The sequence below is a fragment of the Elaeis guineensis genome, chromosome 1 (genome assembly GCF_000442705.2).
Source record: "Elaeis guineensis isolate ETL-2024a chromosome 1, EG11, whole genome shotgun sequence".
Taxonomy (NCBI): Eukaryota; Viridiplantae; Streptophyta; class Magnoliopsida; order Arecales; family Arecaceae; genus Elaeis; species Elaeis guineensis.
Genome location: NC_025993.2, coordinates 73,769,497 through 73,841,585, shown reverse-complemented (window position 1 = coordinate 73,841,585; position 72,089 = coordinate 73,769,497).

Here is a 72,089-nt window from a genome sequence, read left to right as displayed (position 1 = left end):
GGAAAGCGAACTTCGAGAAGGAGCTCGAGGAGCATAAGAAGCACGCCAGCGATCGGTCTTGGGCCCAAGCTGCCAAGATCAACTCTCTCAGAGTGGAGCTGTCGGCTGCACAGGAGAGGATTAGCCAGTTGGAAGGAAGCTCATCCCGACTTTTGACTCGGACCGACAGCGATCGGGAATGGTCGAAGAAGGTCTCCGACCTTCAGCAACAGCTCCAGGATGCCGAGGCGAGCTATAACGCATACCGTGCCGGTTGGTGCAAGCAGGTGGACGACTATAGGGGGAAGCTTAGGATGGCGACCGACGAGGTTGCCCGCCTTCAAAGGCAGCTAGCTGGAGGAGCTCAGTTTGCTCCCGTTCAGGATCCCGACGAACTCCAATCCCTGAGAAGAACCGTAGAAGAGCTATCTGTCGCCCTTGGGGAGGGGAAGGCCGAACTGCAGTAATTGAAGATCCAGCTGGTATATGAGCAGCGGGCAGTCAAGGACGCAGAGGCAGAATCTGAGGTCCTGAGAAAAAGGCACCGAGAGGCGGAGAACGAAAGCCAGCGGCTTCATCGGAGATATATGGAAATACTAATGAGAGAGAAGGAATTTGAAGGAGAAGTCGAGAGCTTAAGGCACTCCCTGATGAGGGTCGAAGCCGAAAGTTCGAAGTCGGAGGAAGCCAGGCCCCCTTAGGGCTCTTTTTGTCCTTCGTCCCTCTAAGTGTCTTCTTTTGCCGCTTGTCTGTTTGTTGTCGCCATTGTTGTTGTCGTTGTTATTTTTGTTGTTGTTGTTTTTTTTTTCGATCTTCCAGGCTCTATAACGCACATTTTGCTAATGAAATGAAAATATTTTTGTTATCTTACCCATACGTCGTGTTGAATTGTCATGCGCCGGACTTCTTTCATTTTTGTCCCGTGCGATGTCGATGTTGTTCGAAGGTTCCTTGTTCATCTTTATATCAGGTTGTCATTATCGAGTTTCTTGTGCTTTTGATTGGTTCGGTGTCGATGTCGCTTGGAGGTTCCTAGCCATCGCCGTGTCGATTTGCCTTTTGTTCGCGACTATAGATCTTACTTTCTCTTCCTCCCTCTTCATAGAGACGAGGTCCTTTGTGCTTTTAGTATAGTTCGGCCTCCATTTTTCGTTGGGGTAGCCTGCCGCTGTTCCTTCACATTTCCCTCCTTCTTCTCTTTTTTTTTTTATTTTTATTTTTAGGCAAGGGTTCTCCCTAGCTTTTTACGGAGTCGCGGTAGCGTAGAAGGGTCACCGATAAGGTTTTCTTCTTTCTTGTCGGGTCTCGAACGGCCGGACCTTAATTGGTGTCGAGACGAGGTTCTTTCCCTATTTCTGATGTGATCGATTTCAGCTCAGGTTAGGATGGGGTTCTCCTTCTATTCCTAACGGAGCTGTGGGGGCACATATGGGCGCTGTATGGCCTCTCCCCCCATCCGATCGACAAACAACCGGGCCTTCGACCTTGCTCATGTTAGGGCGAGGTTCTCCTCCTGTCCCTGACATAGCTGTGGGGGCGCATATGGGTGCTGTATGGCCTCTCCCCCCATCCGATCTACAAATAATCGGGCCTTCGACCTTGCTCATGTTAGGACGAGGTTCTCCTCCTGTCCCTAACATGACTGTGGGGGCGCATATGGGTGCTGTATGGCCTCTCCCCCCATCCGATCTATAAATAACCGGGCCTTCGACTTTGCTCATGTTAGGGCGAGGTTCTCCTCCTGTCCCTAACATGGCTGTGGGGGCGCATATGGGCGCTGTATGGCCTCTCCCCCCATTCGGTCTACAAATAATCGAGCCTTCGACCTTGCTCATGTTAGGGCGAGGTTCTCCTCCTGTCCCTAACATGGCTGTGGGGGTGCATATGGGTGCTGTATGGCCTTTCTCCCCATCCGGTCTACAAATAATCGGGCCTTCGATCTTGCTCATGTTAGGGCGAGGTTCTCCTCCTATCCCTAACATGGCTGTGGGGGCGCATATGGGTGCTGTATGGCCTCTCCCCCCATCCGGTATACAAATAATCGGGCCTTCGACTTTGTCCACATTGGGGTTTGTTTTTGTTGCCCGATGGGGTCGTCCCCTATCGTTACAAGTCTATGCCAAAAAGGGAAAGATATGCAAGTCTGAAAGAAATCTTGATTTAAAGCGGGATCGTTCGCAATACATTTACAAGTTTTCAAACCCTAGGGCTGTGGAAGGTCTGCTTCCTGTCAAGGTCCCCCAGAGACAGAGTTGATGATCCCAATTAGAGGTCGATCTTCGGGCTGCTCTTCCCTCCTTGGCAGCTCAGGCTGCGACAGAGCCCTTGGCCGATTTTCTCTACCCTCAGACCGGCGTCGAATGAACCTATCGAGTCGACCTCGTCGGATGAGCTCCTCATCTCGTCTCAGAGCTGGATGCATTCCTCCGTGTTATGGCCGTGGTCACGATGGTAGAGGCAGAACTTGTTAGGATTGTGCTTCCCGGGGTGCGTGCGCATCCTCTCTGGCCTTGGGGCTGCTCTCTGACCTCCATCAGCACCTGGATTTTCGACGCGTTGAGGGGGGCATAGCTGTGGAATCTTCCTGGGGGAGAGCCCCGCCAAGCCCGGTGCTCTGAGCATCCCTGCCTGCGTGCTTGGGGAGGAGTCTGGATGCGCTTGTGCCCGGAGGGAGTTTGAGAACGTGGCCGAGCTTCTCTCGGTCCTTTTTCGACTGCGGGCTTACTCGAGTCTCCCGCCTGCTGCTCTCTCGCGGTCTCCTCATCCTTCATTTTGAAGGCTTCTTCCGCTCGGGCATACCCTTCGGCCCGAGCCAATAGGTCAGCAAAATCCCTGGGGTACTTCTTTTCCAGGGAGAATAAAAGGTCGTTCTTCTGAAGGCTGCCTTTCAGGATGGCCATCTCTACCGATTGGTCCAAGTTCCAGACCTCCAACGTGGCGACATTGAAACGGTTGATGTAGGCCCGAATGGACTCCCCCTCCCTCTGCTTGATGTTGATGAGGGACTCCGAACCCTTCCGGGGATGCCGGCTGCTAACAAAATGAGCCACAAACTTGTGGCTCATCTGATTAAAGGAAAAGATGGTACCCGGCTTCAGCACCGAGTACTAGTTTCTCGCCGCTCCCTTCAAGGTGGATGGGAAGGCTCGGCATAGAATGGCGCTGGGTGCGTCATGAAGCAGCATCATTGTCCGGAAGGCCTCCAGGTGGTCGACCGGGTCCGAAATCCCGTCGTAGCTTTCAAATTGAGGGAGTTTGAAGTTCGGCGGGATCGGTTCTTGCATGATCATTTGAGAAAAGGGAGGGTCAGTACAAATGTCCTCACCATAAGCGGGGGGAGCGTGGCGGAGTTCTTCGATCCGTCGGTTCATCTCCTGGAGCCTCCGATCCAGGAAATCCTCTCAACTACGAGACACAAGGGTCTTCTGGCAGAATGGAGGTAGAGATCTTCCAGGGATGGAATCGTGATCCGACTGAGGGCTCTCCACCCTCGGATTCGCCTTTCCGGGAAAGACGGGGCGGCTGGCCCAAGTGGCCCGTCCTACCATCGGATTTTGGAGTTTTGGTGACACTCTCTCCAGTCGCACTGATGCCTGCGGCTGCTGCTGCTGTTGTATGGCCTGCACAGCTTCAGTGAGGCCTCTGACCTGCTGCACCAGTAGGTCGAATTGCTCTGCGCCAACCACCGTTGCCGGAGGAGGGGAGGAGACTGGGAAACAGGAGGTGAGGCCGGAGTCTGAGATCTGACCGCGGAGGCCATGGATCACCGCGTGGATGCTTTGCGGGGAGGCATCGGGCGAAGACCTAATGGGGGAAGGAGGAGAGGATGTCGGAAAAGATGAACGAAGGTGGTCCCGTTGAGCGCTCCTTTAAGAACAAGGGTACTGCAAAGACACACCCCTTCCTCTAGCGCCAATTCTGTTGGTGCAAAAATCTGCCTGCGTCGGAGAAGCTGGAGTCGAGGGAGTCGTGGTCGCCGTCGGGACTTGCAAAAGAAGTCTAAACCGGAGTTGGGGTTGCTCCGACAAGACCCTCCGATGCTCAAGTCAGTTCTCTGCCTCAACAAGAATGGAGTGCTCGAACGAAAATTTTAGCAGAGTTTTGGGATAGAAATTAGAGCTTAGAGAATAACGTATCTGGGGTCCCCCCTTTTATAGGTGGAGGGTGCAACGAACTAATAGCGACGTTTGTAGTCGTCTGGCCGTGGGCCGCTCGGGGTCAGGAGGAGTTTATTGTGAAGAGTAGTGGAGTGGAATCGTTGCCATCACTGGGACCTGCCACATGGAGTCTGTTGCGGGGAGTGGAGTGGCGTCCGTTGTCGCAACTTGCCAGAGGGTGGAGGAACCGTGCGGTATCCGTCACAGAAAGTGGAGCAGAATCGTGGCCATTATTGTGGTCTTCCAGAGAGTGATGGAGCCGTGCGGAATCCGTTGCGGGAAGTGGAGCAGAGTCATGGCCGTTACTGCAGCCTGCCAGGGGGTGATGGAGCAGCGCGGAATCCGTTGCAGGAAGTGGAGCAGAGTCATGGCCGTTACTGTGGCCTGCCAGGGGGTGATGGAGCCGTGCGAAATCCATTGCAGGAAGTGGAGCAGAGTCATGGCCGTTACTGTGGCCTGCCAGGGGGTCCAGGCTTGTCGGCCGAAGCTCGGTTGGGGTGTCTGGCGGAGAGAGGTGGCTAGCTACCCGTCTGAGAGGAGCTCGGATGCTGCAAATCCTGTTGGGTGCCTTGGGCGTTAAGGCGGCAGGCGAGGACCACTTGCCGTAGGAGCTCGGCCAGAGGCTTCCCGCAGGCGTAGCCCGATTTTGCGCAGACTTTGGCAGAGGGCCGACCGGTGGTGGACGTCGGATGGTGCTGGAGAGGTTCGTCCGTCGGAGGGGTCCAGCTACTGGATTCTGTGAGCACGGCATTTGCCCGCTTATAGAAGTTCGGTCGGAGTCCGGTCTCCGTAGAAGCCCGGATGGGGATCATTTGTCGAGGAGTCTCGGCCAAGGCCTGTCTGCAACAGAAATTCGAAAGAAATTCGTCCATAATGGAAGCTCGGGTGAAGGCTTACGGTGGGAATCCGGCACGGACCGCTCGTGGTAGAAATTTGAAGTAGATTGTTTGCAGCGAAAACTCGGAGTGGGTCGCTTGCAGTAGGAGCTCGGAGCCCGGCTCCCGTAGGAGTCCGGACGAAGTCTTCCTGCAGTCGAAGTCGGGGACGAAGTCCGGCTCCCGTAGGAGTCCGGACGAAGTCTTCCTACAGCCGGAGTCGGGGACGAGGTCCAGCTCCCGTAGGAGTCCGGGCGAAGTCTACCTGCAATTGAAGTCGGGGCTGAAGTCCGGCTCCCGTAGGAGTTCAGGTGAAGTCTGCCTGCAATTGAAGTCAGGGGCGAAGTCCGGCTCCCGTAGGAGTCCGGGCGAAGTCTACCTGCAGTTAAAGTCGAGGGCAAAATCCGGCTCCCGTAGGAGTTCGGGCGAAGTCTACCTGCAATTGAAGTCGGGGGCGAAGTCCGGCTCTCGTAGGAGTCCGGACGAAGTCTTCCTGCAGCCAGAGTCGGGGACGAAGTCCGGCTCCCGTAGGAGTCTGGGCGAAGTCCACCTGCAATTGAAGTCGGGGGCGAAGTCCGGCTCCTGTAGGAGTCCGGATGAAGTCTACCTGCAGTTAAAGTCGAGGGCGAAGTCCGGCTCCTGTAGGAGTCCGGGCGAAGTCTACCTGCAATTGAAGTCGGGGGCGAAGTCCAGCTCCCGTAGGAGTCCGGACGAAGTTTTCCTGCAGCCAGAGTCGGGGATGAGGCCCGGCTCCCGTAGGAGTCCGGGCGAAGTCCACCTGCAATTGAAGTCGGGGGCGAAGTCCGGCTCCCGTAGGAGTCCGGACGAAGTCTTCCTGCAGCTGGAGTCGGGGATGAAGTCTGGCTCCCGTAGGAGTCTGGGCGAAGTCCACCTGCAATTGAAGTCGGGGGCGAAGTCCGGCTCCCGTAGGAGTCCGGACGAAGTCTACCTGCAATTGAAGTCGGGGGTGAAGTCCGGCTCCCGTAGGAGTCCGGATGAAGTCTTCCTGCAACCGGAGTCGGGGACGAAGTCCGGCTCCCGTACGAGTCTGGGCAAAGTCCACCTGCAATTGAAGTCGGGGGCGAAGTCCAGCTCCCGTAGGAGTCCAGACGAAGTCTACCTGCAATTGAAGTCGGGGGCGAAGTCCGGCTCCCGTAGGAGTCCGGACGAAGTCTTCCTGCAGCCGGAGTCGGGGACGAAGTCCGGCTCTCGTAGGAGTCTGGGCGAAGTCCACCTGCAATTGAAGTCGAGGGCGAAGTCCGGCTCCCGTAGGAGTCCGGACGAAGTCTTCTTGCAGCCGGAGTCGGGGACGAAGTCCGGCTCCTGTAGGAGTCCGGGCGAAGTCTAGAAGGTGGTCGATCACTGTGGAAACTTGGGTGGAGTCCGTCCGTCGCGAAGAATCCGGTCAACGCTGGTGGGGGCTTATCCGTTGGCAAAACTTGGAAGTGTTGCGGAGGCTCGGCCGTCAAAGAGGTTCGGAGAGATGTCGCCGAAGGTCGGAAGTCGGTAGAATCTCCGGAGGGTCACTCCTGTCACGAACTTCGGCTGGGAGTATTTTATACCCAACAATAGCATTTTTAAAAACGTCGTTCCAAATGATGTTTTTAAAAACATCATATCAAATGGGGTTGCTAAATTTTTTTTTTATATGATCTACGTAAAAATTAGGGGCGGATGACGTAGACAATAAAACGTCATTTTGAACGGTATTTTCCAATTTTTACATCAAATCGATAAATAAATTTAAATATATATTATTTATATAAATAAATTTTTATTTTATATTATTTTGAAAAAATACTCAATTTTGAAACCACTCTCTACAGAACATTAGTGGTGATTGGACCCGTGTGTCAGAGAAGAGCTCGGGAACCCACTACGCTTTACGTGTGCTCGCAAACTCTTCGTGCACGGCCGAAACGGACGTCTCTGAAGCCATCGAAGAGCCTCCAATGGCGCATGTGCGCGCACTTGCTTGCCGGCACTCGAAGCTACCTCGCATAGTGCCGGAGCTTCCTTTGTACTACTGGCACCAAAGCCCCCCACGCGAACCTCGTCGGTGCCAAAGCATCCCGTCTCTCTCTTTTTTAGATTCAGAATCTCACACAACCACCGGGGTGGGTCCAGACAAGGATACACCGCATCGTCGAACCCAGCCGCGCCGAGTATCTTTAGTGGTAGTTCGATCGCAGCCTCCTGGCCCAAGACCCGAAGCCACCTTTGCACTGGAGTCCCTCTCCACATCCCTTCACTCCTCTCGTTAAGCAGGCGACGCGCTGAGGTACCCCATGCGCACGTGCTTCCCTCTTAGCACCCAACGCCACCTCGGACAACACCATAGTCGTTAGCAGACTTCAGGGTAGCAGCCCTAAGGATCCAGTTGAAGGCGATGAAGATGTCCTTCTGGAAGAGATTCTGGCCCGATCTTCCATTTGGCCGCAAAGATCCTGTGGCACATGGATCGGCAGCCCCGCCAGGAAGATCTCAATGGGCATGATGAAAGTGGTGATGGGGGGACCCAAATTGGTGGAAAAGAAGGCGAACCCGTGCAGAATGACGAAGTCGGTGTGTTTGCCTTTGGCGGTCTAGTGGTGAGGCCGAGCATGAAGATCGTCATCATAAAGAGGCCTGCAGGTTGCATATGGAACCGGCCAATGACGTCGACGAGCGCAACGGTGAACCGGTGCCCGGGAAAGATACCGCAGAGGGCAATCAAAGTCCGCACAAGGGCAATCCTCCCCCCTTGCGTGTGCATTGCTTTCTTTGCTGACACCGAAGCCCCCCAGCTCGCCGAACCCATCATTGGACACCCCCGGTGGACGCCACACCCACCGGTAGATCCGCCCCTGGACGGTACCGAGTTGAACCCGGGTAGCGCTGAATCCCACAGAGAACCCTCTGGGTGGCGCTGAATCCCACTGTCGATCCGGTACCCCTGGTGGCCGTTTCCGATCTCGAGCAGTGCAGAAACTCGACCGATCAGCCCTTGGGCGGTGACAGATCCCACTGGTGAAGCCGATCCAAGGACTTTATTGATCGATCCAAGAATTTCCCTGGCAAATCCGGACTCAGGCAGCCCCAATGCGGAGGCCGAGCCCATTCGTTGGCCTGCGGCTCCAAAGTACTTCCACAGACAGGAGACTAAGAGGAGAATCGTCCCCCTCTGCCCGTTGGCCATGGGCCTCGCCGGCGTGCATGCCCGCACCTCCGACGGTGCTGCAGGAGGATTGGCGGCCGATCCCCTCCTAAGCGGCCCGAAGTGTCCCCCACAGCAGCCTCGGGGAACCCTCTGTGTGCTTTCGTGCATGTCCGCACGGTCGAATCCCCCTCGTGTGTCTCCACGCATGATGGAAACCGGCGACGAGGGCTCTGAAGCCCTCTCCAGACGTCCGCCAACCTCAACCCTCACCGGATCCGTAGATCCGGGAAGCTCCTGTGCACCCTCGACATGGCCGAAGCCACTTGCGGTGCCAAAGCTGGTATCAACGAACCAACCCACCTTGATGCCGAACCTCTTCAACCGATCCCTCCCTGAGTGGTATCGGACCCCTCCGATGCCGATCCCCTCCTGAGCGCCGAAATCCAAAGAGAGCCTATCGATCGGTCCTATCCTCGTTGGTAACAGGACCCTCATTGCTAGTCCGGCCTTAGGCCATGCCGAACCCACCTTCGGCCCCCTTCCAGACTGCGCCAAGATCGCCTTCGAACCCCTTCGTCGTGCCCCTGTCCGCACCGAAGTCATGCATCCTTGATAATTTCGGACCCCCCTTCCGTACATCCATCTCTTGTCGGCATTGGAGTCCGCCGGATATCCCTTCTACGGTTAGATGTATATCTTAAAAGTCAATATAACTGACACATTGTCATAATCTAGAACATAATTTTGTATTTAATATATTGATATGATCAATAAAAAGATAAATTCTTTTTCATTCAAGTATAATGTGTCTTTGAATCGTTTATGGAATTGTTTCGATGCATATTCTCAAGGTATTGAGAATTAGAGATATGTATTTAATTTCTAAATACTCTCGATCATAGGATCATTATGAGGACGGTGATAGATCCGGATAGACTGACGTACAAATTACTTTCTTTGGAATAGACGGGTCTCTAGTCTATTATGTAGAGACACAGAACGATAAGTGTGGGTAGTTGTTAGAGAATAACTAGTACTGAGCGTGACCATACGAGAGATCACTTAGATTTCTGTTCGATCGTCAGTGATTGTCTCGATGCTGTAGTTGTGTGACTGGTCCTTTGATTTGAGATGGTACTGCTACTCGCAGTGAGGTTGCTGGAGTTTGACTGATACATAAATATGGATCTCAATGAGCCCTTATAGTGGATGTTGGCGACAGTTGGTCCACTGTAAGAGTGGGATGCGAATTAAGATAGGATCTAGTGACCTTGATAGAGAGGAGTAGTTCTAGGAGATTCGAGTGGCTAAGTCCAAGAGTCTGTGACCACAGCAGTGTGATTGATGGAAAAGAGTTTCCATAGAAGTCACAACTGGATTTGAGTTAATCGAATCTATCATATGACTGATGTTAAGGTTTGACGATTTATCGATGACCTACCATCTAGTCGGAACTCACAATAGAGGGACTGAATCACACGTTAACTACACCTAGAGATTCATTTCAGTTCTACTGGATTACTACTACATACTGCTAGGTGTCACTGATGGATTATGAGAGTTTACTAGGGTTGTTCTGAATCGACAATCCTCGCTGAGTTAGAGTAAAATTATTCTGACCCATTGAAAAGAGTTTCAATGATACGATGATAGAGATCATTGTATATCTCACTACCAGATAGAATTGAACCTGTTGGGTATGAAATACCCCCCAGTCGAAGTTCGTGACAAGAGTGACCCTCCAGGGATTCTACCGACGTCCGACCTTCGACGACATCTTTCCGAACCTCTCCGGCGGCCGAGCCTCCACAGCATTCCCAAGCTCTGCCGACGGATAAACCCCCACCAGTGTAGGCCGGATTCTCCACGACGGGCGGACTTCACCCAAGTCTCGGCGGTGGTCGACCAACTGCAGGTAGACTTCATCCGGACTCCTACGGGAGTCGGACTTCGTCCCCGACTTCAACTGTAGGTAGACTCCATCCGGACTCCTACGGGAGCCGGACTTCGTCCCTGACTTCAACTGCAGGTAGACTCCATCCGGACTCCTACGGGAGCCGGACTTCGTCCCCGACTTCAACTGCAAGAAGACTTCATCCGGACTCCTACGGGAGCCAGACTTCGTCCCCGACTCCAACGGGAGCCGGACTTCATCCTCGACTCCAACTGCAGGTACACTTCATCCAGACTCCTACGGGAGCCGGACTTCGTCCTCGACACTGACTGTAGGAAGACTTCATCCGGACTCCTACGGGAGCCAGACTTCGTCCCCGACTCCGACTGCAGGAAGACTTCATCTGGACTCCCACGGGAGCCGGACTTCATCCCCGACTCTGGTTGCAGGAAGACTTTATCCGGACTCCTACGGGAGCCGGACTTCAACTGCAGGTAGATTCCATCCGGACTCCTACGGGAGCCGGACTTCATCCCCGACTTCAACTGCAGGAAGACTTCATCCGGACTCCTACGGGAGCCGGACTTCTTCCCCGACTCCAACTGCAGGTAGACTTCGTCCGGACTCCTACGGGAGCCAGACTTCGTCCCCGACTCCAACTGCAGGTAGACTTCATCCGGATTCCTACGGGAGTCGGACTTCGTCCTGACTCCAACTGCAGGTAGACTTCGTCTAGACTCCTACGGGAGCCGGACTTCGTCCCCGACTCCAACTACAGGTAGACTTCATTCGGACTCCTATGGGAGCCGGACTTCGTCCCCGACTTCAACTGCAGGTAGACTTCATCCGGACTCCTATGGGAGTTGGACTTCGTCCCCGACTTCAACTGCAGGAAGACTTTATCTGGACTCCTACAGGAGCCGGACTTCATCCCCGACTCCAACTGTAGGTAGACTTCGTCCGGACTCCTACGGGAGCCGGACTTCATCCCCGACTCCAACTGCAAGTAGACTTCATCCGGACTCCTACGGGAGCCGGACTTCGTCCCCGACTCCGGCGGCAGGTAGACTTCGTCTGGGCTCCCACGGGAGCCAGACTTTCGCCCTGAACTCCTGTTGCAGGTAGACCTCACCCCGAACTCCTACAAGGGCCGGACTCCGAGCTTCTACTGCAAGCGACCCACTCCGAGTTTCCGCTACAAACGATCTACTTCAAATTTCTACCACAAGCGGTCCGTGCCGGATTCCCACCGTAAGCCTTCACCCGAGCTTCCATTATGGACGAATTCCTTTCGGATTTCTATTGCAGACAGGCCTTGGCCGAGATTCCTCGATAAATGATCCCCATCCGGGCTTCTACAGAGATTGGACTTCGACCGAACTTCTATAAGCGGGCAAATGCCGGGCTCACGGAATCCAGCAGTTGGACCCCTCCGACGGATGAACCTCTCAAGCACCATCCGACATCCATCATCGGTCGACCCTCTGCCAAAGTCTGCGCGAAATCGGACTGCGTCTGCGGAAAGCCAAGTGGTCCTCGCCTGCAGCCTTAATGCCCAAGGCACCCAACAGGATTTGCAACATCCGAGCTTCTCTCAGATGGATAGCTACCTTTCTCCGCCAGGCACCTCAATCGAACTTCGGCCGACAGGCCTGGACCCCCTGGCAGGCCACAGTAATGGCCACGACTCTGCTCCACTTCCTACGACGGATCTCGTGCGGCTCCATCACTCCCTGGCAGGCCACAGTAATGGCCGCGACTCTGCTCCACTTCCTGTGACGGATACCGCATGACTCCTCCACCCTCTGGCAAGTTGCGACAACGGACGCCGCTCCACTCCCTGCAACAGACTCCATGTGGCAGGTCACGATGATGGCCACGATTCCACTCCACTACTCTTCCTGATAAACTCCTCCTGGCTCCGAACGGCTCACTGCCAGACGGTTACAAACATCGCTATCAGTCTATAGCCCCCTCCGCCTATAAAAAGGGGGGATCCCAGATACGTTATTCTCTAAGCTCTAATTTCTATCCCAAAACTCTGCTAAAATTTTCGTTCGAGCACTCCATTCTTTTTGAGGCAGAGAACTGACTTGAGCGTCGGAGGGTCTTGCCGGAGCAACCCCAACTCCGGTTTAGACTTCCTTTGCAGGTCCCGGCGATGACCATGACTCCCCCGACTCCAGCTTCTCCGACGCAGATGAATTTTTGCACCAACAAGATTGGCGCTAGAGGAAGGGCTGTGTCTTCGCAGTACCCTTATTCTTAAAGGAGCGCTCAACGGGACCGCCTTCGGTCATCTTTTCCGACATCCTCTCCTCCTTCCCCCACTAGGTCTTCGCCCGATGCCTCCCCGCAAAGTATCCACGCGGCGATCCACGGCCTCCGCAGTCAGATCTCAGGCTCCGGCCTCGCCTCCAGTTTTTCAGCCTCCTCCTCCTCCTCCAGCAACGGCGGTTGGCACGGAGCAATTCGACCTACTGGTTCAGCAGGTCAGAGGCCTCACTGAAGCTGTGCAGGCCATACAACAGCAGCAGCAGCCGCAGGCATCAGTGCGACTGGAGAGAGCATCGCCAGAACTCCAAAATCCGATGGTAGGATGGGCCACTTGGGCCAGCCGCCCCATCTTTCCCGAAAAGATGAATCCGAGGGTGGAGAGCCCTCAGTCAGATCACGATTCCACCTCTGGAAGATCTCTACCTCCATTCTGCCAGAAGACCCTCGAGACCCGTAGTCGAGAGGATTTTCTGAACCGAAGGCTCCAGGAGATGAACCGGCGGATCGAAGAACTCTGCCACGCTCCCCCCGCTTATGGTGAGGACATTTGTACTGACCCTCCCTTTTCTCAAATGATCATGCAGGAATCGATCCCGCCGAACTTCAAGCTCCCTCAGTTTGAAAGCTACGACGGGACTTCGGACCCAGTTGACCACCTGGAGGCCTTCCGGACAATGATGCTGCTTCATGGCGCATCTGACGCCATCCTGTGCCGAGCTTTCCCATCCACCTTGAAGGGAGCGGCGAGAAACTAGTACTCAGCGCTGAAGTCGGGTACCATCTTTTTCTTTGATCAGATGAGCCACCAGTTTGTGGCTCATTTTGTTAGCAGCCGGTGTCTCCGGAGGGGTTTGGAGTCCCTCATCAACATCAAGCAGAGGGAGGGGAAGTCCATTCGGTCTTACGTCAATCGTTTCAATGTCGCCGCATTGGAGGTCCGGAACTTGGACCAATCGATCGTGATGGCCGCTCTGAAAGGCAGCCTTCAGAAGAACGACCTTTTATTCTCCCTGGAAAAGAAGTACCCCAGAGGATTTTGCTGATTTGTTGGCTCGGGCCGAGGGGTACGCCCGAGCAGAAGAAGCCTTCAAGATGAAGGACGAGGAGACTGCGAGAGAGCGGCAGGCGGGAGACTCGAGTAAGCCCGCAGTCGAGAAAGGGGCGAGAGAAGCTCGGCCGCATTCTCGGACTCTCCCCGGGCACAAGCGAGCCCAGACTCCTCCCCGAGCGTGCAGACAGAGAAGCCCGGAGCGTCGAGTCCGTCGGGGGTCTCCCCCAGGGAGATTCCGCAGCTATGCCCCCCTCAACGCATCGAAAACCCAGGTGCTGATGGAAGTTAGAGAGCAGCTCCCAAGGCCAGAAAGGATGCGCACGCACCCCGGAAAGCACAATCCTAATAAGTTCTGCCTCTATCATCGTGACCACGGCCATGACACAGAGGAATGCATTCAGCTCCGAGACAAGATCGAGGAGCTCATCAGACGAGGTCGGCTCGACAGGTTCATTCGACACCGGCCTGAGGGTAGAGAGGATCGACCAAGGGCCCTGCCGCAGCCTGAACCGTCGAGGAGGAAAGAGCAGCCCGGAGATCGGCCTCCTATTGGGATCATCAACTCTGTCTCTGGAGGACCTTGACAGGAAGCAGACCTTCTACAGCCCTGAGATTTGAAAAACTTGTAAATGTATTGCGAACAATCCCGCTTTAAATCAAGATTCCTTTCAGACTTGCACATCTTTCCCTTTTTGGCATAGACTTGTAACGACAGGAGACGACCCCTTCGGACAATGAAAACAAACCCTAATGTGGGCAAAGTCGAAGGCCCGATTACTTGTAGACCGGATGGGGGGAGAGGCCATACAGCGCCCATATGCGCCCCCACAGCCATGTTAGGGACAGGAGGAGAACCTTGCCCTAACATGAGCAAGGTCGAAGGCCCAATTATTTTTAGATCGGATGGGGGAGAGGCCACACAGTGCCCATATGCGCCCCCACAGCCATGTTAGGGACAGGAGGAGAACCTCGCCCTAACATGAGCAAGGTCGAAGGCCCGATTATTTTTAGACCGGATGGGGGGAGAGGCCACATAGCGTCCATATGCGCCCCCACAGCCATGTTAGGGACAGGAGGAGAACCTCATCCTAACATGAGCAAGGTCGAAGGCCCGGTTATTTTTAGACCGGATGGGGAGAGAGGCCACACAGCGCCCATATGCGTCCCCACAGCCATGTTAGGGACAAGAGGAGAACCTCGCCCTAACATGAGCAAGGTCGAAGGCCCGGTTACTTGTAGACCGATGGGGGGAGAGGCCATACATCGTCCATATGCACCCCCACAGCCACGTTAGGGACAGGAGGAGAACCTCGCCCTAACATGAGCAAGATCGAAGGCCCAATTACTTATAGATCGGATGGGGAGAGAGGCCACACAGTGCCCATATGTGCCCCCACAGCCCTGTTAGAAATAGAAGGAGAATCTCGTCCTAACCTGAGCTGAAATCGATCACATCAGAAATAGGGGAAGAACCTCATCCTGACACCAATTAAGGTCCGACCATTCGAGACCCGACAAGAAAGAAGAAAACCTTCTCGATGGCCCTTCTACACTACCGTGACTCCGTAAAAAGCTAGGGAGAACCCTTGCCTAAAAGAAAGAGAAAATGTGAAGGAACAACGGTGGGCTACCCCAACGAAAAATGGAGGCCAAACTACACTAAAAGCACAAAGGACCTCATCTCCATGAAGGAGGAAGAGAAAGTAAGATCTACGGTCACGAACAAAAAGGCAAATCAACACGGCGATGGCTAGGAACCTCCAAGCGGTGTCGACGCTGAACCAATCAAAAACACAAGAAATGTGGTAATGATGATCTAATACAAAGATGAACAAGGAACCTTCGAACAACATCGACATCGCATGGGATAAAAATGAAAGAAGTCCGGCGCACGATAATTCAACACGACGTACGGGTAAGGTAACAAAGACCTTTTCATTTCATTAGCAAAGTGTACATTACAGAGCCTGGAAGGCCCAAAAAAAAAAAAAAATAACAACAACAACAACAACAAACAGACAAGCGTCAAAAGAAGACACCTAGAAGGACGAAAGATAAAAAGAGCCCTAAGGGGGTCCGGCTTCCTCCGACTTCGAACTTTTGGCTTCGACCCTCATCAGGGAGTACCTTAAGCTCTCGACTTCTTCTTCCAATTCCTTCTCTCTCATTAACATCTCCATATATCTCTGATGAAGCCACTGGCTTTCGTTCTCCGCCTCTCGGTGCCTTTTTCTCAGGACCTCAGATTCTGCCTTCGCGTCCTTGACTGCCCGCTGCTCGTCTACCAGCTGGATCTTCAATTGCTGCAGTTCGGCCTTCCCCTCCCCAAGGGCGACAGATAGCTCTTCTACAGTTCTTCTCAGGGATTGGAGTTCGTCGGGATCCCGAGTGGGAGCAAATCGAGCTCCTTCAGCTAGCTGCCTTTGAAGGCGGACAACTTCGTCGGTCGCCATCCTGAGCTTCCCCCTATAGTCGTCCACCTGCTTGCACCAGCTGGCCCGATATGCGTTATAGCTCGCCTCGGCATCCTGGAGCTATTGCTGAAGGTCGGAGAACTTCTTCGACCATTCCCGATCGTAGTCGGCTCGAGTCGAAAGTCGGGACGAGCTTCCTTCCAACTGGCTAATTCTCTCCTGTGCGGTCGATAGCTCCACTTTGAGAGAGCTGATCTTGGCAGCTTGGGCCCAAGATTGGTCGTTGGCGTGTTTCTTATGTTCCTCGAGCTCTTTCTTGAAGTTCGCTTTCCTCCGGCTGTACTCCATGATCCCCTTCACGTGGAGGTTTCGAAAGTTGGTGGCCTCCACGGTGGCCTTAGAGTGACTCTCCCTCAACCTGCGAAGTTTGCCATCCATCTCCTTCGACCTTTTTGTTAAATGATGAACTTCCTTCTTCAGACATTGGATCGTGGACTTCAGCGGAATTCCCTGTGGCAAGGGAAGCACTTCAGCAGGATACTACCATCGGGAGACAAAAGCGTCAAGGCGCGTCTCATTGCAGAGAGAAAAAAAAAGAGAGGGGAGAAGAAGAGTGGAGAAGCCCTCCATAAGGAGAAACTCAATTTTATTGATTGAACATTTCTTAAAGACAGAAGGGAAAAGAAAACTCGCAATGAAAGAAAAATACAAAGTCAGAGGTCTCAGACCTCTGAAATAGGAGTTGGGGAGCTCGGTGTTTTTGGAAGGGGCGCTGCGGTGGCAGTGGCAGTGGGAGAGGGCCCGGCTTCATCTTCAGACGCCTCGTCCAAGAAGCTGAGGTCGAGCTCGAGAAATTTTTTGACAACCTTCTCTTGACAGAGCTCGAATCCTTTGATGAACGCTTCTTGGCCGAACTTGACGTCAGGTCTCTCATCTCCGCAGAGGTCTTGAACTCCTCCACTGCTAGGGCCCTGACCTCCGAGATCAGAACCGGAATCTGCTCCATCAAATTTGCGACCTCGGCCTCTGCCTTCCTCACCATCTTCTCCGAGGTCTGCTTTTCTTTCTCAAGGACCTCTTGGAGGTTGGCTAGCTCGGCAGCTTTTTCTTTGAGGTGGGCGGCTTCGGCCCGGTGACCCTCCTTCGCCTGGACGGCATCCCTCCTCGCCTGATTCATCACCTCGATGTTGGCAAGGAGCTGGTGCCCGATCTACAAGGGCGGCTAGGAGGTCAGAATGAAAGTTGAGAAGCCAATTGAATGAAGGTGTGAGGGGAAGAAGGAAAGTGAATCTGTTCACCTCGAGGAAGGACCCCAAGGAGTCCCAAACCCGTTGTTTGGGATCGGTGTGAACGATCCTCTGGATGACTTCAGGCAGGATGCAGCCGTCGACCAGTCGCTTGATCAGGTCCCTGTCATTAAAGGGATTCTCCCCTGGCTCTTCCTCAGAACCGTGGAACTCTTTGATGGCGGCTCGGCGGCTACTCACCCTGCAGGCCACCGACTTCCTTCTCCTCCCCCTCTCAACCCCTGGCACCTCCTCGAAGCGGGCCCTCGAAGCGGAAACCTCAGCGGGGGAACTCCTTGAAGAGGCCCGGGGGGCCGGAGGTTCGGCGTCTGAAAGAACGTCGATTGTGAAGGCCGCTTGGGCAGGCGTGGCCGAGCTCGTCTCCTCCATCCTGGCCTTCTTTGCCGATTCGGAGGCGCGGCGCCTTTTCTTTTGTGAGCCTTGAGGCCCCTGGCGAGCATCTGTGCTGCTTCGACGTCCATTCTTAAAAAAAAAAAAAGAGAGAGAAAAAGAAAGAAGGAAGAGGAGAGAAAGAGATCAGTAATGGGGTAAAAAAGGAAGAAGTGACATGCAAAAAAAAAAGAGAGAAGCAGAGCAGGAGAAAAGAAGAGGAAAGGAAAGATGGGATACTCGCAGGATCTAGGGGGCTCAAGCTGATGTTGAACAAAAACTACTCCTTCAGAAGGTTGGAAAGGGAAGGAGTTGAATAACTAAGAAGCTTCTGGATGGTCTGAAGGTCGTCCTCCCCCAGGCTAGGAGCCCGACGGATAGAGTCTCTCAGGGAGCCCCAAGGAGGCAATCCCAACCTCAAGGTCGGGCATTGGACGAAGAGGTACTTCCCCTTCCAGTTATGGATTGAAGAGGGAGCACCTTTCAGCAACCCCTTCTTGCCAAACTGGGGGGAGAAGTACCACCAGTCCTTTACCGAGGGGTGGCACTTGAAGGTATAAAAATACCTAAACAAAGAAAGAGATGGCTGAACTTCGACTATGTGGCAAAGAGAGAGGAACCCTATCAAAAACCTAAAGGAATTCGGTGCGACTGAAGCTAAAGAAATATCTAAAAAATGGAAAAGAGCGACGACGAAGGGCGGAAGCGGAAGACGGAGCCCAGCACGGAACGCCTCCAGATACAGGCAGAAATGGCCAGGTGGGGGGGTGCTAGCCCGGTTGGCGGGACCAGGAAGCTCCAGATCATACTCCGGAGGAACTCCATACTGAACCCTTATCAGTAAAAGTTCATCCGGAGTCAGAGAACAAGGAATGACGCCCGACGCAAAAATCGGACGAGGCCCAGCCCTAGATGAGGGTTTGTCTACAGTATGAGGGTTCTGGGGGGTTGAGACGGACTAACTCCTGGAACCACTAGAGGTGGAGGTGCCAGAAGACATTTCAAACAAGGACCCTAAAAATCCTGAAAAAATCAGGCGAAATAAGAGGCGAAAGGTTCACGGGGGACCAAACCAGGAGAATGCGGCGGAAGGAAAATGGAGGAGAAAGGGCACCTAGATGGCAAGAAGAGAAACAAAAGTTTCGGGACTAACCTAAGTCTCTCCGAAGGATGCAGAGGTGCGAGGACAGGGATGACTCGAAGAACGCTTAGGGCCAAGGTAGACGCCAAAGAGGGTCAGAGCTCTCGGAGAGAAGGCAGACACCAACAGAACTCTCAGGCGGAATGAGACTCCTGAAGGTGCAAAGATGGGTTTAAATAGATCCTGGGATCTGACACTATAATGATCGCGGATCTCCGCAGGCCGACCCACGCTTGCCACGTGTCCCACTCGCCACCGTAGGCGGCTAAAAGCGGCTGACAGCTGATAGAGCCATTACTGTGCCGTACCTGGGCCAACGCTCCAGCAAAAATTTTGAAAGGTCCCTTCGGATCATCCCGATTTGAAAAGACTCCAGCACGCGCGCATTAAATACCAGAATATCTGAGGAAGGTCGTGCACGGGATTCAAGGGGACAACTTTGGCTGTGAAAATTTTTCTGTACTTCCTTCATTCGAAACTCAAACTTGGAAGTAGGGGGACTGGTGTTGGGTATGAAATACACCCAAGCTGAAGTTCGTGATAGGAGTGACCCTCCAGGGATTCTACCGATGTCCGACCTTCGACGATATCTTTCCGAACCTCTCCGGCGGTCGAGCCTCCGCAGCGTTCCCAAGCTCTGCCGACGTATAAACCCCCACCAGTGTAGGCCGGATTCTCCACGACGGGCGGACTCCACCCAAGTCTCGACGGTGGTCGACCAACTGCAGGTAGACTTCATCCAGACTCCTACGGGAGCCGGACTTCATCCCCGACTTCAACTGCAGGTAGACTCCATTCGGACTCCTACGGGAGCCGAACTTCATCCCCGACTTCAACTGCAGGTAGACTCCATCCGGACTCCTACGGGAGCCAGACTTCATCCCTGACTTCAACTGCAGGAAGACTTCATCCGGACTCCTACGGGAGCCGGACTTCATCCCCGACTCCAACTGTAGGTCGACTTCATCCGGACTCCTACGGGAGCCGGACTTCATCCCCGACTCTGACTGCAGGAAGACTTCATCCGGACTCCTACAGGAGCCGGACTTCATCCCCGACTCTGACTGCAGGAAGACTTCATCTAGACTCCTACGGGAGCCGGACTTCATCCCCGACTCCGGCTGCAGGAAGACTTCATCCGGACTCCTACGGGAGCCGGACTTCATCCCCAACTTCAACTGTAGGTAGACTCCATTCGGACTCCTACGGGAGCCAGACTTCATCCTCGACTTCAACTGCAGGAAGACTTCGTCCGGACTCCTACGGGAGCCGGACTTCATCCCCGACTCCAACTGCAGGTAGACTTCATCCGGACTCCTACGGGAGCTGGACTTCATCCCCGACTCCAACTGCAGGTAGACTTCATCCGGACTCCTACGGGAGCCGGACTTCGTCCCGACTCCAACTGTAGGTAGACTTCGTCCGGACTCCTACAGGAGCCGGACTTCGTCCTCGACTCCAACTGCAGGTAGACTTCATCCGGACTCCTATGGGAGCCGGACTTCGTCCCTGACTTCAACTACAGGTAGACTTCATCCGGACTCCTATGGGAGCCAAACTTCATCCCCGACTTCAACTGCAGGAAGATTTCATCCGGACTCCTACGGGAGCCGAACTTCATCCCCGACTCCAACTGCAGGTAGACTTCATCCGGACTCCTACGGGAGCCAGACTTCGTCCCCGACTCCAATTGCAGGTAGACTTCATCCGGACTCCTACGGGAGCCAGACTTCGTCCCTGACTCCGGTGGCAGGTAGACTTTGTCCGGACTCCCACGGGAGTCGGACTTCTGCCTTGAACTCCTGTTGCAGGTAGACCTCACCCCGAACTCCTACAAGGGCCAGACTCCGAGCTTCTACTGCAAGCGACCCACTCCGAGTTTCCGCTACAAACGATCTACTTCAAATTTCTACCACGAGCGGTCCGTGCCAGATTCCCACCATAAGCCTTCACCCAAGCTTCCATTATGGAAGAATTCATTTCGGATTTCTGTTGCAGACAGGCCTTGGCCGAGATTCCTCGGCAAATGATCTCCATCCGGGCTTCTACGGAGATTGGACTCCGATCGAACTTCTATAAGCGGGCAAATGCCGGGCTCACGAAATCCAGCAGTTAGACTCCTCCGGTGGATGAACCTCTCCAGCGCCATCCGACATCCACCATCGGTCGACCCTCTATCAAAGTCTGTGCGAAACCGGACTGCGTCTGCGGAAAGCCTCTGACCGAGCTCCTACGGCAAGTGGTCCTCGCCTGCAGCCTTAACGCCCAAGGCACCCAACAGGATTTGCAACATCCGAGCTCCTCTCAGATGGATAGCTACCTCTCTCCGCCAGGCACCTCAACCGAACTTCGACCGACAGGCCTGGACTCCCTGGCAGGCCACAGTAATGGCCATGACTCTGCTCCACTTCCTGCGACGGATCCCGTGCGACTCCATCACTCCCTGGCAGGCCACAATAATGGTCACGACTCTGCTTCACTTCCTGCGATGGATACCGCATGACTCCTCCACCCTCTGGCAAGTCGCGATAACGGACACCGCTCCACTCCCCGCAACAGACTCCACATGGCAGGTCACGATGATGGCCACGATTCCACTCCATTACTCTTCATGATAAACTCCTCCTAGCTCCGAATGGCCCACTGCCAGACGGTTACAAACGTCGCTATCAGTCTATAGCCCCCTCCGCCTATAAAAAGGGGGGATCCCAGATACATTATTCTCTAAGCTCTAATTTCTATCCCAAAACTTTGCTAAAATTTTCGTTCGAGCACTCCATTCTTGTTGAGGTAGAGAATTGACTTGAGCATCGGAGGGTCTTGCCGGAGCAACCCCAACTCTGGTTTAGACTTCCTTTGCAGGTCCCGGCAGCGACCGCGACTCCCCCGACTCCAGCTTCTCTGACGTAGATGAATTTTTGCACCAACAGAATCTATGAGTTCATACAACAAAGAAATTAGGCCTGAAATATAGCAATTGAGCTTATGAAGTCTCAATTGGGTTTAGAGAAATCGCTTGGGTTTATGGTTACCTTGCTAGCACATGGTTGGACACAATTTTTTTTCTGTTAGGATTACTTATTTGATAAGATAATTCTAATTTAATTACCTGCTAATAACCTACATGAATAAGATTTATGAGACTCTAATTATTGGGTGTCCAAGGTTATGGATCATATAAATTAAGGGTACAAGTTTCTAATTAATTTTCTTGATAGTTATTCTTGGATGCCACCTTGATTTGATCAAGTTGGGCGTGTTCATTGATTAGAGAGCCTTTAGTTCTCTTATGGGGCATCTCTTGGGTGTATTTTAGGGTATCTAATTATGGGTGCAAGGACTCCAATTATTGGCGCCTAAAGGGTCTCCTAAAGTAAGTTGGATAACTTTAGTTAATAAGAAACCCAATGCAAGTAGGACTTATATTATGTGATTGAATAGGATTCAATTCTTGTGCCTATTTAAAGGGACCTCCACTAAAGTCCCTAGAGCATCCAAACTAGCAGCCCCATGCCCATAGAAGGTCTCCACGCCCTCTCTTCCTCCTCCTTTCTCTTCTCTCTTGGGTGTTCTACATGCCCCTTCTCTTGGGATGCGCATCCCAAGGTATTCCATGCCCAAGACTGTTGGATGCCTCTTCTTTACTAGTTTTTAGCATATGGTAGCAGCACATAGCAAGGAGAAACTCTAGAGAAGAGGAGAAGAAGAAGATCAAGTGTTGATTGCGATCCAGGCTTCATTTAGATTCAGCAGGCTAAATTTTTGGAGAAGAAAATTCAGATTAAAGAGGACTGTTCCAGACTGATCCTGAGTAGATACTCATAAAGACTAGACACTTGTGCAGCTAAGAGAGAATCTCTTCTCTTCCAGATCCAGATTTGAAGAAAAAAATTATGAAACAGGTATGTGATTTGATCACAATATAAATTTTAGCATATATCAATTTCAGCATATGAAATAGATCTATGCGGTTTTATATTTTCATGCATGCATAATTCAGATTAAAAGCATTTTAATCTTGTTCTCTCTGCGGTGTTTAGAAAATAAAGTTTTGAAACATATATGCATGCACCAAACTCCGATTTTCAATAGTGATATCAGAGCCACGAGTTTTCATATGTTGAATTTTGATATACATATTTTTAAAAAGATTTAAAAATTAAATTTTTCTTTGATAAATGAGATGTATAGATAGATCTTCAAATTTGAAATTTAATTTTGGATTTAATTTTAGAACATATAGTTGATATGTTATTGCATGCATAGATCTGAATTTTGATCTAGAAAGAGTTTTAGTTCATGTTCATGTGATATATAGATGCATACATAAAATCTGAAATTTTTATATGATCTAAATTTTGATCTATATATGTATTATATATTTGCATATTTAGATGATAAATTTACTTTTAAGCTGATCCATGATTAGTATATGAGATATATGATAGCATGCTTAGATCTGAAATTTTATTTAGATCTGATTATACATACATATATATGATATATGTTTGTGTGTTAAAATTTAAAAATTATTTTTATATTTTAAAATTTACTTTCATGTAAAGAATTTAGATCTGAAATATGATTTTAGAATCTGAAATTTATATTTGTGCATGAAGATTTTGATCATGAAAAAATCATTAATTAGGTCATGTAATAGGATTGCATTTAAGATTTTTGATTGAGTCATATGGGTCCAATTTGATTAAGTAATTGATTAAACCAAGTTAAGTGTTGATTAAGATTAGATCAATTAAGTTAATGATCATACAAATATCATTGATCAAATCGATTGAATCACATATGTAAAATCGATTAACCTAAGGATCTAAAATGGCTCGTTGGTTTGAACCCGATTCGTTTGAGCTAATCAATTCTGATCAATTGACCTATTAGTGTCTAAGACAACTTAATGAGACGTGATTATTTAATTGGTTCTATTAGCCGATCTAGCCAATTTATTGGTGTCTAAGGAAGGTAATGGGGGGAACCCCACCGATCTCCACTTGGTCAATTTGGAAGATTGGATCTTAAATTAGGTTACTTAGTGGTTTGATTTAACCCATGCCAGTTAGATCGATCATATGATGACTGATTATATGAGACCTAAATCTAAACCTCTCCATAAATATTAAGTCCATAGGTCTTCCATCATTGTAGATGTGCAGACGTGCTACCGGCATTAATTATTCTCGACTGGTTAAAATAAAGTGGTTCAGTTGCATCGGGAACACCCAACTATTCTACTAGCAAAGAATTGCTCCAGGGTAAGGTGGAGTTGGGCCCAATAATTGTTAGGTGAGGGACCCAATGACGGCCTTGCACATGCTTGTGAACGGTGGGTCAGGCTTAACTAAGAAGTATGGGCAATAACTGTTAGGTGAGTCTACATGACTTAGAGATCAAGTTGCTGTAACTTGCTTAGAGAAGCATCTAGATAAAGAGTTGCCTATGCATCGGTGTGCATGTTATCAATAACTGTTAGGTGAGGTACATGTCATCGATGGAACTGCAGCACCCATTAGGAATCCTTTATCGTGTTAGGATTTTCGTTTTCTTTTCGAAGAGTGGAGAGATCTGATAAATTAGTGGGAGTCATTATTTGCATCTTAAAATTTTTAGAAGCAAATATAAATATTAAGTATAAAAGTCTAACTTAAATTTTTACTCTTGCAGTTTAACCATCATGTCAGTCTCAAACCCTCTAGCCTCATTCTTGAAACCAATCATTTGATCGATAATAATTTTAAAGACTGGCTCAAAATTCTTAGGATTGTCCTAACCTCAGAAAAGTTAAGCTATATTCTCGATTAGGATTCTGTAGTGCTACCAAATCATCCTATTGCTAAGCAAAGAGTTGCTTTTGAGAAGTGGACGGATGAAGATAGTCAGATCAAGCGCTATGTGCTGGCGTCTATGTCAAACGAGTTGCAAAATCAGCACATGTATATGCCCACTGCCTGGGCTATGATCATTCACCTACAAGAGTTGTATGGTAAGCAGAGCCGTACTGTGTATTTTGAAGTGTCCAAGAGACTCTTCAATCTGAAGATGCATGAAGGACAGTCTGTCCATAAGCACTGTATGATAGTGATCAAGGATATTGAGGAGCTTGAGAAGCTCGGACTGGATATGCAAAAGAAATTATAGATGGATTTGATCCTTCAATCTCTTACTAGTTCATATAGTCAATTCATTATGAATTTTTATATGAACAAACTTGATTGCACTATTTTTAAACTTATCAACATGTTGGTCACTACGGAGGGTACCTTAAAGAGTTCAAGGGGCACTGTTCTCACTGTGGAGCGAACTTTTTCTTCCAAGAGAAAGTCTACTGGAAGGAAGAAGGTTAAATCCATGAAGAAGCAGAAGAAAGAGAGCAAACCGAAGAAGGATGGTCCAAAGGCGGCTGAGGCAAAGAAAAAATATTTTTACTGTCATGCTGAAGGCCATTGGAGGAGGAACTGTCCAAAATATCTGGAGAGCCTAAAGATCAAAAGGAGTGATAAACTTTCTGAATGTATGCTTATAATTGAATCTAACCTTACAGTTTCTTTTATTTCTAGTTGGATATTAGACTCTGGCTCGAGTGCTCATATATGTACCTTAATGCAGGGTCTGATAGAAAGTAGGAGGTTGAGGGAAGGTGACATAATCCTTCAGATCGATAATGGAGCAAAAATTGCTGTAAAAGTTATTGGTACTTATCCTCTTCGATTACCGTTTGGTGTTAGATTAGATTTGAAAGACTGTTATTATGTTCCTGTAGCTAGTCGAAATTTGATTTTCGTGTCTGTGCTAACACAGGAAGATTTTGAAATTAGTTTCAATAAAAAATTTTATTTCATTTATTTATGAAATAAATTAGTTGCACAAGGTCTTTTAATTGACAGTCTTTATCACTTACGTATTGATGCAAATATAAACCTAAACGAGCAAATAGTGAGTGCCGTAGGCCAAAAGAGATCCAGAGATAAAATTAACCAGAAGTACTTGTGGTACCATAGACTAGGCCATATTGGAGAGAACGGGATAAAGAGACTGAAAAAGAATGAGATCCTTGGCTCTCTTAATCCTAAGTCGTATCCAGCTTGCGAATCTTGTCTTCGAGAAAAAAATGGCCAAGTTACCCTTTGTAGAACATAGGGAGAGGGCCACTGAGTTACTTGTCCTGATACACACCGATGTGTGTGGGCCATTTGATGTGCAGGTCAGGGATAATTATACCTACTTCATTATCTTTATCGATGATCTATCTAGGTACGGATATATGTATCTGATGAAACACAAATCTAAGGCATTTGAAAAGTTCAAAGAATTCAGACATAAAGTAGAAAAGTAGACAGGTAAATCTGTTAAGATTTTTTGATTTGATCAAGGAGGTGAATATTTTAGTCAAAAATTTTTGGGTTATCTTAAGGACAACGGCATAGTCTCTTAATGGATGCCTCCTAGAATACCTTAACTTAACGGGGTATCCAAAAGGAGAAATAGGATCTTATTGGATATGGTCAGATCCATGATGAGTTTCACTGATCTATCCTTATTTCTTTGGGGATATACCTTATTAACTGCCATTTACTTGTTGAATAGAGTTCCATCAAAGTCCGTTCCTACCATACCGTATGAGATATGATTTGGTAAAAAGCCGAGTCTGGGTCATCTTAAGACTTGGAGATGTCCGACCTATGTTAAGAGATAGATGGCGGATAAGTTGGAGGATAGATCTATTATAGCTTGCTTTATAAGGTATCCAAAAGAATCCATAGGATACTATTTCTACTTGTCACAAGACCACAATGTGATTGTGAGTCGGAATGCCATATTTCTAGAAAAATAGTTTATCTAAGATGGTGGCAGTTGGAGGTTAGTGAAACTCGAAGAAAAAATCTCTGAAGAGCCAAGAGATATGGATCCTCAGGAACTCGTAGCCCATGAGCTAGTAGTTGATATTCTTCTATCACCTCGTAGATCTAGCAAGATCTCTTAATCTCTTGAAAGGTACATGGGTATGTTTATGGAGGAAGTTAAGAAAATATTCTTTATGGAAGATAAGGATCATTGTGATGATCCTACCACCTTTGACGAGGCTATGTCTGACTTTGATTTTGAGACATGGTTAGATGCTATGAAGTCAGAAATTGACTCGATACACTCAAATCAAGTCTGGACCTTAGTGGATCTACCTGAGGCTATTGTACCTATTGGGTCTAAATGGATTTACAAAAGAAAGATAGATGCCGATGGTAAGGTAGAGACCTATAAAGCTAAGCTTGTGGCAAAAGATTATAGTCAGTACAAGGGCATTGACTATCAGAAAATCTTTTCATCGATAGTCATACTAAAATCCATCCATATTTTGCTTGCTGTTGCAGCTTACTATGATTATGAAATTTGACTGATGGATATAAAAACTGCTTTTCTGAATGGATATCTTGAGAAAGATATCTATATGGAGCAGCCTATGGGTTTCACGTTCGGTGATGGCGATCACAGAGTCTACAAGCTGTAAAAGTCCATATATAGATTAAAACGAGCTTCTCAGAGTTGGAACCATCATTTTGATGAAGCAATCAAATCGTTTGATTTCATCAAAAATGAAGAGGAACCTTGTGTGTACAAGAGGGTCAGTAGGAGTGTGATCACCTTTCTCGTATTGTACGTGGACAATATTCTGCTCATTAGGAATGATATTCCCATGCTGACCACGGTCAAAAGATGGTTGTCCAAAAAATTTTTCGTGAAAGACCTAGGAGAAGCATCCTATATTCTCAGAATAAAGATCTATAGGGATAGACCTAAATAGATGCTTGGCCTGTCACAAAAGCTGTATATAGAGAAGGTGCTGAAGAGGTTCAGCATAAAAAACTCCAAGAGAGGTCTCTTACCTCTTAGGCATGGTATTAGTCTCTCCAAGACGATGTGTTTGACCACATCTGAGGAGGTGCAGTGCATGAGTGGGATTCCTTATGCCTCGACCATAGGGAGCCTCATATACGTCATGTTATGTACTCGACTTGATATTGCTCTTGCTATGAGTGTCACAAGCAGGTATCAGTCGAATTCAGACGAAGAGCACTGGATAGCTATGAAGAACATCTTTAAGTATTTGAGAAGGACTAAAAATTTGTTCTTAGTTTAGGAGGAGACTCTGAGCTGCGAGTCGAGGGGTATACTGAATCAGACTTCATGTCTGATCTTGATGATAGAAAATTTACATCAAGGTACGTGTTCATTTGTAATGATGGCGTAATTAGCTGGAAGAGTTTCAAGTAACCCATCATAGCATATTCGACCATAGAGGCTGAGTATGTTGCTGCTTCGGATGCTGTAAAGGAAGGCTTCTGGTTCGAGAAGTTCATCGCGAAACTTGGGATTATGACATCAAATGTCATATCACTGTACTACGACAATAATGGACCCATAGCACTTGCTAAGGAGCCGAGGTCTCATAAAAAATCTAAGCACATCGAGCGATGGTTTCATATCATACGTGACTACCTCAAAAAGAAACATGTCGAGGTGTGAAGAGTAGACTCCGTGGATAATGTGGCAGATCCGCTGACTAAGTAGTTAAGCCAACTGAAAATAAAAGTCCACCTTGAGAAGATAGAACTTAGATTTGTGGTCGATTGACTTTAGTCCAAGTGAGAGATTGTTAGATGTATATCCTAGAAGCCAATATGATTGACATATTATAATAAATCTAAGATATAATTTTTTTACTTAATATATTGATATGATCAATAAAAGGGCAAGTTCTTTTTCATTCAAGTGTAATGTGTTCTTGAATCGTCCATGAAATTAGTTTCGATACATATTCTCAAGATGTTGAGAATTAGAGATATGTATTTAATTCCTAAATACTCCCAGTCTTAGGATCATCATGAGAATGGTGATAGATCTGAATAGACTGATGCACAAATCACTTTCTTTGAGATAGATGGATCTCTAGTCTACTGTGTAAAGATACAGGACGACAAGTGTGGGTAGTTGTTAGAAAACAACTAGTACTGAGTGTGACTATATGAGAGATCACTTGAATTTCTATTCGATCGTCAGTAATTATCTCAATACTGTAGTTTTGTGACTGGTCCTTTGACTTGAGATGGTACTGCTACTCGCAGTGAGGCTGCTGGAGTTTGACTGACACATAAACATGGATCTCAATGAGCCCTTGTAGTGGATGTTGGCGACAGTCCACTGTAGGAGTGGGGTGCGCATCTGTTGCCCAGCTATGCAACCCAAGAGGGGGGGGGGGTGAATTGGGTTTCTAAAAAAATTTAAGCCCAACAGATTACTTATGAAGATCAAAACAAAGACTTTAATTCAATATTAATTACCTAAAGCAGGAATGCAAGAATATAATAAAGAAATAAAGTGAAGAGATAAAGCACACCACAAATACAAGGATTTATAGTGGTTCGGTGCTAACCTTGCACCTACATCCACTCCCCAAGATCCCACTTGGGAATTTCAATCCACTATCCCTTGTATTCAACCCGAATACAAAACGTCGGAAACTCCGACACTAGCTATCCCAAGCTAGATCACTTGTATCCTGGGTACAAGTAAATCCAAAACACTCCGATTTCAGGTTCGGATCAACCTTTTCTTGTTTTGAAAATCTTCCAAAAACAAGAACAAAAACTCACAAAGAGTAAGAAAAATTTTGAGCACAGACAATAACAGCTCCTTAAATGAGCGAATATAACAATAAAAACTTTACTCAAATGAAAAACCCCTTTTCGGATTTTCTCAAAGTGGATGAACGCTTGAATGCTTGAGAAGAGGTTGATTGTTGATTGAAGATCTCTTGAAAGCTTTGAACGATCTCTAGATCAAGGTTGAAACAATAGGCGTGAAGAATTCTCTCCTTGAAAGATCTTGCTTTTCTCTTTCACAATCTCTCTGGTATATTGTGGATCCTCTCTCTTTTTCTTTTTGGATTTTTCGTTGATCTCAGGCTTTTTCTTGCAAATTTTGGATCCTCTCTTCTATTCTTCTCTCTTTCTCTGCTCCTCGTCTCTTTTGATTTCACGTTTGATCCGCTATTTAATCTGCAATTTCTTTCACCATTTAAAGTATTTTGTAGCATTAGAAGCAAGAGAAAACAATTTAGGTAGATAAAGAGCCATTAGAGGATTTTTAGGAAGCATAAATGGCAATTAAAATGGGCAAAAAAATAGCCGTTGCTGACATTTCCCGTCGCAGGGGTCGACTCATGAGTCGACTCATGCTTCAGGGGTCGACTCATGAGTCGACCTCTGTTGCAAAAACCAGAGAATGCGTTTCTGGAAATTCTTGGCTCAAATTAGCAGGGGTCGACTCATGAGTCGACTCATGCCTTGTGGGTCGACTCATGAGTCGACTCACAGGTCGTGCCAAGCCAGAAAACTAGCGTGCCAAGGAGAATTTTTGCGTGCCAATCAGCTCACAGTACCATGAGTTGACTCATGAGTCGACTCATGCACTTCAAACCTTCATAACTTCAAGAATATAAGTCCAAACATAATGAAATTTTCACCAATAGATTTCAAATCATTTGTTCTACCAAATGGTACTATCAAATCAGGATTTTAGTGAAATTATGATTTTGCCCTTGAAGAGCATAAGGACTTTTTTATTTTAAAATTATTTGTATCCCTTCAATCTGCTTTGTAATCATCAAAATCAATCTAGAAGCAACAATCTCCCCCTTTTTGATGATGACAAAATATTTGAACAAAAATACTTATGTTAATGCATTAATTTCAAAAGAATCCATTATAGGTGTATATGCTTGAAAAGAGTATGATTCTTTTGGCATGTAATATAAATGCAAAAATAGTTTGTCCATTTTCTTAAAGATTTGAAAAGGGTATTAGATCATTTTGAATTCAAGATATATCAGAGCAAGAGAAGATAAATAACTTTTGCAATGTATCAGAGCAAGAACAATAATTTTTACAATGATATCAGAAAAGATTTTATAATGTATCGGAGCAAAAAAATTTTATAATATATCAGAGAAAATTTCACAGTATATTAGAGCAAATGTCAGAGAAAATTTCACACTGTATCAGAGCAAATGTCAGAGAAAATTTCACACTGTATCAGAGCAAATGTCAGAGAAAATTTCACACTGTATCAGAGCAAAAAAAAATATATATCAGAGAAACTTTCTCACTGTATCAGATCAAATGTTATAATTTATCAGAGAAACCTTCACACTGTATCGGATTAAATTTTATCATGTATCAGAGCAAGTTAAAAGAAATTGTAGGGTGTATCAGAGTAAAACAAATTTCTTAAGATGTATCAAGGTGAATAAAATTTTAAAAGATGTATCAGAGCAAGTTTGAATTTTGAAATATATCAGAGCATAAAAAAAATACTTATTTGCATTGTACTTATGATTTTGCTTTTGATGGATGACTTTTTGTTTAAGTTCTGTCTGATACCAAATTTCGATACCAAATTTCTCAAAGTTTTGTTTAATCTTTCAATCCTTGTTTTAATTTCTCCAATATTTGTTTAATTTCTTCAATATTTGTTTTAATCTTCCAATCTTTGTTTTTGTTTAATTTCTCCCCCTTTTTCTCATAATTTAGGGTTTTGCTTTTTGTCTAATTTCAATTTTTATTTTTGTTTAATTTCTCTCCCTTTTTGACATCATCAAACATAGTTAACTCTTCCTTTTCTTTTTCTGAAATATTCTTTAATTTCTTCCTCTTTAGAGTTTTTCATAGATGTTTGCTTCCCCTTAATATAGCAATTATCAACAGCAAACAACAACAAGGAGAAGACAATATTTCAACAAGAAGAAAATATATAACCAAAATATGATCATTACAAAGAGGTAGAAATATAGGTAAAAGATGATTCCATTAATATCATAATTGTTTCAATATATAGTTTTTGAAAATAAAATTCAACCAGCTAATTGTCAATACATGGCCTCAAGGTATAGATCCTAGAACAAGATACTAACTCCTAGGACCTAGTAAAGATCAAGATAAGTCAATGATCGGAGTTATCAGATATAGGGTGAGGAGATGATGGATCAAAAGTGCGTCCTCTACCCCGTCTGCCTCTGCCACGAGTAGGAGAATGAGATGAACTGGGTGGCTGAGAACGCTGAGATGCTAGGGACTGAACAGAAAGGGTGAGTCTAATAGAATCAAGTACATTCAGTGCTCTGAAAACAGATTGAAGTAGAGCAGTGAGCTGGGTGGTAGCATGCTCACTTGATCCTCGGATCTCTTTCCTCAGTAGTTCATATCCACCTTCTAGTGCTCCTCTGAGCCTGCCAGCCTCTGCAGTGAGGTCTGTGACCTCAATAGTAGACTCCTGTGGCTGGGGATGAGCCAATGCAAGGACTTGCCCTTGCAAGTCAAGAACTCTGTCAGTCAGTCTTCAGACTGTGTCCTCAAGCTGCTGTATCCTGACGGACTGATCTGAAATCATCTGAAATACAGTGGAGATGTGGGGAGTAATGGTCTGATCAGAAGAGGTAGCTCCAGGTGCAAAAGAAGTACTACTCCACTGGCTAGACAACAAAGAAGCCACACGCTGAGATATATGCTCGATCTGATCATCAGCCAGTCTGAACTCTGAATGAGGTGCTCTGCTCTCTGGCTGATACACTGGTGTGGGCATCCTAGTAAACTCAGAAGGGCCAGCCTCAGTATCAGGAATGAACTAGGTATCTGGTGAAGCTGCCCTGAAGTCATGTACAGGAGAAGATGGACCTTCTTCTTCTACTCTGCTTTCAGTTCTGTCTTCAGCTCTTTCCTCAACTCTCTCCTCAGTTCTTTCTTCAGAGCCCTTGATCCAACCACCAACAGTCTTTGTAATTTCCATTCGATGCAGGCTGTGTTAGTTGAAAGTGTCCACATGTGAGAGCTTGGTAGGTGTCTCCCCTTCACAGCTAACTCCAAACTTCCTAAATACTCTAGTAAGGACCATACCATAAGGCAAGTGTGCCTTGGATCTGTTCAAAGTTTCTCTCATGGCCTCTATCATAAGTGCAGGGAGGTTTAGGGGGGTCTGAGTGATGATATGAAACATGACACATACATCTCTGCCAGACAGTAAGTCATGTCTACCACTCCTAGGAAAAAAGAGTTTTGTTACAATCTGATGCAGGACCCTCATCTCAATGGATAATAGCTTTGCTTTCAATTTGTTTAAATTTCCTGAAAAAGCTTCTCCTAAGATAATTCTGATCCCTTCTTCTTTAATTGGGAGTTCCATATATGAGTATCCTTCACTAGGCAACTCAAGTATATCTCCCAAAATCCTAGAATCCAAGCATATGTCAATCCCTTTGACTGTTGAAGTCACTGACCCATTTTCATAATGTAGGTTTTGGTAGAATTCTCTAACAAGGTCAACATAGGTGACTTCCTTAAGAGAGCAATAAAGTTCCCATCCTTGATTTTTGATCTTGGTAGCAAAAGTAAAGCCTTCTTTCTCAAAGAACCGAAAATCTATGTTTTTCCCGGTTTCTACTTTTCTATCAAAAAGAAGATTTACACTGGGGCTTATGGAGGATTGAGAGAGAGCTTGAGCAGGTACTGAAACTGGATCGAGAACACTGGAAGACTGAGCATGCCTTTTCTTTCGGACAATTTCCTCAGGCTCACGGATTGATTTCCTTCTTTGGGGAAGTTTCATCTTTGGAGCCATATCCAATAAAATAGCAGACAAGAAGACTTTGAATTGAGAGGAGGAGGGATCACAAGAGAGTAAAGAGGAATTTTAGTGGAGAAAAGAAGTGGATTTTGGAAGTTCGGTGAAGTGCTAGGGCACGTTCAAACCGTGCCAAGCAAAGCGAGAAAGCACAGAAAATCCTTTTGAAGGAGGCGATTTTTGGTGGAGAGGAGGAGGGAGAATTGCCTCGAGATAAATCCTTGGTTTTGGAGCAAAAAAAAGTTAGAAAGAACGGCTTTTGGAAGAAGAACGATGGGAAGATGAGTCGTCTCACAAACAGGGTTCCCGTTTAAAAACAATGAGCCCGTGGGAAGTTTGTGGGATTTACAAGTTTGCCAATGAGTCGACTCATGGGGGTCGACTCATGAAGTTCAGAAATTCAGGAAAAATACAAATAAATTCCAGAAAAAATTGAAATTTTAGGAGAAGGAATTTTGCTCAATGATAACTTTTTAGAGTGATAAATCTGAGCTTTTGGGACCAGGATAGATGTTAAAAATTGAGCTCTAAGATTTTTTGACATCTATTCTTTGGAAATTGAGAAATTTCAGACAAATGGATCTAGAATTCCTAGATTTTTCCTAATTTCACAGAATCTATCCTCACTAAGGGCCTTTGTAAAGATATCGGCTAATTGATTTTCAGTGCAAACATATTCAAGAATTACATTTTTGTTTTGAACATGTTCTCTTATAAAATGATGTCTTATTTCAATATGTTTAGATCTTGAGTGTTGAATTGGATTTTTAGATAGATTTATGGCACTTGTATTATTACATTTTATTGGTGTTTCATTAAGTTTGATTCCAAAATCTTCGAGTTGTTGCTTAATCCACAAGATTTGAGCACAACAACTTCCGGCTGCAATGTATTCGGCTTCAGCCGTAGACAGTGCCACCGAATTTTGTTTCTTGCTAAACCATAAGATTAGGTTTACTCCAAGAAATTGGCAAGTTCCACTTGTGCTTTTTCTATCTAATTTATATCCAGTAAAATCAGCATCTGAATATCCTAACAAATTAATTTGTGAGTCCTTAGAGTACCATAACCCTATAGTTTGTGTACCATTTAAGTATCTAAGGATTCTTTTAACAGCATTCAAATGAGATTCCTTAGGATTAGATTGATATCTTGCACATAAGCAAACACTAAACATGATATCAGGCCTACTTGCAGTTAGATATAATAATGAGCCAATCATATCTCTATAGTATTTTAAGTCTACGCTTTTACCTTCATCATCCTTGTCAAGCTTACATGAGGGACTCATTGGTGTACCAATTTGTTTGCAGTTCTCCATTCCAAATCTTTTGAGTAGTTCCTTGGTGTACTTGCTTTGGGTGATGGAGATTCCCTCTTTTGATTGTTTGATTTGGAGTCCGAGGAAGAAGGTGAGTTCTCCCATCATGCTCATCTCGAACTCTCCCTGCATAAGCTTAGCAAAGTCTTGACAAAGGGATTCATTAGTAGACCCAAAAATTATGTCATCAACATAAATTTATATAATTAGCATATCATTTTAGTTTCTTTTAATAAATAGAGTTGTATCTACATTGCCTCTTGAGAAACCATTATTTAGTAGAAATTTGCTTAGCCTTTCATACCATGCTCTAGGTGCTTGTTTTAGACCATATAAAGCTTTATTTAATCTAAAGACATGATTGGGAAAAGCATGATTTTCAAATCCAGGGGGTTGTTCTACATATACTTCTTCAGAAATATATCCATTTAAAAATGCACTTTTAACATCCATTTGGAATAGTTTGAATTTCATAAAGCAAGCATAAGCAAGTAGAAGTCTAATGGCTTCTAATCTAGCAACAGGTGCAAAGGTTTCATCAAAATTAATTCCTTCTTCTTGATTATATCCCTTAGCAACCAGTCTTGCTTTATTTCTAATTATATTTTCATGTTCATCTAATTTATTTCTAAAGACCCATTTTGTACCAATTATTGAATAATCTTTAGGTCTTGTCACTAAGGTCCAAACATTATTTCTTTCAAATTGATTAAGTTCTTCTTGCATAGCATTAATCCAGTTATGATCATTTTCAGCTTCTTCAAAAGTTTTAGGTTCAAGTTGAGATACAAAAGCACAATGATTAAGTACATCTCTAAGTGAAGAACGTGTTTTTACCCCATGCATAGGGTCACCAATAATTAACTCCTTAGGGTGGTTGTGAACATACCTCCATTCCTTGGGTAAGTCATTTGTACCTTGAGGTTGTTCTTGAATTTCTTCACCTTTCTCATTTTGTTTGACTTCTTGATCCTTGTCTTCTGGAGTTGCTGAGTCTTTCAGAGTGATCTCCTTCATACCTTCTATTAGTGGATCTGCATCATCAACACCCTCATTCTTCCTTGAAGGAAGATCGTTAGATTCATCAAAGACAACATGTATGGACTCCTCAACTACTAAAGTTCTTTTGTTGAAAATTCTAAATGCTTTACTAGTGGAGGAGTAACCTAGAAGGATTGCTTCATCTGATTTTGCATCAAATTTACCAAGTTTTTCTTTGCCATTATTTAATACAAAACATCGACAACCAAAAACATGAAAATATGCAATATTTGGTTTTCTTCCTTTCCAAAGTTCATAGGGGGTTTTCTTTAAAAATTATCTAATTAAAGCATGATTTAAAATGTAACATGCTGTGTTAATAGCTTCTGCCCAAAAATATCTTGGAAGGTTGCTTTCACAAAGCATGGTATGGGCCATTTCTTCTAAGGTTCTATTTTTCTTTTCAACTACCCCATTCTGTTGGGGTGTCCTAGGAGCAGAGAAGTTATGGCCAATTCCATTTTCATCACAAAAATTTTCAAAGTCATGATTTTCAAATTCTGTTCCATGATCACTTCTAATATTTTGAATTGAAAACCCTTTTTCATTAGTGACTTTTCGATGAAATTTCGTGAAAATTTGAAAAGTTTCATTTTTGTGAGCTAAAAAGAAAACCCAAGTAAAACGAGAATAATCATCTATAATTACAAAGCCATATCATTTTCCTCCTAGACTGGTGGTTCTTGTTGGTCCAAATAAATCCATATGTAAGAGCTCTAAAGGTCTAGAAGTTGAAACAATGTTTTTGGATTTAAATGATACTCTAGTTTATTTACCTAATCGGCATGCATCACAAATTCTATCCTTTTCAAAATTCAGTTTTGGCAAACCGAGAACTAAATCCTTTTTAATTAATTTTGAGAGAGAATGCATGCTAATGTGTGCAAGTCTACGATGCCACAGCCAACTAGTCTCATTTATTTTAGCATTTAAAGAAACTAGGCATTGCATGTCTAATTTAGTTAAATCATTTAAGTCTACCATATAAACATTGCCATGCCTATGTCCTATAAATTTAATGCCATCGTTAATAGGACTCGTCACAATGCAAACAGATGATTCAAAACTTACTTTATACCCTTTATCACAGAATTGACTAATGCTAAGTAAGTTATGCTTTAAACCTTTAACTAATAAAACATTCTCAATGTATTTGGAGGGAGTGATACCAATGTTACCTATCCCGATGATCTTTCCTTTGCCATTATCTCCAAAGGTGACCATCCCTCCATCCTTAGCATCAAGCGTGATGAATTGTGATTCATCACCAGTCATGTGTCTCGAGCATCCACTGTCAAGATACCATTTCCTGTTTCCTTCTTGGGATGCTAGACACACCTGCAAGCAAAGGTCACGTTTCTGTCTTAGGTACCCAAGCTTTCTTGGGTCCTTTCAGGTTAGTCAGAATGGTTCCTTTTGGAACCCATATATTCTTTGTGTTTGCATATTTGTTAATAAAACATGAGTATGATTTATGTCCTATTCTTCCACATTTAAAACAAGTAATATTTGTAGACTTGTTACTTGAATAACTTACATAAATATCCTTCAGAAATTTTTGTTTCTTCAGGGGTTTATAACCAAGTCCAGCCTTATCATATATAGCTTTCTGATTTTCAAGGATCATATTTAGTTTGTTTGAACTTAAGGTGAACTTATCTACTATAGATTTCAGCTTGTTCATTTCATCCTTTAAGTTTTGATTTTCTTGAATCAAGGTGAATTTTTCAATTGAAAGATTTTCAGCTTGTTTCACTAAGGACTGATTTTCCAATTTCAGCTCTTTGTTTTTCTTCCCTAGTTTCTTTAATTCATCAATTGAATCATAGAGAGCTTCATGCAATTCTTCAAAAGTAAATTCACTAGTGGATTCAGAAGTTACCTCATTTTCATGTGCCATCAGGCACAGATTGGCTTGTTCTGTTGAGGTTTCCTCGTCGGAGCTTGAGTCATCACTCGCACTCCAGGTCGCCATCATTGCCTTCTTTTTGAACTTCTTTGGACCTTTCTTCAATTGTGGACATTCGGATCTGAAATATCCTGGCTTCTTGCACTCGTAGCATATAGGGGGTTGATCTTTCTCCTTTTCTTTGTTTTGATCCCCTTTTGTGAATTTCTTTCTCATCCCCTGTTTCTTTTTTCTTAGAAACTTCTTAAATTTTCGGGTGATGAGAGCCATCTCTTCATCCTGATCTTCATCTTCAGAGTCATCCGTTTCATAATCAGGCAAAGTTGTGGATTTGAGGGCAATGGTTCTTTTCTTTTTGACTTCATCCTCTTGATGTTGCTTCATGCTAAGTTCATGAGTCATCAAGGATCCAAGAAGCTCTTCTAGAGGTAGAGTGTTCAAGTCCTTTGCTTCTTGGATGGCAGTCACCTTGGCTTCCCAAGTTCTTGGCAGTGACCTGAGAATCTTCCTTACAAGTTCACTGTTAGTATAAGATTTGTCAAGACTCTTCAAACCATTAATTATATCAGTAAAACGAGTAAACATGGCAGTTATGAACTCATCATGCTCTATTTTGAACAATTCATATTTATGTACAAGCATGTTTATTTTAGACTCTTTTACTTGATTTGTTCCCTCATGGGTTACTTCTAACCTATCCCATATTTCTTTAGCAGATGCACAAGTAGAAATGCGATTGAATTCACTAGCATCTAGTGCACAATAAAGAACATTCATGGCTTTGGCATTTAATTGTGCCAATTTCTTGTCAACCTCATCCCATTCTTTCTCGGGTTTGGTTGATTCCTCACCATCTATAATCTTGGTGGGTGTGTGAGGACCATTCACTATGATACTCCACATATCATAGTCGAGTGCTTGTATGAAAATCTTCATCCGAGCTTTTCAATAGGTGTAATTAGACCCATTGAAAAGTGGAGGTCGGTTTGTTGATTGCCCCTCGGCTAGAGAAGTTCCAACATGGGTTGCCATAGATCTTTGGCTCTTTGATTGTTAGATCAACGAAGGGCTAGAGCACCAGCTCTGATACCACTTGTTGCCCAGCTATGCAACCCAAGAGGGGGGGGTGAATTGGGTTTCTAAAAAATTTTAAGCCCAACAGATTACTTATGAAGATCAAAACAAAGACTTTAATTCAATATTAATTACCTAAAGCAGGAATGCAAGAATATAATAAAGAAATAAAGTGAAGAGATAAAGCACACCACAAACACAAGGATTTATAGTGGTTCGGTGCTAACCTTGCACCTACATCCACTCCCCAAGATCCCACTTGGGAATTTCAATCCACTATCCCTTGTATTCAACCCGAATACAAAACGTCGGAAACTCCGACACTAGCTATCCCAAGCTAGATCACTTATTTTTCGGGTACAAGTAAATCCAAAACACTTCGATTTCAGGTTCGGATCAACCTTTCTTTGTTTTGAAAATCCTCCAAAAACAAGAACAAAAACTCACAAAGAGTAAGAAAAATTTTGAGCACAGACAATAACAGCTCCTTAAATGAGCGAATATAACAATAAAAATTTTACTCAAATGAAAAACCCCTTTTCGGATTTTCTCAAAGTGGATGAACGCTTGAATGCTTGAGAAGAGGTTGATTGTTGATTGAAGATCTCTTGAAAGCTTTGAACGATCTCTAGATCAAGGTTGAAACAATAGACGTGAAGAATTCTCTCCTTGAAAGATCTTGCTTTTCTCTTTCACAATCTCTCTGGTATATTGTGGATCCTCTCTCTTTTTCTTTTTGGATTTTTCGTTGATCTCAGGCTTTTTCTTGCAAATTTCGGATCCTCTCTTCTATTCTTCTCTCTTTCTCTGCTCCTCGTCTCTTTTGATTTCACGTTTGATCCGCTATTTAATCTGCAATTTCTTTCACCATTTAAAGCATTTTGTAGCATTAGAAGCAAGAGAAAACAATTTAGGTAGATAAAGAGCCGTTAGAGGATTTTTAGGAAGCATAAATGGCAATTAAAACGGGCAAAAAAATAGCCGTTGCTGACATTTCCCGTCGCAAGGGTCGACTCATGAGTCGACTCATGCTTCATGAGTCGACCTCTGTTGCAAAAACCAGAGAATGCGTTTCTGGAAATTTTTGGCTCAAATTAGCAGGGGTCGACTCATGAGTCGACTCATGCCTTGTGGGTCGACTCATGAGTCGACTCACAGGTCGTGCCAAGCCAGAAAACTAGCGTGCCAAGGAGAATTTTTGCGTGCCAATCAGCTCACAGTGCCATAAGTTGACTCATGAGTCGACTCATGCACTTCAAACCTTCATAACTTCAAGAATATAAGTCCAAACACAATGAAATTTTCACCAATAGATTTCAAATCATTTGTTCTACCAAATGGTACTATCAAATCAGGATTTTAGTAAAATTATGATTTTGCCCTTGAAGAGCATAAGGACTTTTTCATTTTAAAATTATTTGTATCCCTTCAATCTGCTTTGTAATCATCAAAATCAATCTAGGAGCAACAGCATCAAGATAGGATCTATCGATTTTGATAGAGAGGAGTAGTCTTATGAGATTTGAGAGGCTAGATCCAAGAGTTTGTGGTCACAACAGTGTAATTGATGGAAAAGAATTTTTATAGAAATCACAACTGGACTTGAGCTAATCGAATCTATCATATGACTGATGTTGAGGTTTGACGATTTATCCATGACCTGCCATCTAGTCGGGACCATGATAGAGGGACTGAATCACATGTTAACTATACCTAGAGGTTCATTTCAGTTCTACTGGATTGTCACTACATATTGCTAGATGTTACTGATGGATTGTGAGAGCTCATTATGGTTGTTCTGGATCGACAATCCTTGCTGAGTTAGAGTGAAATTGTTCCGACCTATTGAAAAGAGTTTCAATGATACGATGATAAAGATCATTGTATATCTCACTACCAGATAGAATTGAACCTATGAGGTTACATAATAAAGGAATTAGGCTTGAAATAAGTAATTGAGCTTATGAAGTCTCAACTAGATTTAGAGAAATCTATTGGGCTCGTGATAAACTTGCTAGCACATGGTTGGACCCAATTTCTCTTTCCGTTGGGATTACTTATTTGATAAAATAATTCTAACTTAATTATCTGCTAATAACCTATATAAATAAGATTTATGAGACTCCAATTATTAGGTGTCAAGGTTATGGATCATATAAATTAAGGATGTAAGTTCTTAATTAATTTTCTTGATAGTTATTCTTGGATGCCTTCTTGATTTGAACAAGTTGGATGTGTCCATTGATTAGAGGGCCTTTAGTTCTCCTATGGGGCATCTCTTAGGTATATTTTGGGGTGTCTAATTACGGGTACAAGGGCTCCAATTGTTGGTGCCTAAAGGGTCTCCTAAAGTAAGTTGGATAACTTAAGTTAATAGGAAATCCAATGCAAGTAGGACTTGTATTATGTGATTGAATAGGATTTAATTCTTGTACCTATTTAAAGGGACCTCCCCTAAGGTTCCTAGAGCATCTAAACTAGCAGCCCCCACACCCATAGAAGGTCTCCATGCCCTCTCTTCCTCCCCCTTTCTCTTCTCTCTTGAGCATTCTACACGCCCCTTCGCTTGGGACATGCGTCCCAAGGTGTTCCATGCCTAAGGCTGTTGGGTGTCTCTTTCTTGCTGGTTTCTAGTATCTGATAGCAGCACATAGCAAGAAAAAATTTTAGAGAAGAGGAGAAGAAGAAGATCAAGGAAAGAGATCAAGTACTGATCGCGATCCAGATTTCGTTTAGATTCAGTAGGCTGAATTTTTGGAGAAAAAAATTCAGATTAAAGAAGACTGTTCCAGGCTGATCCCTAGTGGATACTCATAGAGATCGGATATTTATGCGGCTAAGAGAAAATCTCTTCTCTTTCAGATCCAGATTTAAAGAAAAGATTAGAAATAGTTATGTGATTTGATCACAATCTGAATTTCATCATATATCAATTTCAGCATACGAAATACATCTATGTGGTTTTATATTTTCATATATGCATAATTCAGATTAAAAATATTTTAATCTTATTCTCCACTATAGTGTTTAAAAAATAAAATTTTGAAACATATATGCATGTACTAAACTTTGATTTCCAACATCTGCATGGTCGAAACCACTTGTAGCGCCATCGAAGCCCACCGCATGCCTCCTATGCGATCGAAGCCGCCAGCAGCACTATCGAAGCCTCTCTAGGCTTCTCTCATGTGACCAAAGATGCCGACGGCACTGCTGAAGTTCTCCTTATGTGCCTCCACCAGTGCCGAACCCCATTAGGTATGAAAGCTCCTTGCACGCCAGCACATACCTTCGACAGTACTGAAGCCACCCATAATTAGAAATTATAATGGGCTTCTGCTTTGTGAGGGATGGAATCTCTTGTGCCAAGATTCATGAATAACGAAAGGAAGAAGAGGTGCAGCACCACACCATCCAGTTGTCCAAACTCCCCTTTGGCCTTTAAACGGAGCCAACGTCTCCTACAAGGAGATCTGAAGAACTCTTTCGTGGGCTGGTCAGATCCCCCTTCGGTGACACTGACCCAACCCTACTCTAGTGACATCGGGTTTGTCCAGACAGTATGAAGTCTCCTTGCACGCCAGCACGTACCTTCGATGGTACTGAAGCCACCCATAATTAGAAATTATAATGGGCTTCTGCTTTGTGAGGGATGCAATCTCTTGTGCCGAGATTCATGAATAACGAAAGGAAGAAGAGGTGCAGCACCACACCATCCAGTTGTCCAAACTCCCCTTTGGCCTTTAAACGGAGCCAACGTCTCCTACAAGGAGATCTGAAGAACTCTTTCGTGGGCTGGTCAGATCCCCCTTCGGTGACACTGACCCAACCCTACTCTAGTGACGTCGGGTTTGTCCAGACAGCTTCTAATCAGAGTGGGCCCCCTATCTACACCTTACCGCACACATCCATTCTCCGACTCCTTATTTTGTGCTCTCAAGGTTCTCCCCTACTCCAGTATGTCCAATCGAGGCTGCATGGATTGGGACTAGCCGAAGAGGATCATCGATCCGTCGTAAGTACATTTCACCCTTGGCTATACTAAGTTCCATGGCCGAAGTCTTCCCGCACCTGATCTGAATACATCTGAATCAGGCTTCAACCAACCCTTCTTTTGGCCATTCTGATTGCAAGGATTGACGGAAGGGCCCTACACGTTCTAGTCAAATTTAGTCATTATGGAAGCATTGGGCTGCACACCAAATGACGACAAGTCATCAAGTTTAAAAGGCTCAAGCCTAGGCCACATGGGGACGACAAGGCATAGACCAAATAAGGTCCCATCCAAAGGCTCAAGGTCGTTCGCTTTTTCATGACTAGAGCCAAGGCCCTCAAAGTCCAAAGTGAAAGAACAATCTTGGCATATCCTCGGCAAATTAGTGGTACTTCCTTCGCCCGATACAGTCATGACTCGAACTCAAAAGTGGGGGGGGGGGCTAATGTTGGGGGCGATACCTTGGCCATGCCAAAGACACCAGGCAGAAGAGGTCTCAAAGAAGTCGAACCTCATCCCCCACTCTCAGCTCCTTGATTGTCTGTCCATGTAATTAATGATTGTCCCCACGTGCCATGAGGTGACAACACACCAAAGTTAAGGTCTAAAAGCTATGCATGAATTTTAAAAATATTCAATGGGGGGAGAAAATCTCTAGCGCCCACTGCATAGGGCCCTGATGGGACAAGGTGGGATAGTGCGACACATACTTCATTAGGCACAAATCGAAAGGGAAAGGGTTGGCCTCTCCCTGACAACTATATTTATGGCTTTCTCTTCGGATGATGATACCAAGCATCTGATCCCTAGCCGGCCGGTCCATCAGGCATTGATCCAAGAGGCGCCATGATTCAAGTTACTTTTTTTGACGATCATTGGCTAATTCTTACTCTTAATCATATGTCACCCGGTGACTATGACAAAATATTTCAAAAAAAATTTTCTGATCATTGGCCGATCTTTACTCCTAATCATATGTCACTCCAGTGACTATGGCAAAATATTTCAAAAAAAGTTTTCCTCATGGTCCCACCAGATCATAGCAATCTACAGTAAGCTATGCTCCTCCAAATAGCTGAAGCTATGCTCCTCCAAATAGCTGACTACGCATCAGCTAAGTTCACATCACATCACGCCATCCGACGACGTGTAATCGGCCCTCAAGTTCTAATCTTCCCGATCCTTAATTAGGGAGCAGCGACCGAAGCGATGCGTAATCGACCTCCAAAACATCCCTTATCAATTCTTGGTTTAATCGAGCACCTAATGGCCTTCGTCCCAACATCTCTAGATGGCTATCACATCAAGTCATTAAATATGGTGACTTGTCATAGTGGCGGTAACTGACAAAGGGCCTCTCTGTAAAGGACAGTCATGAATAAAATCTCATCATTCCCAAGGCATTAGCTATCATTCCATATAATAAATGTAAGTAGCTCTCACTTGCCACGAGGTAACGCTATCTTTTCAGCCCTCAAAGAATCAAAGGGATGGGCACAGTTTCCAAAGATATTATGAAGGGCAAAATGACTTTGTATGACTTTTCATTTTTCCAAGGCTCCAAACGCTCTCTAAAAAAAAGATAAATCGGAGATCCAAAGATATACCTCCTCGTCCTCTTAAAAAGCTTGCTCTTCCCTTCTGTTGCGAAAAATTTGACTTGAGCGTCGGAAGATCTCCGTTGGAGCCATCTCCAGTGAAAATTTTTCTTGCAGGTCCAGCCACTGTCGACTCACCTGATTTCCTCATGCTCCAGTGCCTCCAGGCCTGGACGAATTTCGTCCGCAACACTTCTCAAAACCTTTTGATCAAAATCCCACTGCTCAGGTGACTTTGCGCTCGTTCCAATGGTCGCACCCATTTCCTTATCAACCAGAGGGCTTTTGGTTGAAGTCTTAGTGCATCTCTAAATATTCGAATCTGGGAAATTGATGTGGAGTTGGTCTTTCTTCTCTGAAGGAAATAAATGCCTTGCTGAGTGAAATGACACAACTACACAAGGACACCAATGCTCTCCATCATCTACCAGCACAACCGTATTACACCTGAAGTATCCATTAGTCGCCGTTGGTAAGTGAGTCCCCACTCACAGAGAGCCAGCAATCATAAACCAATATTATTAGTGCTTAACGTTTTAACATTAGATGAGGCAAAAACTGTTGGTTACCAAATCATGAAACTCATATTACACATACAAAACCTGTCAGATACCAGATCTTGTTTAGCAAGCCTAGTAAGTAAACAAAACAAATTTTATGAAAGGCCTCTCCACACTCAGGTTGCCAACTGCAAAAAGTTAAACTTACACAGCACACGCATGCACGTGCACGTCCATGCACACCCACGTGCATGTATGCAGCATGCATCCAGGCACGCACGCGCAACACACTCATGTTTCCCTCTGTTTTCGTTTTCAATTTTCCTTTAACATTTTTTAAGGTTTCTACATCACAAATCATTTGGTATGATCCACCGATTTTTTAATTGGTTCTTCGAAAATGTCACACACTGTCAGAACGGATCATTCATACAGCTTATGGATATTTCAAAATATTTGACATAAATGTTCTCATGTCGCAGGCGAAGCTACGTGACCTGTCTGTACAAGCTGAAGAGCAGTGCGGTTCAAGATTTATAGGTGCTCTTTTAGTGGAAAACTTGAAAATTTTGATTTCCTCATGTTGTGGTGATTATCCCACCTTAGTTCATAAGAAAATCGATCTGAATTGGAGACTAAGTTCATATAAAGTCGACCTGAATTGAAAGCTGAAACTGATCTGAATTGGAGGCTGAGATCATATAAAGCCGACCTAAATTGAAAGCTGAATGTCGACCTGAATTGGAGGCTGAAAACTGACTTAGCTCAATCCAGTTCATCTAAACACCGACCTGAGCTATCTTAATTGACTTCAGGTAAAATATTATGATTAGCTTATATAAATAATGATCTGACTCATTTTAGCTCATATAAATATCGATCTAAAGTAAAGTATTCCATATGTCCGAGACGTCCGGTCTTATATGATACTTGATCTCACCTCGATCTTTTATCGAGGTGAGCCATTACATTATTAGTGGTAGTAGTCATTCTGTGAGAGCCTGCCACAATCTCTATAACTAAACCATAGCTGGCCACGATCTCACATACAGCCATGCTACAATTCATCCCCAACTGGCACATACAGCTAAGTATGATCTCATTTCTAGCTAATACATATAGCTATGCTCTAGCTTACTTACAGCTAACCTCTAACGGTCTAACAAACTCCTCCAACGGTTTAACAAACTCTCTAACAGCCTCATCAGTCCCTCTCTAAATAGAGGGTCAGAGGATCTTCCAGGTAAGTTCTGACTCCCAAGTCCCAAGCTCAAACTAGATTTCAAACTAGAGGGAGACTCTACCACTGGGACTCTAGCTCCTATAAAATCACAAATCCTCTAGTTCCACACAAATCCTATTTCTCTCTATTCTACTTTTTCCACCTCCTTTTCTCAAAGCTCAAACTGACTGAAGCATCGGAGGGTCAAAGATCGGAGGATCCCTACTGATTTTTGACTTATTTTATAGGTTTCTTCGAAGGAGACTTGGATCAGATCACTATAGCCACTCCAACATGATTTCATCCAATCTCTCTATTTGAGATTTTGAGCCTCGTAGCAATAGATTGGCGCTAGAAGGAGAGCCTGTCCAAAGAACTTTATAGAAAAATGATCACCATTTCTCCCTAGAGATAGGTCGGAAGCAATTTTACCTTCACTTCAATGGAGATCGGGGGGCAGATGAAAGTTCTTCTCCGAAAGGCAGCTCTTATCAGGTTACATCACTTTACTATACTATCCTCAGAGTCTTAAGCTGTCAACTCATGGCTTTAATGAGGATGGCCCCCACGTCCTGTGAGATGACAAAACTCATCAATTTAAAAAACTAAAAGGTCAAGCTCGATGCTCGAGAACATGATGAGGGTTGAAAATATCCTTTCCAACAACCTCTTTTCCCAAGGCTCTTAAATAGAACCCTTAACCTCTCTGGTAATAAATCCTCCAGCTCCTTATGCCATTTTATTCCTTTCTTGTAGGTCAATAGGTTCTTGAGCACACAAGCTGAAGAAAAAATCAAAACAAGGACAAGAAAGTTTGTCCAAACGAAATATCTGTTTGAAAAAACTCAAGTTCTGATTTGAGATTTTAAGACAACATACCCTTGAAAGGGAAGGAGATGAAACATCTTAAGATCAAATTCATCCGATATATGGGGATCTAACTTGCCCATGATGACATCGGATGGAGGTATTTCTTAAACCTCTATTATATTCAATTTATTATGATTGATTTGTTCTTAGTTAATTGACTTAACCTTTAAAGCCATAGCATTCTTAATATTTTGAAATTTACTTATTGTATTAAGCTACATATGCTTCATGATTGATCCAACCAAGATCCAATAATATTCATGTTGTAAGGGGATGGCATCTTTAGTCCAACATTAGTTAAAAAATAAAGGAGAAAAGAGAAGAAAATCCTCATGCATTTGACCTCGAACATGGCCAAAGTCACCTTATAGGTGACGTAACAAGCCAAAAAAAAAAGAAATACAAAGAAAAGAAAAGATGATCGGGAGAAAAAGGAGGGAAGGAAATCAGCTCTCATCGCTTGAGGCCATCAGCACGCCACCCGAGCTTCTGCACCTTCCGACATCAAATCTTGTTGACAACGGTGGGGTCCGTCGAATCGACGGCCCCTGGTGGTCTCTAGCTCCCCTCCTCACATCCGCACGTGTGTTCGACATCAAACCCCACCAGATCCCAAAGCCTCCTATGCTGCCGTATGCCTCTCGTCGTCGAGTTTTGTCAGATCGGCGATCACCAGCAAGCCAATCACACACCCATATGCATGCTCATGTGTCTCCCGACATCGATTCCTTCGGATCAGAGGCTTTCCGATGCTAGATTCCATCAGATTGACAACCCTAGTGACTTTGACTCCCCTCCTCGCATCTGCGTGCATCTCCGGCATTAAACCCCATCGGATCCGAAGCATCTAGTCAGATCCATCATCTCAGGGCCTCCCGCACTCCTCTGCACCTTATGGCATCTGGACCCATTAGGTCGGTAGTTTCTCGACCTTAAAACTCCCTCAGACCAACCTCATTGAATCTGCTACGCACCCGCATGGCTCCCGACAAAAAAATATTTCATGTCAATAGTTTACCGATGTCAAAACCGTTATGCTTCCTTATGCTTTCTAGCACTCTGCCTGGTTGGTGATTTTTCGGCATAAAGACCCCTCCGCATCGGTGGCTTCCCAGCTTCAACATCCTCCAGATCAACTGCCACCAAGGTTTGTTGTGCTCCTGTGCGTCTCCTGATGTCAAACCCCACCGGATTGAGCCCTCCTTGCATTTGCATGCTCCCGATGCCAAACTCTACCAGACAGCATTCTGTGCTCCCGTATGCCTCCAACGGTCAAGCTCTGACAGATCGGCCATCACCCGTGCTACTGTGTGACTCCTGTGAGCATCCTGACGTGAAAGCACTGCCAGATCGATGGCAGTTGATCGACCACCCATTGAAATATCATCACATGGCTAACCATTATAGGAAAGGACTCTTCATATTGAAAAATAGGCGTAAAGTCCTGGACGGTAGTTTACCGACTTGACATAAAAGTCAGGAGATTGACTTTCGTGCACAGTCCCCTCCCCCTTCGCTCGAAGTCTTCGCATGCATACAACCTGGGACAATGTTGAGGAAAATTGTGAGTGTCTCTAAAGTCTAGAAGTGATGACCATCTTCAACAAACCTCCACCGTGCATGTTTTCCCTCCTCCTGAAGCTTACACATGAATTTGACCTCAGATAAATCTGGGGTGACCTACATGGGGCCGCATGAATCTTACCTTGGACAAATCCGAGGTGACCTATAGGATCATCCTATTCATGCCCTGCTACTGACATTATTAAGCCGAGGATGCTAATGTCTGACCCCATGCTTCTTGCACACTAAGGCGGCCTACGAGTGTCTCCAAAGCCTAGATAAAAAATTGATCCAAAAAAAAGGAAAAAAAGAGAGAAAACTTGATCTCCAGCTAAAATTAAAGTGATCTAAAGCACAAATCAAGCCAGAGCCGAATAATAAGCAGTCAAGTAGAACTCGCAAGTTCTCAAACAAAAACTCCTAGTAAAAGACTCTTAAGCCTCCATGTGCTATTTTTTCTCTTTTCCTTCTTGCAGGATCAAAGGACAAAAATGGGGCCAAGTCAAAATCAAAATTATAGCCAAATTAGAGTCAAAATTAGGCTAATAAAAAGCAAAAGCAAGCCCAAATTAAGGCAAAGCTTAAGCCCTAGCTGAGGCAAAGAATAAGAAGTCAACAGAATCCAAAGGCTCTCAACTAGAATGCATAGCCTCCATAGTAATAGACTCTCAAGCTCTATCTATTATTTTACTCCTTTCTTACAGGACAATAGGTTCTTGAGCATATCAGTCGAAATAAAAGAGTATCAAGTCCAAGGATAAGGAGAATATTAAATAGAGGCTCATCAAGAAGCATAGCTCATCAAAAAGCTGACCTCATTAAAAAGGTGAAGGCTGAGTTCATAAAAAAATCGATCTCAATAGAAAGGTTAATAGAGGCTTATCAAGAGGGCTAGCTCATGAAAATACCGATCTCAATAGAAAGGTCAACAAGGATTCATCAGAAAGCCTAGCTCATCAAAAAGCTGATCTTATTAGAAGGGTGAAGGCTGAGCTCATAAAAAAATCGACCTCAACAAAAAGGTCAACAGCTCATCAGGAGGCCTAGCTCATGAAAAAATTGACCTCAATAGAAAGCTCAACAGAGGCTCATCAGGAGGCCTAGCTCATGAAAAAATTGATCTCAATAAAAAGATCAATAGAAGCTTATCAAGAGGTCTACCTCATGAAAAAACTGACCTCAATAGAAAGGCTCAACAGAGGCTCATCAGAAGGTGAGACACCCAATCTCCAGATAAGATCTTTTCAAAATTCAATCCTCAGGATTGGTAGAGTCCCGAGAGGCATAGAGATAAGATCTCCTTAAAATTTAACCCTCAAGATTGATAGAACTTCGAGAGGCATAAAGATAAGATCTCCTCAAAATCCAATCCTTAGGATTGGTAGAGCCCCGTGTAGGAACCAGATCTAGGGTTTCAGGGTTAGATCTTGAAACTTTTTCAAGATCATACAGCGGAAGACTAAAATAAATCAAAATTTATTTTTTAAAATTAGAGAATCCCTAGATCTAAGATCTTATTATATGATTATTACATAGCATTAAATCAAAAATTAAAATATATAAATATAGCATGAACCACATGTTGATCATATCAACATGTTTCTATACCACATCTAATGTATGTATTAAACAATAGATCAGATCTATTACCTTGCAAGTTAGACACTCTAACCTCGCTGATCCAGGCTTAAGGATGATGTTGCAAGCCGCACATGCATCCAGCCTCTAGGAGTCGTCCACACGAGCCCACGAATCTCGATCAGAAGTCCTGCTTCAGAAAATCAGCACAGTATGCTAGTACTGCACTGATCCTTCTTTGATGGTTGATCAGGTGCCTCCTTCTTCTTGATTTGGACTCTTCCAAAGATGAAAAGTAAAAGGAGGAGTTTCAGATCTGAGACGCTCTCAGAAAACTCAAGATGGAGGGAGGAAAGATATGAAAACAAAAAACCCTAGAAGAAGACCCTCTTCTTCTTCATGTTTTTCTCTCTAGACACCCTAACTTGCATCTTTTATATCTCCATGACCCAAAGGTATTTCTCTATAATTTTTGGAAGGCATAAAGGTCTCTCAAATCTCTATCTTCTCCTAAAATTTTATAAAGAAACTCATTTTATACAGAGAGATATGATAGAGTCCTTGTCTAGATCAAATACCTAGTCAAGGCTTATCCAAACATGGCAAGTTAAGGGGTGCCCAACTCTTGAGCACCTCCTCCATATTTTAATGCATGAATCACCAGCAAAAGGTGCACAATATGTACCCTAAAAGCCATAAAAATTCTAAAAAAAATTTGGATAAATTCGGTGCAAAATTGAAAGAGTTTTGGATTTCTAAAACTCTATCTCATAGAATTCGAAATCCAAACTTATTCCTTTTTGATTTGATCCAAACTACCTTCCATGTAAGAAAGAAGAGAGGAAACCTTTTGTGAACGTGGGAGAAACCTGGGAGAGGGCTTTTGTCACACAAAATAAGTGGAGATTGGCATTGAATAAGAGAGAGGGCGTGGGGAAGGCTTAACCCAATTAAGATCAACCTAACTAAAATAGATCTTAACCCAATTAAGAACCTAATTTAATCAGATTAAATTAAATTTAAATCTGATTTAATTTTCTAATCAAATTAAAAATTAGATTGACCCAAGTCCTCGTTGAACTAGGACTAGTTTTTTCTTGCACTTGGCTTATCCAATAAACCAATTGGACTTGATCCAATCAAGCCCAAAATAAATTTAATTAAATTATATTTAATTAGACTTAATCTCAGCCCATTGGCTTAATCAAATTAAGCCAATTAGCAATCGAATTGCTAATCGATCCTCCTGCAATACTTGCACTGGGTTAAATGTCAATCGTATTGATCATTTAACCCTAGAACGATTCTTAATCGTTGATCAACCATCCGATCGAATCATGAACTCTAATGTGTGTGACCTCATAGGTCCGAACCTAAGTCGGTAGTACAGGAACAAATTTTTATACCAATCGAAGTGACCATCTAGCAATGGTACCCGACGACCGGATAGGTCGAATGTGTAGAACAACATCCTTAGAACCCATGCGGATATAGTTTTCATATAATTCATCCCCTTGACCAAAATGATCATAGGATACCCTAGAGTTCAACTGTCAACTCTGATCAGGTTGTCCACATTGTATTTCAAAATATCAAATCCATCTGATGGATTACCCTGGCCAAGATTTTGCTAAATTGAAATACAGCGACTCATTCTTCTCCAACTCTTGGAGTGGTCAATCCCATCTTGATCACACTCTGAATTTGCAAGTACTTGACTGTGCCCAGAAGCCTTCCATCCCTGAATTAAAAATTCAGTTAGTCCAGTACCAAAGCACAGTGAGTTGCTTGCAAGTCACTGAGGCGATCTCAAGTCTAAGGGACACTTATACCTATATCCCATCAGAGACATTCTCGATAGCAGAATGCTCTGAAGTTGGTCACGTTCAATGATGATGTACCCTTACATCTCACCTGTATGTCATACCAGTATCTCCACACTCCTTGGTTAAGAGGACAACCAACCCATATGGCCTACAGCGACCTATGCTCGATAGAAGCTGTCGTCCTTATTAACAGCCTATCATTTGGTCGTGAACAGTTTTAAGGACTAATCGATAAATCCTCTCTTTATCGAACTTAAATAGTTCTAAGGACTTCATCATAACAACGAAGTTCATTAGAAGATGAAAGCTTATGATGAAGATGCCAAATATATTTTATTTATTAACAAATCAATTATAATACTTGGTTGCTCAACCATCAACAGCTTGACGATTGACTTTTTGGGACACATTTCCCAACACCCCGAGGGGCATAGAGATAAGATCTCTTTAAAATCTAATTCTCTAAATTAGTAGAACTCCAAGAGACATAAATAGAGATAAAATCTCCTAAATACCGACCTGAAGGTCGAGGTTATCTCTCAGTTCTATAAAATACCGACCTGAAGATCGATGTTATCTTTCAGTTCTATAAAATACCGATCTGAAGGTCGAGATTATCTTTCAGTTCTATAAAATACTGACTTGAAGGTTGAGATTATCTTTCAGTTCTACAAAATACCAATCGAAAAGTTAAGGTTATCTTTCAGTTCTATAAAGCACCAACTTGAAGATTGAGATTATCTTCCAGTTCTATAAAATACCGATCTGAAGGTCGAGATTATCTTTCAGTTTGATAAAGCATCGATCTGAAGGTCGAGGTTATCATTCAGTTCTATCAAATACCGATCTGAAGGTCGAGGATATCTTTCAATTCTATAAAATATCAACATGAAGATCGAGATTATCTTTCAATTCTATAAAATATCGATCTGAAGATCGAGGTTATCTTTTAGTTCTATAAAATATAGATCTGAAGGTCAAGGTTATCTTTCAGTTCTATTAAATATCGATCTAAAGATCGAGATTATCTTGGATTTCTATCAAATATCGATCTCAAGATCAAGATTATATTTCAGCTCACATAAATACCGACCTCACGATCGAGATTATCTTTTCAACTCTATGAAATATTGATCTCTGGATCAAGATTATACCGACCTCAGGATTGAGGTTATTCTGTAAAATATTGATCTCCTCATATCCAGATTTTCAAAAATCTTCAAAAATCTTATCAATTAAAAAATACTTCGATGAGCCTATTCTTGCACATTATCTTTTGATCTATAAAAATCTAATCTTCGGATTGGTAGAGCTCTGAAGGGCACAAATAGGGATAAGATCTCTCCAAATCTAATCTCTAAATTGGTAGAGCCCCGAGAGGCACAAACGGAGATAAGATCTCTCAAATACTGATCTTTGGATCGTTATTATCTTTCAGCTCATATAGATACCGACCTCAAAATCAAAGTTATTTTGATATTTTATCAAATGCAAATCTCTGGATCAAAGTTATCTTGAAATTCTATTATTGATCTTCGGATCGAAGTTATCTTGAAATTCTATTATGGATCTCCGAATCAAGGTTATTTTGAAGTTTTATTAAATATCGATCTCTGAATTGAGGATATCTTCTGATCTACTCAAGATTATGAGCAGTTCACTTGAAAAACTAAATGGTTCAAATTCATCACCTTGAACAACTTGAGAACTTATTTTTTGGGCTACTTCTTTTATCCAAAACTAATTTTTGGGACTCAAAAATAGGAGACAAGTGTCGTGGTGGTTATCCTACTTAAACTCATAAAAAAGCCGACCTGAATTGGAGGCTGAGTTCACATAAAGCCGACTTAAATTGAAAGCTGAAGCTGATCTGAATTGGAGGCTGAGTTCATATAAAGCCGACCTGAATTAGAAGCTAAATACCGACCTAAATTGAAGGCTGAATACTGACCTAGCTTAATCCAGCTCATCTAAACACCGACCTAAGCTACCTTAATTGACTTCTGATGAGGTATTATGATCAGCTCATATAAATACTGATCTGACTCATTTTAGCTCATATAAATATCGATCTGAAGTAAAATATTTCATATATCTGAGATGTCTATCTTATTGTTGGGAATTATGTCCTAAAGTCAATCGTTTGACGATTGTGTTAATTATAAATGTATATGAATTGATCAATAATAAAAGTTATTTAACCTTTTTTATCATAAGATTACATCTTTTAATAAACTCTTGTATTGTGATAAAGTCCTTAGGACTACTTTGATCGATAAAGAAAGATTTATCGTGTAGTCTTTAAACTGGTTCGCAACTAAACGATACGCTATTACTGAGATGATAGCGATATCAAGTGTAGATTGTTGTGTGCCATATGCATTGGTTGTCCTCATAACTAAATAATATGGAGACACTGGTATAGCATACAGGTGAAATATAGGAGTACATCATCACTGAATGTGACCAACTGTGGAGCACTCTGCTGTCAAGAGTAGCTCACGAAGGGTATGGGTATAAGTATCCCTCCGATTTGAGATCACCACGATGACTTACAAGCAACTCACTGTACTTTGATGTCGAACTATCTGAATTTTTAATTTAGTGATGAAAAATTTTTGAGTGCAGTAAAGTACTTATCAGATTGGTGCATGAGTTAAGATGGGATTGACCCCTCCAGGACGTAGGAGTTAATGCATCAATATATTTCAATTTAGTAAAATCTGGATTCGAATAATCCATGTGATAGATTTGAAAAATTAAAATATAATATGGATGACTTATCTAGGATTGATAGTTAAACCTTAGGTCATCCTTGAGCATTAAGGTCAAAGAGATGAATTATATGGTAACCATACACCAGTAGATTCTTGAATGTTGCTTCACCATCATTTGACCTATTCAGACATCGGAACCCATTGTTAGATGGTTACATCGATTCATTCAGAAATTTATTTCTATACTACTAGTTTAGGTTTGAACCTATGAGATTATACTCAAAAACAATTTTTGACTGATTATATAGCTGATCAATGATTGAGAATCGTTCAAGGGTTTAATCATCAATTTGATTGATGGTTAACCTTATGCAAAAATTATAATAAATTTATTTACTGAATATTAATAAATTAATAGAGAATTAATTATTAATTAGATTATTGATTAGCTTAATTTGATTAAGTAAAGAGAATTAGATCAAATCTAATTGAATTAGATTCAATTAGATTTGATCTGATTAGGTTATAAGATGACATAATCGCTAAGAGAGAATTGTCTCTGATTTGATCAGAACTTTGATTCAATCAATTTCTAATTGGATTAAGATTTGATAAAAAAATTATGAATCTAATTAGATTGGGTTGCATCTATCTATTTGGATCTAACCAAATGTGATTTGGTTTGGAGTCAAATAAGGAAACCAAGAGTCTATAAAAGATTGGACTCTTCTTCCCTTACACTATCCTTTTTTGGATGCCACAAATTCATCATGTTAAAAGTGTTTTGTGTGAGGTTTCTTCATGCCAATAATATCTGATGTTGCCCCTTTTCTCAATGCCTAATATGGTTGGATTTTGATAAAAAGGAATGTTTGAAATTTGATTTCAAAAAATATTTCTTATCTTGATGAGATTGGATCTCATCCAACCACCTCCACGCCACACCTTGGATTCTCTTTATTTTGTGCAACAAAAGAGAGGAATTCACCATGGAAAATTAGATGAAAATATGATTTACCATGAAAGCAAGATGGTTGGGGTGTCCAATATTTTTTGGGCATTGGTTTTGTGAGGAGGTGGCGACAACTCATGTTAGAGTCCATCTTTTTTTAGACTCTTCAAACCCAACCTCCTTTCATGCCAAAATAAATAAAAGGGTTTATTTTCTTTTGTATGTGTAAGAGAGAGATGAGAAAGATGTCTTCATGGTGGAAAGGTGGGGTGTGACATCTTGATGAGAAAAAAAAAGAGGAGAGCCCTCTCCTCTTTGGGTGAGCAAAACATAAAAATCCTAGGGTTTGTTCCTAAGGGTTTGGAAAGAGAGAAAAAGAAGAGAGAAGAGCGTCTCCTCTCCATACTTCTTTCTCATCCTCATCTCCTTCAGATGTCCTTCTTCAATCTCTGAAAAGATTCAAAAGATTTGAAGAAAGGATCCAAATCAGCCAGCAAGATGATCTTCGTGCGAGCTAGTACTCTCGAGGAGACCGATCAAATCGGACTTCGAGTGGATTATTTGTAGAGGCTAGATATGTATGCAGCTATGAGCAACTAGCAAAAACTCTCTTTACCACATCTCTCAGCAGCAGTGATCATCGATCCGTGCTCAGATATCAAGTTCTGAACTCAGATTAGAAGTAGATTTGATCTATTACTCATATATATGCATGCAGATTTTATTTTTTGATTTTTAGATTTTATATGCCACATATCATATCATAGATCCTAGAGTAGGTTGATTTATTGATCCGATCATATGCATATTAGATTAATATGATTAATCTAGTTGCTTTCTACTATGATTTATTTCAAAAAAATTTTAAAATATATGCATGAAATTGTCTATATTTTTCAATAGTAGTATCAGAGCCTAGGTTCATTATAACATGTTATATGTGTATATTAGATCTAAAATTTAATTTTATTTAGATCTGATATGTGATATCTTAGATCTAAATTTAATTAATGGTAGATCGCACAAACTGATATAAGATTATCTTGTTGTAGGGTTTATCCCTTACAGTGAAAAGGTTATCCTAGCTGTGTTGATCTTTAATAAAATTTGATTTTATATCATGCATATGATGTTTATGATCTGATTTAGATGTGATATAAGATTATGATCAAATCTGATGTAATTTAGATTAGATCTAAATTTAAGCATATATGATATGTGATTAGATTAGATGATCCAATTAGCAAGTACTTGGATTGGGTTGATCACCAGGCTGTCTGATCATAGGAGAAAGAAAGATTTAAAGATCCTCTCTTTTCATTCGATGGGATGCTCTTATGGCATGTAGGGGTACCATATGATTAAATCCCATGAAGAAGAATACGAAAGGAATAACTTACTTTTTTATAAAATTCTAGATCTTGAAATCCTAGGTTTGTTGTCAGTGATACAAAATTGTATGAAAAGTAAAATATCTAATCTATATAATTAAAATTATTTTAATCATAAAAAAATAAAATTTAAAATTATAAAAAATTTAGATATGATCTAAAAGGATGTTTATGATTGATTTTATTTTAGGATTATGTAAGATTTTTCAGATTTGAAATTCTTTGAAACATGCTTGCACAATTACTGAGCCGACCCAGTTCTGAACTGAGTTGACTCAGTCCCCTTGTGTAGCTGACTTAGTGTTGATTGAGCTGATCCAATTTCAGAATAAAAAATTTTTGCATAAAATTTGTTATAAATTATTTAGAAAATAAAAAATTAAAATTATTTCAAATCTAAATCTAAACTCATGTTGAACCTACACTTTGTTGAGAATTAAGGTGAACTAATTAGATCTAGAATTATGAATTAAAGATCTAATGTTATTCGTATAAAATATGGGTTTATGGGTTAGCTTGATCAGATCATCTTAATTAAGTTAGACCTAAGATTAGAATCAAAAAGTTAATGGGCTAAGTAGAGAAATTGATTAAATCTAATCAAATATTTAAATAGATTAATTCAGACTTTCTCTAAAATCAATACAATAGTTGTAGATGGACAAGTCTATATCTTTGATTTGATCAAATAGACCTTGATTGTGGCTTAGTGATCGAGTCCGAGTATTTAGGCAAACCAAATTGAAACTGATGAATCAATTGGTGTCCAAGATTAGTTTGGCAGTCTTAATCGATGGTCATTAATTGGGAGCTACTCACATAGATTGAGCCTATGATGAGTTAATGGCATATCCCTCCCATCGATCTTACTTACCTGATCAATATGGTTAACATCTTGTGATTAGGTTGCTCATTGATTCGTGCTAATCCATGCTACATAAGTAAATCAGTGATTGATTTAGGTGCTCCTAGATTGATTTATCTGTAGTCCTTTTTATGACTTGTTGAAGTCAGTGGGAAGTTGTTGATTAGCTGGTCAAATTTTTTCTATAAATTAATTCTTAAATCCTCTAAATTATTAGATCTCTAAAATAAAATAGTTATGGTAATAACTAGATCATTGCCTCCCATTAAGTTGGATGATAATGGGTCTTGTTGCGGCCAATCTCCTATTGCGCTTGTTGTCGGTGAAGAGCACCTGCAAAATGAAGTCTACACTGATCAAAATTATATCTGACGGAGACCCTCCGATGCTTAAGTCAGTGGAGAGTGATGAATAGTAGATAAGTATTAAAAGTGATAGAGTATCAGCCCAGAATTGCCTTACCAAATGCTGTTAATTTACCTCATTTTATAGATGAGTAGTTGGTAACCGTCTGTAATGGTTAGACATGTAGATCCTGCTCGTTTCGGCATTATATGATCGTGGGATGGGTGGTTATACCTGTCACTGATCATGTTCTAGCCATTATGCACTTTCTGCACTGGTAATTTCTGATAAGCTGATTATATGTCGGTAATCGAAGTATGTCGATTGTATGTCGGTAGTCGTAGAAGTTCGAATGAGCATCGATCGATAACTCTGATATACCAATGGTCATCGATCTGAGATCAGTCAAATTGTCATGGTTGAGGATAGCCAACTGTCAGTCGGCCAACTGGTTGATAGTCGGCGTGTTGTGCTTATCAGGCTGATCGAAAGTCAGAATCGAAGAGTCAGCTAAATCGTCCTAACAGTTACCCCCCATTCCCAAGTCTAAGGTAGTTTGACATGCATGTTGTCAGATGGTCTGTCACATTGGATGAAGGGAGTTGTCACGTATTATCTCGAGCCCCGATTTGGCTGCAGACATTAATGATTTTTCAAAATACGAAAGGTCTTCAGCCATTTTGATGTTTCGATAACTGTGATATCATGATTGGGGTGTCGCTTTGTGAAGATAATTTGACGTCTGGAGAATCCGGACAATTTGATTTTGACTAGTAGATTTTGGCCACATGTCTAGATGTCATTGGCTCTATGCCGTTCATACAGATAGTGGTAAGGTGGCTTGATCTGAGAGTAGACGCATCGAATCATTCGATCAGTGATCGATTTTGATGTGGCCACGTGTCGAAATCTGAGAGAGCCTTGATTTGAATAACTTCATCCAGACTGTTGAGGGGTCCTATATATATAGTGTCCCTTTCATTTGGACTTTTCACTTTTGCATTTGTCATTTTCCTCTGTAACAGAAGGTTCTATCCTCCAGGTGCTGAGAGCTCTCGAAGTTTCTCTATTCTTCATGTCACCTTTAGCTCGAGGTTGAGTTTCCATTCCTTTCTCTTTGGTTTTTCTCTTCTTCTTCTTTTAGGTTTTTTCATTTTTAATGGCAAGTAAGAAAATGAAGGTTTCATCTTCTCAGGATAGTCGGTTGGAGAATCCAATCGACGATTCTCCTTCTGATCCGATGACGAAAGTCTCTTCCTTGTTCGAGCTCAACGCCAAATGGCTTTGGGAACAGTATTGTATCCTAGAGCAATATCAGATTTCTATTCTTGATCCGGACGGTGGGATGAACTCCCCTCCTTTGGATTAAGTTGCTTTTTATGTCGAGGACCTTCAGATCGATCTTTGATTTTCAATTTCGGAGTTCGTCTAGAATTTTTTTGATTATTATGGTCTTTGTCCTGCTCAGCTGGCTCCAAACTCCATCCGACAGATTATCAGTTGCACTTTGTTGTGTCATCTTATCCCGACCAACCCTCGTCCTTCTTTTTTTTGGGCTTTTTTTGTTCTTCGTCCTCATCCCAAGACCAAGGATTGGTGGTTTTTCAACCCGAGAAAGGATCTTTCTTTCATTTTTGATCTTTCATCATCCATTCATGGATGGAAGAATCAATTTTTCTTCATTTCTTCTTCATCTTCATGGGGCTTTCTTCATGCTGGGGTGATCCAAGAATCGGCCCCAATGAGCATAGTCCGATTGACATCATCGATCGGGAAGACTTCCTCCGACTCAAAGATATGGAAGTTCCACCGCAACGAGAGCTGATGACAGAGCAGACTCTCTATGATGTTGGACTTAGTTCGGTAACTTTTTTAGGTATAGTATAATCGATCGCTTTATTTTTTGTTTGTTTCTAAATTTTGTACTGAACTTTATCTTTTGATTGCAGCCATGCAGACAAGAGTGCTAGTTTCAGCTGCCGACATCCGCCAACATGCTGCTAAGAAGAGAGCAGCATCCAATGCTGGTCCATCCCAACCACCAAGAAGAAGTCAGGTCGATTCTCAGTCGGTACCAGCAAGGGGGCATGACGTTCCATCGATAATAGCTCTCGAGCTGATTATTGCATTGTCGGCTCTGACAATGCTTCCTCCGACTGACATGCCGTCAGCTAGAATCAGGATAGCGAGAGACGAAGATGCCGTGCCAGAACCATCAATGGCTCCATTAGTTGGGGTTCGGACTGAATCAGTAGTCGCAATCGAACCAAAACAATCTATCACTGCACAAGCCTCTCATAAGATGGTGCTGTCTCGGGTGCAGTCGAGCACCAATTTCATGACAGTTTTCAGTGAACGACCGCTGACTGGAGAGCAGGGGAAGGCGTCAGCTATTTTTGTCGACAATGGATCGTCGGTGGGTCATCCGACTCTCTTTGACATCTGAATCTCAATTGATGAGTCAGTTTTGGCCAATCCAACCTTAGCCAAATGGCTCATCGAAGCAGCTCTTCTTCCATCTGATAGGGAGAGTAGAAAAATTTAGATAGTGTCTGAAATATTTTTCTCATTTTACCTGATGATGCTTAGGGTAAGTTAACGATATTCTTCTCTCTCTTTTTTTTGATCCGACTTGACTTGTCTTTTTCTTTCAGTGGGCACACGATATGTACGCTCTAGAGAGCGAAGATCAAAAAATCATCAATCTTCATCAGGAAGGATGGACAAAGTGGCGGCCGCTAATGCCGAAAAAACTACTGTCGTTGAACAACTTCAGGGGGCAACTGAATGGGAGAAGATTCTCTAAGAAGAGATCTCCTATATGACGGCTGACCTACAGTCCTCCAAAGTCAAACTTGGGTCAGCTCATCAGAGCATCGCATCTCCCGAATCTTGGATCAAAAGCAAGAAGCATTCTATCAGTCGGCTCCAGAGAGAGAGATGGATGCATCGAGGAACTTGAAGTGGAGCGCAAAAAGCATCGGGCCACCATGGAGAGGTTGGCATTGGCCGATGGAGAGGCTGGTCGGCCTCTACAAAGGAAGAAGCTAAGTTGGTGAGAGGCACTTTGAGTTTGGCCATAAGGATTCATAAGAATTCAAAGATGAAATTCTTGAGAGCAGATTCGTCACTTACTACATCAGATACAAGGACGACAGAGATACAGTCGAAAAATTATATCCGAACCTATATCTGAGCAGCGTCGTTCCTCTTAGTTCAAAAGAAGAGATTGTTGAGGAGACAGCCACACCGACTAAAGGAGATGCATCGGCTGTACCAAAACTTGCTCCAACCATCGAAGTTGTGTTGGAGCAAGGTGATGAAGAAGCCGACTGGTGATCGGTGTAACACTTTTTCTTCTTTTTTTTGTAATCGGACTAAGTTCAATTTTGTAATTGGACCTTGGATCTAATTTTGTAATCTTTTTTTTCAATGAATAATTTTTTTTTTAAAGTATGAAATCTCTTTTTATATTTGTACTTTCAATATCATGGAATAACAGTCAAATTTTTGATCATCCATCGATGAATTGAATGTCAATCAATAGTTGTAGTAGAATTTATCCGCTAGTCGGGTGTCAGCCGACTTAGTGTATATATTTTCTAGATATTTGATAGATGGTGGTAAGCCGAATATCCTTCGACTGACCATAGTCAAGTCGGTGTATTTTTCACTCGATCGGAGTCAAGTTGGTGTAATGTTTTGCTTAGCTAAAGTTAAGTCGGCATAAGTAGTCATTCGACTTAAATCAATTTTTATAGTGAAAAATCGAGATATAGTTGGTATAAGTTGACTGATTATTTATCAACTTGATGTCGTCATTTGACTTAAGTCGATATTTATAGTGAAAATTGAGATACAGTTGGTACAAGTTAACTGATTACTTATCGATCTGATGCCATTTTGTTGATAACTTGTAGTTAATTGAAGATTTCAAGATTTAGTATACATGTAAACATACATGTAATCAATTTTATTGATAGTATATCTTCAAATTATCGACATTCTAAGTTTGAGGTATAGTTGTTCTATCAAGAGTTTCTAGCCAATAGGCATCCGATCAAAGTATCTCGATTACTCTGTAGGGTCCTTCTAAGTTTGGAGATAATTTTTTTTGGTCTAGAGATTTTAAAACTTCTACTTTTTTAGGACCAAGTCTCCTGGATAAAAGACCTTCGGCTTGACTTTTGCATTGTAATATCAGGCTACTCTCTGTCGATATGCTACCTTTCGAATCTGAGCTTGCTGTTGGACTTTCGAAAATAAGTCTAGATTGGCTCTCCAATATTCAAAATTGCTCGACTCATTATACTATTCTATTCTTGCTGATGATAATCCGATCTCAAGTGAAATCATTGCCTCCATCCCATATGCTAGATTGAATGGTGATTCTTTCGTCGGTACTTGAAGGGTTGTCCGATATGCCCATAAGATCGGATATAATTCTTCCATCTAAAGGCCTTTAGCTTCATTCAGTCTGGTCTTGAGATAATGTAGGATTGCTTGATTTGTTACTTTCACTTCATCATTGGATTATGGATGGCCGACTGATGTGAGGTTGCGTATAATATGAAATTTCACATAAAATTTTTTAAAGTTTTGATTGTCGAATTATCGATCATTATCGGTAATGATGGTGTGCGGTAGATCGAATCTATATATGATTGACTTTTGAATAAAATCTTCCATCTTATTTTTAGTGATTTGTGCCAAAGATTCAGCTTCTATCCATTTGATGAAGTAATCGATGATAACTACTATAAATTTTCTCTTATTGGATGCCCTAAGGAAAGGACCAAGTATGTCAATTCTTCATTGTGTGAAGGGCCATGGTGCAATGATTGATGTTAGCTGGCTGGTCGGTTGATATTGTATGTTAGCATACTTCTGACATGATTCACATCTTCAGATAAGTTTAGCTGCATCTTTCTTCATAGTGAGCAAATAATATTCTTGTCGTAAAACTTTATAAGCCAAAGATTTGCCTCCCAAATGATTTCTACAAATCTCTTCATGAACTTCTTGGAGTGCATAGTCGGCATCCATTGGTCTTAAACATTTCAGTAAGGAAAGAGAGAATGACCTTTTATAAAGTTGTCCATTCATTAAAATATATTGCGTGGCCATCCATCGTAGTCATTTGGCTTTTGAGAGATTTGCTGGTAGAATTTCATTAGTCAAATATTGGATGATTGGGTCCATTTAGCATGGCTTGTCATTGATTTATAGCACTTCTTTGACTTTATCAATGCTCGGTTGTTCAAGATATTCGATGAATGTTCGATCGAGCAAGTTGAATGAAGTGGTTGCGAGTCAAAAAAGTACGTCAGCTCGAGCATTCTCTATTCTTAGAATATGAGAGATCTCAAAATATTTTAGAGTTGATGTAAGATCTTTCATTTTCTGAAGATACCTCATTATAACGGGATCTCGAGCTTTAAACTCGTCCTTAACTTACACGGTAATCAATTGTGAGTCGGTGAAGACCTTCAAATTATCAATATCAAGCTCTTTGACAATCTTCAAGCTGGCTAGGAGAGCTTCATACTTGACTTAGTTATTTGAAGCTTTAAAATTAAATCAAAGGGCATATTCGGTTACAATCCCCTTAAAAATTGATGAGGATGAGATCGGCTCTACTGCCTTGTGCGTTGGATGCTCCATCAATATGTAGCACCCATATCGATGTTAAATCGATCTCAGGAGTTTCAACTTGCTTTAATTTATCGTTGGATTCATCCTCAGAGTTATTGTCAGATATAGTACACTTGACGATAAAATCGGCCAAAACTTGTGCCTTTATTGATGGTCATGAGTGATACTGAATATCAAACTCACTGAGTTTTGTTGCCCACTTTATCATTCGACTTGAAGTATTAGGTCGGTATAAAATTACCTTCAACGACTGATCTATCAAGATGACTATAGGATGTGCTTGGAAGTGCGGATGAAGTCATTGTGATGATATGATTAGAGCATAGATCTTCTTCACTCTTGAATATCTTATTTCAGCATTATGAAGCACCTTGCTGGTGTAGTAAATTGATCGTTGAATTCAATTTTCATCCTCTTGGATGAGTACCGAACTAACTACTTCTATCGAAGTCTTCAAATAGAAATACAAAGTTTCTCTCACTTTTAATTTTGTAAGTAATGATGGAGATGTCAGATACTTTTTTAGATCTTCGAAGGATTGTCGACACTCGTCTGACCATGAAAAGTCTTTTGTTTGTCTCAAGGTCTTAAAGAAGGGTAAACATCTTTCTGCCGATCTTGAGATAAATCGACTGAGTGCGACGATCTTTCCATTAAGTTGTATCTCTTTTTTGAAACTTGGATGCTTCATATTGATGATAGCCTTTATTTTTTCGAGATTAGCTTCAATTTCTCGATGTGATATAAGAAATTCAAAATTTTTTTCGAAAGTTACTCCGAATGAACACTTGGTTGGATTCAATTTCATCTAATATCGTCGAAGTGTGTCGAAGACATCTTTCAAGTTTCGAACATGATAAAAAATTTAGAGACTTTTCACCAGCATATCATTAACATAGATTTTCATATTTCATCTAATTTGTGTTTTGAATAGTTTATTGACTAATCGTTGATAAGTAGCTTTGACGTTCTTTAAACCGAATAGCATTACTTTATAACAGTAAATGCCTTTGTCGGTTATGAAGACAGTGTGCTCCTCATCTTCGGATGCCATCCGAATCTGATTATAGCCGCAAAGGCATCCATGAAGTTTAAAAGTCGATGTCTCGAAGTCGCATCAACTAGTTGATCAATATTTGATAAAAAAAACAGTCCTTCGGACAAGCTTCATTTAGATTTGTGTAGTCGATGTAGATTCTCTATTTTCCATTGACTTTTCTCACCATCACCATCTTGACGAGGCAATCAGGATAATTGGCTTCTCTAATGAAGCCAGCCGCGAGGAGCTTGTCGACCTCTTCGTCGATGATCTTCTATCCTTCAAGAGCAAAAAGATCTTTTCTTTTGTCTCATCGGCCTAACTTTAGGATTAATGTTCAGCTAGTGGATTATTACTTCTAGAAAAATTTCTGGCATATTAGTTGTCGACCAAGTAAAAATGTTGATGTTTGCTCTTAGTAGATTCATCAGTTGTTGCCGCTCCAAATCTGACAATTGCGATCCAATTTAGACTATCTTCTCAGGACCTTCTTCTTTTAGTGGGATAAAAATCAGTTGCTCAGCTGGTTCATCCCTTTTTTCATTTTCTCTTTGGTCCAATTTATCAATAGATAAAGAGTTTTCAGATTGATTATTCTTTGTAGAGATCAGGAAGCAACGTCGAGCAAGTTGTTGATCTCCATGCATTTCTCTGACTTTATTTTTTGTTGGAAATTGGATCAGTAAATACTATGTTGAAACTACTGCTCTTAGGGTATTAAGTCCAAGTCATCCAAGTATGGCATTGTAAGCCAACGGAACTTAGATGACTGTGAATGTCAGGAGAACAGTACTTTACTATGGATCTATTCTTATAGTTAGTGGGAGAGTAATTTTTTCTTTCATGATAACTGCATCTTCAGTAAAATCGACTAATGGCATCGAGACTCTTCTGAGTCGATCAGTCAGTAGTCGCATTCGAAAGAAAATCGAGTAAAAGAGAACATCAGTTGAGCTTCCATTATCGACTAATTTTTTTTTTACATCATAATTTGCTATTGTCACTGAAATGATGACATCATCATCATGGAGAGTTTGTATTCTCCTAACATCATCTTTCGAAAAAAAAATTACATTATTAAGTCACCATTTCTTTGCCGACTCTTTTTCGAAAGTTGCCCCCCAATCCTTCGATCGTCCAGAGATCATATTGATCACTCCTACTATTGACTGATTGTTGATCATTTTTTCAGTTTGTAACTGAGGTTGTTGGTCAGTGGGAGGTTGAGTTGGACAATCTCATCAAAATTTTTTGAGGTAGCCACATCGGATCAGGGCCTCTATTTCATCCTTGAGTGGAATATACTGTTCGATATCGTGATCATGATCATGATGAAACTGACAGGATTTCTTCTTGTCATGACTCCTCGATGGTACTTTCATCGATGGGGGATATTGAAGATACTCTTCTCCTTCGATCTCTATTAAGATTTGTACATGAGGAGCAGAAAGAGGAGTATAGGAGTCATACCTGTTGCCAAAATTATTTGGCCTTGGACTCCGTCGATGAGGTGAAGCTCGCTTATTGGTAGTTGACCGACTTGGTTTGATCGGAGCTTCAGTTTTCTTTTGTTTCTTTTTCTTCTATTTGACGTCACTCAGAAGCACTTTCGTCCGCACGAATATACTTATATGCATATTTCAAGAGTTCAGTATAGGTCCGAGAGAGAGTTTAATCCAGAGAATTAGTGAATCTGGATCCTCTCAGACCCCTCTTCATGGTTGATATGGCCATATCTTTATTGAGATCCTTGACCTCAAGTGTGGCCGCATTGAAGCGAGCTACAAAATCTCTTAATATCTCTGTCTTGCCTTGCTGATGGAGAAGAGACTGTCTGATGTCTGTGGCACTTTTCAGCTAGTGCTGAAATGGGTCAAGAAAGAATGCTCAAGCTACTCAAAGAAATTTATGCTCTCCGATTGAAGTCCAGAATACCATGCTCGAGCAGCTTTTCAAATAGTTATCGAAAAGCCAATATATAGAAGAACGTCGGTTGTCCCCTAGATCATCATGAGAGCCTTGTAGCTCTCCAGGTGATCAATTGGATCGATGGAGCCATCGTATGGCTCCATTTGTGGTATCTTGAATCGAGATAAAATCGACTCGTCCAGGATGCGCTGAGAAAGAGGTTGGGCAGTGTAGAAATCATAGTCATTGGAGGACTTCTGACCTTCCACCTGAAGTCGGGCAAGTTGACGATCGATCTTCTTGAACTTGCGCTCATAGTCATCGAGCTGTCATTGCTGGAAAAATCCAAGATTAGAATCCCATGAAGAACTCGAAGATGGAGAAGCAGAAGATACACGTGGCCTCTTCCCCTTCTTGATACTATATATATGAAAAAGAGAGGGAGATCGTCGTGAAGGATGAGCAGCATGATGAGAATTTCGAGAATATAGTTGGTCGACTCGGTGAGAGTGTCGAGATGATCATCGTTCTGGAGATGAAAAGGATGAACGTCGTGGAGCACGGTGACTGTGCCTGGATGGCACCGAATGAGCCATCGACTCCTCTGTCGGTGGTTGCTGCTGTTGCTATGTCTATTGTTATTGGAGGCTGTGGATCGCCTCCATCAATATCTTCATTTGCTACATTAGAGCAGCAATTTGTGCATCCATAGTAATTACTGGACACAAAGAGCTGGGCTCTGCCAATGAAGGTAGGGGAGGAAGATCTTCTTGGTGGAAAGATTGCCTTACTGATCCTATTGAATGTTGAGCTTTGATCTTAGCCATGATTGCTCGTATTCTCCCTTTACCTGGTGTGCCAATCTATTACGGCCAATCTCCTGTGGTGCCTATTTTTGATGAAAAGCACCTACAAAATGAAGTCCACACTGATCGAATTGTGTCCAACGGAGATCCTCCGATGCTTAAGTCAATGGAGAGTGGTGAACAGCAGATAAGTATTAAAAGTGATAGAGTATCAGTCCAGAATTATCTTATCAAATGCTGTTCATTTATCTCTTTTTATAGATGAATAGTGATAACCATCTGTAATGGTTAGACATGTGGATCCCATTTGTTCTTGTTGCTCCTAGATTGATTTTGATGATTACAAAGCAGATTGAAGGGATACAAACAATTGAAAAAGTCCTTATGCTCTTCAAGGGCAAAATCGTAATTTTGCTAAAATCCTGATTTGATAATATCATTTGGTAGAACAAATGATTTGAAATCTATTGGTAAAAATTTCATTGTGTTTGGACTAATATTTTTGAAGTTATGAAGGTTTGAAGTGCATGAGTCGACTCATGAGTCAACTCATGGCACTATGAGCTGAATGGCACGAAAAAATTCCCATGGCACGCTGGATTTTTGGCTTGGCACGACCTGTGAGTCGACTCATGAGTCGACCCACAAGGCATGAGTCGACTCATGAGTCGACCCCTGCTGATTTGAGCCGAAAAATTCAGAAATCAGATCTTCTGGTCTGTTGCAACAGAAGTCGACTCATGAGTCGACTCCTGAAGCATGAGTCGACTCATGAGTCGACCCCTGCGACGGAAAATGTCAGCAACGGCTATTTTTTTGCCCGTTTTAATTGCCATTTATGCTTCCTAAAAATCCTCTAACGGCTCTTTATCTGCCTAAATTGTTTTCTCTTGCTTCTAATGCTACAAAATGCTTCAAATGATGAAAGAAATTGCAGATTAAATAGCGGATCAAACGTGAAATCAAATAAGAAGAGAAAAGAGAAAAGAGAGGAAAAAGAGAAGAACAGAAGAGAGGATCCAAAATTTGCAAGAAAAAGCCTGAGATCAACGAAATATCCATAGAGAAAAAGAGAGAGGATCCATAATATACCAGAGAGATTGTGAAAGAGAAAAGGAAGATCTTTCAAGGAGAGAATTCTTCACGCCTATCGTTTCAACCTTGATCTAGAGATCGTTCAAAGCTTTCAAGAGATCTTCAATCAACAATCAACCTCTTCTCAAGCGTTCAACCGTTCATTCATCTTGAGAAAATCTGAAAAAGGGGTTCTTCATTTGAGTAAAGCTTTTATTGTTATATTTGCTCATTTAAGGAGCTGTTATTGTATTCATCTGTGCTCTAAATATTCTTACTCTTTGTGAGTTTTTGCTCTTATTTTTGGAGGATTTCCAAAACAAGGAAAGGTTGATCCGAACCTGAAATCGGAGTGTTTTGGGTTTGCTTGTACCCGGGAAACAAGTGATCTAGCTTGGGATAGCTAGGGTCGGAGTTTCCGACGTCTTGTATTCTAGCTTGGGATAGCTAGTGTCGGAGTTTCCGACGTTTTGTATTCGGGTTGAATACAAAGGATAGTGGATTGAAATTCCCAAGTGGGATCTTGGGGAGTGGATGTAGGTGCAAGGTTAGCACCGAACCACTATAAATCTTTGTGTTTGTGGTGTGCTTTATCGCTTTATCTTATTTCTTTATTATATCCTTGCAATACTACTTTAGATAATTAATATTGATTTAAAGCCATTGTTTTGTTCTTCATAAGTTATTTGTTGGGCTTAAAATTTTTAGAAACCCAATTCACCCCCCCTCTTGGGTTGCATAGCTGGGCAACAGTTCTGACATTATGTGATCATGGGATGGGTGGTTATACCTATCATTGATCATATTTTGGCCATTATATGCTTTCTGTGCTGACAATTTTGGTAAGCCAACTATATGTTGGTAATCGAAGTATGTCAATCGTATGTCGATAGTCATGAAAGTTCGAATGAGCATTGATTAGTAACTCTGATATGCCCATGGTCATGGGTCTGAGATCAGTCAAGTTGTCATGATTGAGGATATCCGACTGTCAGTCGGCTAACCGATTGATAGTCAGCAGGTCGTGCCTATCAGGCTGATCGAAAGTCAGAATCGGAGAGTCGGCTAAATCGCCCCAACAGGTCCATTAGTATGATGATCATTGGAGGCCCAAAGGCTTAGTGCTCATTTACTATTAGAATTATCATTCATAATATGATGACTCAGTCGAATTTCTCTAGTAAGTAGTCAGGTTGGCCGGTTAAAGTCGGGTTTGATCATTTGGTAATTAGATTCCTGAGTATGCTCATGTTAATGGTTAGACCTAACTAGGACTTGCAGAGAAGATCAAAGTCAACTGAAAAGTTATCTGAGATAAAATAAATTACTATAAATTATTTACTAAAATAATTGATTAAGAACCTACCCATAGATGTACATGGGTGAGCCGGTCAATGTCAGGCTCATGTGCAACTGTGTGGATTCTAGTACCCGTTAAGAAATTAGAGTAATTCTTCAGATTGATGGTAGAGGCTATCAATTTAACTAAAATAGTGGGACAACCTTTATACTAAAGTCCAAGTCTTTAGGCTTAATCAATTCATAAATATAGAGGTCTCATATTTTTTCTTTCAGTTATGGCTAAATATCTGTTGCTCCATTTACTGTTCGACAGTGACTTATTTATAGGATCCAACTTCGATATTTGGTATCAAAAGTTGTAGATAATTCAAAAGCACGAAAGGATCCTATATATGGATCCAGCACCTGATGTTTCTATGTCCAACACACATGATGCAATCAAAAGCACTAATTAGAAGCGGCCAAATGATCGTATCATTATATGATGTTTTTAAGAGCAGCGAAGAACATGAATTTAGTTGTAAATTTGATGATGCTCAGTGGGAAGAAATCTTTTAAATGTTGAAGGAATTCTTTTGCACTTTTGAAGATGTGTCTTCAATGGGGCAACAATTCTTTGAGAAAAAAAAAGAAAAGAAGGTGTAAAATAGTCGTGCTTGGGTTGAGGAGCCCGAACTGACAAAAGAGTCTAAGGTTAACCTAGTATGGTAGAGTCCTTTGATCCGAACAGGCTAAGAAAGAGATATCAGCAAAGGGTTGCTGGACAAGGTACTTATATGATAACACTTTGTGATTTTCTATATGTAACACTACTACCTGGGTATTGGATATCGAAAGTTCATGCAAATTGTTGCAATGACTTCAGGTTAGTAGAAAGATTGGAAGCAATAAAAGATTCCTGAATGTTGGAGCTGAAAGTCATGTTTCAGTTCTGGCTTTAGGAATTCTTAAGTAAGTTTTTGATTCTAATATTGTCATTTTCGGTGATTGTCACCATTGTCCATTTTGACGAATATAATTTTCATAGGCTTTCTGGCCAAGTATGGATTTATATTATTAACATAGAATGGTTTTTGTGATATCATTATAGATGATGTCAAAATCATATGTGGACAATTGAGAAATGACATTTACAAATAGTCACAGCCTGTTAGTGTATAGTACACAACAAACAAATACCCTAGAGTAGATAATGTCACAAATGCCTATCTTTGACAATTTAGGCTCGGTTATATAAATAAGAATAGGATCAATAAGAGATAACTCTCAAGGTCAATGATTGTGAATCATTGTCAATCTGTCAATCCTATCTCCTTAGTAAGATGACTGAGTCACTTTTTGTTAGAAAAGGTAAACGAGCCAGTGATGTTTTGAATCTGATACATACTGTGATGTATTGGATCTATGAACATGTTTATCATAAATTTAAATTATTTAAAATATTTAAATAATTCTTTAATAAGATAGAAAAATAAACTGGGAAGAGCATTGAAACTCTTTGGTCAGACCAAGGAGGAGAATGCCTTTCTGATGAGTTTTTGACATATCTAGAAGAGAATATGATTCTCTCTTATTAGAATCAACTTTGTCAGACATAGTTCAATCCATGATGGGGTTTACAAGTCTGTCAATCTCCTTTTAGGATTATACTCTTGAGACTACTTATGATGTTCTCAACTGAATTTTGAACTAATCAGTCACAAAGACTCCATATGAGATGTGGACTAGGTGTAAGCCGATACTCTCTTACCTTAAGATTTGGGAGTGTTTGTTTTATGTCATGTATTTATAGACTGATTAGCTTGGATCCCAGTCATATATGTGTTATTTGTAGGATACCCCAAAGAATCTAGAGAATATAACTTCTACCTTGCTGAAGAATAAAAGTTGTTCAGCATTTCTTTTAAAAAAATAGTACCTTGGTGAAGGAACTGATGCTTTTGATGTGAAACTTATGAAGTTCGATAGGTATAAGAACCAACACAATCTAGTGAATCTATAGAACTGAATTTGATTAAATCAAATTCGAAATCCATTGTAGATGCACCATTAAAGAGATCCGGTAGAGTACCACGTCTATCGGATAGATACTTCAATTTCTAATTTTGGGACATGATCCTGTTGAACTCAATGAGAACAACAAGGATCTGATCACCTATATGGATGCTATGCAGAGGTTCGACTCCGATTAGTGGCTTGGAACCATAAAATTCAAAATGAAGTCCATGAAGATCAATGATGTATAGACACTTGTTGA